The 72,089-nt window shown below is 42.5% G+C and overlaps 1 long non-coding RNA gene across 2 annotated transcripts; it reads left to right on the top strand.

Moving 5' to 3' along the window:
• Positions 1-23,721: 23,721 nt before the first annotated feature.
• Positions 23,722-58,772, top strand: LOC144770444 (uncharacterized). Of its 2 annotated transcripts, XR_013598900.1 has the most exons (4): positions 23,722-23,877; positions 26,056-26,208; positions 56,876-57,032; positions 58,521-58,772. It is a non-coding gene; the product is annotated as an uncharacterized LOC144770444 (long non-coding RNA). The 2 variants fall into 2 exon arrangements; XR_013598899.1 differs by lacking the exon at positions 23,722-23,877 and having other exon boundaries at positions 25,965-26,208.
• Positions 58,773-72,089: the final 13,317 nt, after the last annotated feature.

Genomic DNA, 72,089 nt, shown 5'->3' with positions numbered 1-72,089 from the left:
CCATGTTGCATTTTGGGCATTTTCTTGTTGTGGGCACTAGGCCTACCCACACAAGTGAGGTACCATTTCTTATTGAGAAACTTGGGGAATGCTTAGTGGGTGGAAGTTTGTGGCTCCTCACATATTCCAGAACTTTCCATCACAGAAATATGAGGAAAATATGTTTTTGTTTACAAAGTTTGAGGTTTGCAAGGGATTCTGGGTAACAGGACCTGGTGTGAACAACATACTTACCCTATCCTGGAATCCCCTTAGTGTCTAGCTATCCCAAAGGTACAGATTTGCTAGATTTCCCTAGGTGCTGGCTGAGGTAGGGCCCAAAATCCATAGCTAAGCAAATTGAAAAAAAGGGTCAGATTTCACTGGAAAAATGTGATGTGTCCATGCTGCGTTTTGTGCTGTTTCATGTCGCGGGCACTAGGCCTACACACACAAGTAATGTCCCATTATTATTGGGAGACTTGGTGAAATGATGGGTGGGTGGATGTGTGTGGCTTCCCATAGATTTCAGAACTTTCCATCGCAGAAATGTGAGGATAATGTGTTTTTACACAAAGTTCTATGTTTGCAAGGGATTCTGGGTAACATAACCTAGTGAGAGACATACAAGTCACCCCATCCTGAATTCCCCTGGGTGTCTAGGCTTTGAAAATGTAAAGATTTGCTATGTTTCCCTAAGTGTCTGCTGAGCTAGGGTCCACAATCCACAGCCAGGAACATTGCAAAAAAAGGGACAGTTGTCACTAGAAAAATGTGATGTGTCCATGCTGCATTTTGGGCTGTTCCTGTCGCAGGACTAAGCCTATGCACACAAGTAAGGTCCCATTTTTATTGGGATGGGGAAATGATGGGTGGGTGGAAGTTTGTGGCTCCCTACAGATTCCAGAACTTTCTATAACAGAAATATCTAGAAAGGCTATGTCCAAAGGAAATGCCAAAACTGTGTAATGGTGATTTTAGTACCACAAACCTTTTGTTTAACCATTTGCAGGAGAAATACCAGACACTTTCTTCTTCAGCACTTTTTTCCCATACCCCCCCAAAAAAAAAAAATTAGATGTATTTTGACTAATTCCTTGACCCCTCCAGGAAGCTACAAACCATGGGTACCTCTTAAAATCCACAGGATGGTGGAAGAAAAGGACTCAAATTTGTTGTGGATGCCTTATGTGGACAAAAAGTTACAGGGGCCTAAGCACAAACTACCTCAAATAGCCAAAAAGGCTTAGCATGGCGGGGAGGCCTAGCAGCGAAGGGGTTAATTGCAGTGGCGGTGCGTCCATTGGGGGCGTTGGGGCGTTGCCCCACTAGCCATGGACGACCGCCGCTGGTGCCAACAACATGCATAACATAATTCAAACACATTTCTTTCAAACAAATCAGAGCGCACTGACGAGCCCGGCAGAATCGGGCATTTGCTTATGGAAGTGGGCCGTGGGGGGCGGGGTTGTGGGAGAGTGAGTGACAGCGCCAGAGAGCGTAAGCAGCTGCGGCGGGGTCGGGGTGACTGCGCATGTGACAGCCAGGAGTACTCATAATTGAGACTGGCCTGCGCATGCGTACAACTATTAGACCTCGCCCCCCCCCTCCCCTAAGCACTGAGACACTGGCAGGGCCCGATCTCATTATGGGCAGATTTTCTCCTGCTCGGAGGCCAATCCTGGCGCAGTGGCACTGTTAAGGCTGCGCCAGGATTGGCTGAGTAGACAGCAGCAGGGTCAGGATCATGGTGCCGCGCGTGGGTGTTTGCTGCTGTACAGTATGGCCAATCACATATGGCTATATCAAGCCATGTCGTGGTGATTGGCCATTTCTGTAAGCTGCAGTGCATGCAGCGCGTGGCGCACCAGTGCCACAACTTAGTCAACAACAAGTAGTGATAGTGAAACTGAAAGTCAGTAGACCAGACCAGTACTGAGTAAGTCCAGTCGTCAGTCGTCGATCCATCTGGAGAGCGCGTGACATCCTGACTCGTCGTCGTGATATGGTAGGTAATGTTATGCTGCTGCATCTTTCTTTACACCCTCCTGTCGCACTGTAGAGGCCCATTTAGTAATCTTGATAGCAGGTACGAACGTACGTACGGTATGAGTGAGACGTGGGCTATATATACCTATGTGTACACAATGGGGTTGAGGGCATGCAGATCAAGAGTTAAAGAACTTTGTTAAAGGGCGTGGTGTAACCAAGCGCGGGAATGCAAACAGGCCAGACTAGGATGTATTCATTCACAAGCAGTTTATGACACTAAGCCAGAAGTGCCGTGGGCCGTGCCTTCGACTTCCGTCTTGAAAGTTAACACGATTTCTGTACCAAGAAGATAATCGATGAGGTTCCAGCTAGGCTCATCTGTTATATGCCAGAGTTAAATGTTGGTGTGGTAGACGAAATAGCCTGCTCGTAAACGTGCTCTGACGAGTTCTTGTAAGGAAACCAAGGGTCGTCTGAAGAGATTGTTTATCCTTAGGCTCACTTCTGTTTTGTGTGTTTTTTATGTGCATAGTTTTGCTGTGCCCTGTTCCGTATAGTATGTATGACTCCACCAAGGAAAGTCGCACTGGAACTAATTTAATGCAAGCCACATATTGCAGGGAGCGAGCATTTCAAGTGAGATTGAACAGCATCAAAGAGCATTATTTCCCCCGACCCCTTGCAGCCACGATCGTGTTGCGATTTTAAAAAAAATCTTGTGCAGCTTTCATGTGTAGATATGCTGAGGCTTTCTTATTCTGCCGTGGGCTTTTTTGATGTATTGTATATCTATGGAAGATTCAAACATCAAACTGGGTCAACAATGCACCAAAGGAGGAAGCCATTAGGGCGGGCGGATTGGCGTACAGTTTGAAAACCTACCTCTGGCATACTATACCCGAGCCCGACTAGCTGCACTGTATCGGACGGGAAGCTGTATATGATCAGTAGGGATGCCGCCAGAAGTGTGCCGGTGTGGCCTTTAACAGATCATTCATTAACCAACAGAAATGGGATTATACACAGACCCAAAAACAGACCACATTTTCCATCTGGAACTAGGTGTTTGCTGTAAACCTCCAGGGTCCATGCATTTTCACAGTGCTGATTCATAGATCTCCGTGGGCAGTGCATCAGATTCTACTAGTACCCAAGTGTAAGCTGTGGGTTACAAGTTCGATTCCCAGGAACATAGCGAAACGGTGCATGTATTTTGGCACATCTGTTGGATGCTGGTGATTTTTAAACTTCCGTAAAGGTCTCCGTAATATGCGCTTTATTTAAGATGCTGCATCACGTGCTTTACAATTAAGGTTCATGCAGAAATACATCACTACCGTAACGTTTTTACTAATGAAAAATGCTGGACCGTTTTGAATAAGTATATCTGAGGGAGAAGTGGCAGCATATAACTAATTCTACATTTGGAAAGTATTTATTTCTCATGCATATGTGTATTTGAAAACTGACACTGCACTGAAGGCATTTGAGTAAATAGCAACACCTGAAATGGTTCAACTGTAGGTTAATGTAATTAAAATGTAAAGAAATCCTCTGTACGTCTACCAATAATTGTGAAGTGATGGCATGCAGCACTGCACTGTGTTTCTATTCAATGTACAGCATGGACTAAGATGTGTAACCTTGAGGAAGAATGTGAACAGGATGTGGGATTAGTTATGTGTATTTGGTGGCTGGTTTGCAGTACATGTTGGGCTTACTGATGGGCACAAGGAATGGAGGATAGGAGGGAAATAGTGGTCGAGTAAGTGGTGATGGTTTCCGGGAGTAGATCGGAGGAGCAGTGGAGAATGAGCATTACTGGATGGGATGATTTTATTTATTTATTGAATTTATATTGTGCTCAGCTACCCGTAATGGGTTTCGATGCTGTGGGAAACTCTCCTTTGGCCACATCTCTTTGGCAGAGGTTCACGTATCCTGTACTTGGACATTTCCTTTATCAGCTCTTATATCTTTACTAAAACATTTAACAGGTTATTACCAGTAGCTGTTCCTAAAAATGTTAATGCCGAGCATATTGTGGTTGAAGTCCTAATTCTAAACTCTTTGAATGCCTATGGAAGATCTTTCACTCACCAAGCAATATATCTTGGTTCTTTCTGCCCTACCACTCAGAAATGTCACCAGCCGCCACTGGTTAATTGTTGTGTTTATTTTTTTGTTTATTGTTGGTTTTCATTATAATTCTTTAGCTGATTCCCTCATTGTTGTCATTGCTTGTGTCATATTAGTAGCCTTATGATCCCTATACTTTTAGGAAAAGATTTGAGTTGCAGTTACTAAATAGAGTCCACCATCACATACAGTGTTCCGGCATTTTTATCAGTCACAGTGGCGGAGTCATGTTCCATGCTATGAATGTATTTATTAAAATAAAAGACATTTTACTCTGAACCACTTCACTGCACATGTGGTGAAAACTTACAAAAACTGATTTCTCATGTTTTATACACAAAACTCCTGTTATGTAACCCTGGGCGGCGTTGACAAACAACACTCCTTCGAACTTCGTATTTGTCTTGCCCTGTAAAATCATCGCGAATGGCACCATGTGCAGTGCCAGAGCGTACAACTTCCTTTCTGCTGTTCGAGTAGATTTTATAATTAAACGTCAGCTTTCTCAACGCGACCTGCCTCTCGCACTCGCTTTGAAAGACCTGACCACCCGCTTTCAGAAAAATCACCAGGAGATTGATTTTTTTCGCTCGCACCCGCCAACTAGCTCTTGTGAGCACGAGCAAGGAAAAATTTCGCCGGGAGGTGGATTTTCCTTGCTCACGCTCTCCAACTTCACATTGATGAGCGTGAGCGAGGAAAATAACTCCACTCCGCTTCGTGGAGCAGAGTTTTCGGGAACTCTGCGTGTTCTGTGGAGCGTGGAGTGTGGAATATTCTGCAAACTCCACGAAAGGAGCGGAGCTCACCTCCCAAGCTTACTGTTAAGTCGTTGTGAAAATCCACAGTAAACATGAGATATGATAAACGCATATTGTAACATTCTTCTGATTTTCTTGGATTATTTTAAGTCATTTAAAACTTGCTAAGAAAATATAATGTTATCAGAAAATATCACATCAAACAAAGACTGCTGCATAATTTCATGAATGATTTAAAGCAATTTAAGTTATCGAGGTATTTTGGCAAGACATGCCATAGCAATGCTCCCTATTAAAAGTCTACAATATTTCTCCCTCTTGTTCGTTTCGGCAATCCTTGATTATGTGCTCAAAGGGATCGTATTTTACCCATGAATGTAGCAATGGAACTATCAGGCTTTGCATTTGAGGCCTCCAACATCATAGGTCACCATCCCAGAGCCAAAAGCGATATATTAGTGAATCATAAAAACGCTTTTCCAATCAAAGGATTACAATCTGATGCGCAAACGCATTTTCTGAGTAAAGTGTTTATGAGCATCAGGCATGAACTCAATGTGTGAAAACCACTGAGATTTGAATAAACAGATTTCCAGGTGCTAAATATTGCAGCTGATCATAAAATGCTTTTGCAAATGCCCAGTAACTGAAAGAGAAACATCATTATTGAAATGAAGCAGATGGCTATGAGAAACAGATTGTATCTAATAAAGTAAATGTTACAATGAATGTTTTTACTTCTCGTTAAAAAAGCGAATTTTGGAATGATGGTCACAGGCAAATTGTGTGAAATGATTCGCAGAACACAAAAAAGTATTTAATGTGAACATAAAGCATTGTGAATGTGCAACATTCCATGTAGCTTCAAAAAGACAGGCTGTGGAGTAAAATGTACAGTGAGACAAAATAATATAGCAATTGCACAAAATTACTTATTTACTTTTTTATTGTGCTTTATATAGCACTTTGCTTAGAGTTTTACTCAGAATTCGGATCACTTCGGGCCTCTTTACAGGTCGGGACATTCTCAGTTCAAATGCTTACTACCATTTGCACACGAATTGGGTATGCAACCGGGTACAAATTGAGCCCAGTGCGGGCTTTATCTGCAGAATTTTCATCAGATAAAACCTGGTGGGAATTGTGCATGCATAGCAGTGGTTGGTTTGAGAGCCCTCAGAATCCGTCAAACCTCACGAGCAGAGCTGTGTAGAAAAAACTGGTGCCAGAGCATTGTCTGTTTGCGCTTGCACTTGTTAAGGATTCTGTTTTTCCACTGAGAAAGATGAGGCATATAACCACGAGGATGATGGAGAAGTGTCTGGTGTGAGCATTACTCTCCACTACATGCGTGGACGCAGCAGGCCCCGGAGAGGAATGCACTCTCATATAGTCCCTGTGACTTGCCTTGCCAGTTAGTGAGGTCCTTGCGACAAAACATCACCAGGTGAGCAGTCAGGATTAACCGAGAGGCAATTGTAAAATATATATGCAGGACACAAACTGTATTCAAATTTCAAAATGGTTTAGAATAATAAAGTACATGTTAATGAATTATTTGACGCCAAAGTAACAATAATTCAAGCAATTAAACTGGAGATATGAGTTTTTGAAGTTGTTAGTAAAAAGATCAAAACAGCAACGTTGGACATCTAGTCATGTGAGAAAGGGTCAAAGTCGAAAAATATGGCCAACTGTGATGGAGGGCAGTTCGAATAAAAGAAGTGGATAGGGTCTTCGAAGAAAGTTTGAGAACATTTTTCTGAGAATGTAAAGTTCAGTGGGCAAGGCTTCAGGAGGTCATTGAGGAGAGAGCAATGTCTTCGGGGAGCCTCAGTGAAGATTTCTATGTTCCGACTTAGGGTCTGATTTAGATCTTGGTAGACAGGCTACTCAGATGTAGCGTTCTAGTTGCTCGCCTGGCTAGGCGAGATTCCGGAAGCACTACCACACTTTGTGTCACCCTCTGGCCAGGCATGGCCAGAGGGCTATAAATAAATGGGCCGGGGTCGCTCGAGGCTTCCGGTCCCGACCAGTAATCTGTGTAGTGGTCTGTGATTCACTTCTAGCTAAAGGTGGGCATCGCCCTGTAACCAATAACCCTGTCTGCGCAGCTGTTGCCTAGCTAGGGCCCAGTGCCCATGCTACACTGGCGACGAGGGTGGGATCTCAGGTCCGCGACCCCCGAAGATTCAAGGCGAGTAGTTACAACGCCGACTCCAGGGACGACACCGGCTCAAGGCAGGACGAGGCCTGAGTCCTGCATCACCGCGATGTCAGGACAGAGGACAGCCGACCAGAGGCTGCCGAGCGTCTGAAGCGCACCCCGCCGGTAAGATCTAGAGGGCGGGTGTGCACTATTCGAGCGCAACACTCCCAGACCGGCAGAACGTCGCTGCGCACCCAGGCACGGGCACGTGCGTGCGCAGTGAGCGGAAATGCCTCACCAACACCTGTGAGCCGAGCGGAACGGCAGAGAGTGCACTGCAAGCCGCAGGAGAAGCGCAGGGCCCATAAAACAACGTGAGCCACGAGGGAGGCGATAACAAGGGGGAAAACAGAAATCCCAGCACAAAGTGCGCCAAGCACAGGCTAATGCAAATGCCTCGAAGGGAATAGCTAAACCCCAGGAAGGGCGCAAAGCAAGTCAATTGAAGGCTAGGACGCCTCATCAAAACAAGGAATAAACTGTTGACAGGGATTCAGTAATCCATGCGCAGACAAAGGACAATCAAGCATTGGCAAGCCCAAGACAGCATGGGCTGTAACAAGAAAACAAGCATCCACATAGTATAAAGTCCCACTTCAGCAGGAAGGTGGTCATGTCGAATGTGCCCGGACCAGCGGCCACAGCGGCCCAGCAACAGGCAGCCGCACCAGTAGCTACACACCCGGTGCATCCCCAAATTTCAGCACTCCCACCATTTAGTGAGCTCGTAGATCCAGCCACTGCATCCCCGAGGTGGAAAGTATGGGTTAGCTGCCTTAACTATTACTTTATAGCCACGCGAGAAACCAACGTGGCGGTCAAAAAGTTGTTCGCCCACCTTCCGAACACCGGCGCCGCCAACGATTATGACGCCGCCGTCATCGCTCAACGCACATTTTGACCCTCAGCTCAATCCCCACTATGAACGGTTCAAGCTCAGGCAAGCAAGACAACGCAAAGGGGAGTCGATGGATGCATATCACGCTTGCCTTCGAGAGCTGGCCAGCACGTACACTGAAGACGACCAAACTAAAGAGGTGACAGCGCAACTAATCCAAGGGTGCCGAAAGAAGACATTGCGTACATTGATACTGCGCCAACCTCCCATAACCCTTGAAGAAATACTGATCCTTGCTTGCTCACATGAGCTCTCAGACGTCAGAGCTACATCGATGAAAGCAGCGCTCACGTCACACCAGGATCAAGCAACCAACGTCACGGTGGAGAGAGCGGATGCTGTTCAAGCTTCGTCCCGCGGAGGCAGAGGAAAATGGCCGACAAGAACCGCGCGCCAGACGTCTTGCGGGTGGTGTGGGAAAGAAGAACATCCCCCGGACAGCTGCCCGGCCAGGAGCAAGTCATGCTCGAAATGCGGAATTCCGAATCATTTTGCAAGTGTGTGCCGGGGAGGATCACGAGATAGAGGTGCTGCAGTAAGAAGACCACCAACAGGGGCAGTGAGAAACCTGACTCTAGAAGAATCCGCGACGCCATGATCATCTAGGGGCCCCACTCGCAGTTCCCAACGTCCAGATGAATCATCCTCCGATGAAGAAGAAGAGTGCTATTTTGTGTCTTTTGCTAGTGATCTCAAGAGGAAACGGCGACCACAGCCGATATGCAACATCGAAATTGATGGATCCAAGGTAACCGGCCTAATTGACTCCGGTGCAACTGTCAACGTGATGGGGTCACAGCACTACAAAAGACTGAACCCGAGGCCAACTCTCTCCCCATCAAAGATCAAGATCTTAACATATGGCAGCACAACACCTCTCCCTCTGAAAGGGAAAATGACGGTGCGGGTGAAAGCGGAAGAGCACGAAGTGACAACAGTATTCCATGTCGTGGATCGAGAGGCGGACATACTAGTCGGAAGTCACACTGCAGAAGACCTCCACCTCATCGCATTTGCAAATGCAATCAAACTACTACAGGCTGATGACATCTTAGAAATTTTCCCACAGCTGTTCAAGGGACTAGGAAGGATACGGAGATCACCCATAAAGCTACACATTGACAAGGCTGTACAACCGATAGCATTAAGGCACCGTCGGATTCCATTTCATCTACGGCCTTTGGTGGAGCAAGAACTCCAAGAGCTCGAACAGAACGGGGTCATTGAAAAAGTGACAGGCCCTACCCCCTGGGTGTCACCCATATTGATTGCCAAAAAACCGAAGCAACCAGGCAAGATCCGAATATGTATTGACATGAGGATGCCAAACCAGGCGATCAAGCGGGAGAGACATCTAACCCCGACCGTACACGACATCCTAGCAGATCTCAACAGTACTCGATGGTTCTCAAAGCTGGATTTAAAGCCGGCTATCACCAACTCACACTGGCGGAGGAGAGCAGATATATAACGACCGGCTCAGGCGTTAGAAAAGGCTCAGCTTTGGAATTTCCTCAGCCGCGGAAATATTTTAGAACACAGTGAGGGACATATTATCTGGTCTTGGTGGGGTCTTGAATGTAAGTGACGATATCTTGATACACTCCAAGACAATTGAAGAGCCTCACAGACGATTACAAGCCACCTTCCGACGATTAGCTGAGCATGGAGTAACACTCCACATGGACAAATGCCAATTTTTCCAGCGATTCATCGATTTCTTTGGGTACGTCGTTAGTGCTGATGGGGTCAAGGTAGATCCCCGCAAGTCTCAGGCAATACATCTTGCTCCTGCGCCAAAAACTGTGTCAGAGGTGAGGAGTTTCTTGGGAATGGCAACGTACTGCAGTCGTTTTATCCCGAACCTAGCAACCATCGCAGAACCTATGCGCAATTTAACGAAGAAAGAAAATCCCTGGAAGTTGGCCGCCAATGAGGAAAATGTGTTCAACCAGATAAAGACGGCACTGCTGGACAGCACGACGATGGCGTACTTTGACACCGCCCGTCCGACGGAGTTAATTGTCGATGCTAGTCCGGTTGGTCTAGGGGAGCTGTTGACCCAGGAGACAGAACCAGGAACATGGGTTCCCCTTGCGTTTACGAGCAAATCACTCACTGGAACCAAGACTCACTACTCCCAAATTGAGAGGGAAGCCCTCGCTATCAAATGGGCCTGCAGTCACTTTCACCAGTATGTAAGTGGAAACCCGTTTAGGGTAGTAACCGACCATCAACCGCTCCTGCCACTATTCAAAGGGACAGCCCCTCATCCTCCACCTAAGATCGAAAGATGGGCGATACAGCTACAACATTATCAGATGGAGTTGGTGTATCGGCCCGGTGCCAAGAATCCGGCAGACTTTCTGTTACGCCACCCGGTGGCGGAGATGGCGACAAGCATGGAACAAGAGAGGCAAACTGAAGAATTCATCAACATGGTGTCACAGTGGGCATGCCCAAGAGCATTGTCTTTGGAAGAAGTAAACGAACACCTTGAGAAAGATGTATGCCTCCAGTGAGTATCAAGTGCGCTGGAAGGAGGATCGTAGGACCGTTTCCTTCTCAACATCTAGGGGTGGAGTGAATCTGATCGAAATCGCCTTGGGAAAATCTGGAAGGTGAGGAACGAGCTCAGCTCAACAGAAGACGGAATCATCCTGAAGGGCTCACGCATCGTAGTGCCACACAGCTTGCAGGAACGAACAACAATCCTTGCCCACGAGGGACATCAGGGAATAGGGCGGATGAAGTCCTGCATGAGGGAAAAAGTATGGTTCCCAGACCTGGAAGACCACGTCGAATCCACAGTATGCAACTGCCGAGGGTGCCAACTCTCTGGAAATACTGCAGTACCAGCACCTATTATTACCGAGGAGCCAGCACTGTCACCATGGGCATGGCTGAGCCTTGATTTTGGGAGCTTCCCAGATGGAAGAGTAACGACAGTCATTGTAGACAGCTACACAAAGTATCCCATCGTGGAAGTGCTCCCGTCAACGTCATTTAGCAACCTCCAGCCAGTGCTAGACAAATCGTTCGCCCTCTTTGGTATCCCGCTCATCATCAAAACCGACAATGGGCCTTCATTTCAAGGCAGCGAATTCAGAGATTTTGTGGCACGTCTCGGGATCAAGCACCATTGAGTAACTCCACAATGGCCAGAAGCAAACGGCGAAGTGGAACGATTCATGCGAACCATCAATAAAGTATTACGGATCACCGCGGCTGATGGCACAGACCCCGAATACACATTGCAGCAATTCCTGAGAGACTACCGCAGTACGCCTCACTGCACTACCCAAACATCCCCGTGATCGCTAATGCATGCCGTGCCTCGTAGAGACTTACTTACCAAGTGCTGAAAGCAGAACCACTATGATCCAGCGATAACCCAAGAGAGGAGACACAACACCAATGATAAGGCAAGCAGAGGGCGCAAGGCAAAGACCCGTATCCTACAGCCGGGATGCTCAGTGCTGATCAGGAACCGGTGGAAAACAGGAAAGTTCCGAACTCCTTACGAACCAGGTGTGTGGGTAGTGACGTCAACAAGTGGGACGGAAGTCACGGCAGAGAAGGGTGGCGAGACTGTGACGAGAACCATCTCATGGTTTAAGGAAGTCCTAAACACGACCAGAGACCAGCCTATGGGTGAGCAGTCAGAACTTGCTGTGACAACACGCACCGATACTGAGCAGGAATCGGAGGCCGGCACGCCATCCAGTCCGATAACAACGACGGTGCCTGCAAACCCCAGCCCTGATCAGCGAGCGGTAGGGGAAGGCCGTCCCAGCCCAAGGATGCGACGAGACATTGCCATCATCAATATGATCTCCGCCCAAATCCAAAGCCCAAACCGAAGTTGGCGGACTTTGTTTGCTAGACTCTAATGACTTTGGTTTATTTTCAAGGGATGTAGCGTTCTAATTGCTCACCTGGCTAGACGAGATTCCGGAAGCACTACCACACTTTGTATCACCCTCAGGCCAGGCGTGGCCAGAAGGCTATATATAAATGGGCCGGGGCCGCTCGAGGCTTCCGGTCCCGACCAGTAATCTGTATAGTGGTCTGTGATTCACTTCTAGCTAAAGGTGGGCATCGCCCTGTAACTATTAACCCTGTCTGTGTAGCTGGTGCCCTGCTAGTGCCCAGCGCCCACGCTACATCAATGATGATGGATATCCCATCCACCGAAATGCAAATCCCGTAGTGTATAATGGGATTTATACTTCAACAGACAGGATATCCATCACCGTTAAGATGGACTAACCCACCCACCATGATCTAAATCCAGCTCTTTTTCTCTTTTTAGGAAGTCAAAAATCTCCAGTGGCATGAGCCAGAGGGCTGCAACTAAAGACAGTTCCAAGGGATCAGATATCCCTTTGGCAAAGGACACCTGAACAGTATTTGCTGCTGCAGAGAAGACACCGAGAAAACCCGACCAGCAATGCACCTCGGGCAGACAGGCGAGCTGCCAGGTCCTGAAAACAAACCCTTGGAGTCACTCTGGTAGTCCTGGGTTCAGGTGAAGATGCACCGATCAATAGCAGGGCAGGCCTCTGAGGGTTCAAGGCAGGCTCATGCAGATTGGCTTTACATGTCCTTGTAAATATGGAGCACCGCACTGCACCACCGATGCATGACAAAAAGCGACAAGTAGTGGGAGGGACTTGTAAATATGCGTCTTAGTGTCTAAAGCTTGAGTGTAGTCTGAACTAATCTTGAATAAACATTAGTTGAGAGATCTTTTTTTTTAGATAGGTATGAACAAAGCTTTTAGTGCAATTTCCTCTACTATTTGTGCAGTTAATATAGGTGCAGGTGTATATTTAAATATATTTCTATCAAGCTCATTCCATCTAAAAGGACTATGAATGCTAGCACAACAACTGTTATGGTGACAATAATCACTATTATACAATTAGTCTTTGTGAGGACACACATGTTTGTCTACAGTCAGACCTTTAGCACAGTATAGCAGCCGACAGATTCAGTATTCTGAGTTGACTTCTACTTTTGCAAACGACCAAAACGTGTGATGATTGACTTGTAGTTATTTCATTCAGCTTATGTACAAAGGCCTTGGTGAGGCATCCCTAGCCCTACTTCATTTTCTTCTAAATGTGATCCCCTAATTTTCAATTGCAACCTTGGCCCTAGGGAATTCTTTTTTTTACCTTTGTTAATTATTTCTTGTCAAATTAATTCATTACAGTATTTTATGTTTCTGCTTTAAACACAGTTAATTTGTCATATCAGTTTTTTCAGTTTTTGAATTCACTAGATAGTGCTTGTCAAGTTCTTGGTTGTAATATTTGTTTCAGGAAGCTTTCTTCAATCAATGCTGTTGTAGTGTGGCATATAATGGAGGTTCAAATGAGTCTGATCTAATTTTTTTATGTCTTTGATCTGATGCATCAGCCATGTTCTCTGAATATTAAGCAACAAGGTACTCTCACTTTCTTGTATCTCCTTGGTGTCTGTTGATATAAATATACTTTTAATATTCTTTTTATTGAGCAAAACACAAACAAAAAACAAAGTCATAGCACTGCAGTAGGTAATAGAACCACATTTAGGATACATCCCAAGTGCCTCTTGCATTGAGAACATTCCACAAAGGAATTGCTACTTTCAAAGTGTCTCTTCCTCTCCGTCTGGTGGGTATTGCAAGCCCATCTTCTCTCTACACAGTTCGCAGATGGAGACATACAGATCTCACCTTGGTGCGTATTCCACACTGCCCATTTCCGATCCCATGTATTTGTGCAGTTAATATAGGTGCAGGTGTATATTTAAATATATTTCTATCAAGCTCATTCCATCTAAAAGGACTATGAATGCTAGCACAACAACTGTTATGGTGACAATAATCACTATTATACAATTAGTCTTTGTGAGGACACACATGTTTGTCTACAGTCAGACCTTTAGCACAGTATAGCAGCCGACAGATTCAGTATTCTGAGTTGACTTCTACTTTTGCAAACGACCAAAACGTGTGATGATTGACTTGTAGTTATTTCATTCAGCTTATGTACAAAGGCCTTGGTGAGGCATCCCTAGCCCTACTTCATTTTCTTCTAAATGTGATCCCCTAATTTTCAATTGCAACCTTGGCCCTAGGGAATTCTTTTTTTTACCTTTGTTAATTATTTCTTGTCAAATTAATTCATTACAGTATTTTATGTTTCTGCTTTAAACACAGTTAATTTGTCATATCAGTTTTTTCAGTTTTTGAATTCACTAGATAGTGCTTGTCAAGTTCTTGGTTGTAATATTTGTTTCAGGAAGCTTTCTTCAATCAATGCTGTTGTAGTGTGGCATATAATGGAGGTTCAAATGAGTCTGATCTAATTTTTTTATGTCTTTGATCTGATGCATCAGCCATGTTCTCTGAATATTAAGCAACAAGGTACTCTCACTTTCTTGTATCTCCTTGGTGTCTGTTGATATAAATATACTTTTAATATTCTTTTTATTGAGCAAAACACAAACAAAAAACAAAGTCATAGCACTGCAGTAGGTAATAGAACCACATTTAGGATACATCCCAAGTGCCTCTTGCATTGAGAACATTCCACAAAGGAATTGCTACTTTCAAAGTGTCTCTTCCTCTCCGTCTGGTGGGTATTGCAAGCCCATCTTCTCTCTACACAGTTCGCAGATGGAGACATACAGATCTCACCTTGGTGCGTATTCCACACTGTCCATTTCCGATCCCATGTTTTAGGGCAACACCTGTTTTTGAAGAGATCTTTTTCTGCTACGATTGACCAGTCCATATCAGCCTCCCATCTTGCCACTGTCAGCACCTCCCCAACACCCCTGCTTTGCACTATGTTGCGTTTGGCCAGAGCCACACCCAGGGTAACCCATGATTGTTCAGTTGTAGTGAGATCGGTGGCCTCCCATATGTTTAGTAGACAGAGCATCAGGGTGGCAGTCAGCTTTCCCTTCCCTCACTGGAGATAATTCTTGACCAATAAGTCTGAATGACTGGGCACTCCCAAAGCATGTGAAAAAACGTTCCCTCATGTGAGCACCATCGTAGACAGTCTGAATCTGCTCTCCTCCCCATCTGAACCAGGGTTCCTTTCGCTAGATAGGCTTTCTGAAGGATTTTTAGTTGTACCAGTTGCAGTCTCTTAGGAATGGCTATTTTGCAAGGGGAAGCCAACGCATCTCGCCAATCTTCCTCTTCTATCTCCCCCACATCTACTTCCCATTGTTGCTTGAGGCATGTTAGTGAGTGAGGCCTTTTGTTGAGTAGTTTTTTGTATGTGAGGGATATGGCTTTCATGGGGCATGGGGTCAAGTAGTAGTCTGTGCTCTAGTGGGGATGCATCTGGGAGAGGGCATGTCTGATTTGTCAGTATCTAAAAGTTTCTGATTGTGATAAGAAATAAGTCAGTTTTTCTTCCACAGGTCACCCACTGAGGAGATACCTATCAGGTCCCACTTGTCAAACCCGGGGCACACAAGGCTCCCAGAGAGGCAAAGCCTGTGTGATTCTCTAATGCCACCCTGGTTTTTTATTTACCCTTTGCCAAATTTCTACAGTACGAGCTGTAGGGCCCGTGAGTTGTAGGTATCTAGGAGTTGTGTATAGGGCTTTGCAATATCCCCCTTGCCCCACTAGCCAAATATCTGTTTGATGACCCGGGTCAGTGTGTGGCCCATGGACCAGTGGTTTATAACGGTCAATTGGGATGCCCAAAAGTACAGTTTGAGGTCCGGCAGGACGATTCTGCCATCGTAATATCCCCAGGTCAGCTTCCGCAGTGCAATGCGTGGGGACTTCCGATCCCATAACAAGTTCCTCACTGTGCTGGTTGAGAAGTAGGAGTCTGAGATCTTAAAGGGGGCATTTTGGAGTGTGTATAAGAACCGAGGCAATGCAAGCATTTTAAAGAGGGCTGCCCTACCAAGGAGACAGAGTTCGCCAGTACAGACATTGATTGGCCTGTAAGCGCCTCAGGGGCACCTGCAGATTGGCCTTGTAAAAGAGTGATGGACTTGGGGTCATGTAGATTCTCAAGTATTTAAATCCATCTGTGGCCACTGGGACCTCGCATCCCTTCAGCAGTTTTGGTTTTGGGCCGCGTTTGAGAAACAGTATGGATTTGGCCCAGTTTATGGTGTATCTTGAGTTATTGTCAAATATACGGAATATGTGAAGGATTTGGTGGATTGACGCTGCCGGAGCCGCGAGGTATAGTAGTATATTACCTGCGTAGAGGAATATTCCGTCCATTTTAAACCTCTGATGAGGTGATCACCCAACCCACAGTGCCAGAGGTTCCAACACTAATGCGAAGATGAGCGGCGACAGGGGGCATCCCTGACAGGTTCCCCTTCTTAGTTGGATAGTTTGGGACGTGTGATAGTTCACAACTATCTGAGCAGGGAAAGCTCCATGAGGGGCCATAATCAGACAGACCCCGCCAAGGCATTGGTACTTCACCTCTCAGGCATGAGCATCTCCATTTTGGGACTGCAGTGTGGGACTCGAGCCCGGGCCATCAGGTGTCTTGCTCTGTCGACCAGGCTGGAATTGTCTCACACTCCTCTCGGTATGTGGTTTCTTTCCGACAGTGTGCCAGCCCTCTAGGCAGTCCCATATCTCCTCTGGGCTAGCAAAGAACCAAATATTGCCATCCGCCTCCACTTGGCTGGGAACAACATGGAGTACTTAAATCCTGGTGCAGAGTATCGATGTATAAATATCGAGGGGCATAAATATTGCCGCAAAAATATTGTGGGGAAGAAATATCGACAACAAAATTATTATGGACAAGAAAATCAACTGACAGGTAAGTAATATCGATTTCAAAAACATCGACTTATTAAATATTGTTTACAAAAATATAGTTGACAAAAATATCGAATTATTAATAATGTTATGTATTTTAGTGTTTTTAATGAGAATTGTTTGTCATTTTATTATATGTTTTTAAATTTTAGTAGATATTAATTTATTTTAAGTTTAATTTTGTGTTTTTGGTTCCGTAGCGGGTTGTGGGTTTATAGGGGAATAGGGTGGGAAGTAATTCAATTATATAGATTTAAATAATAATTTATAGTAGTTAATATTATATTTTTATTTGAATTTTGTGTTTTAGTTCCGTAGTGGGTGGTAGGTTTATAGGGGAATAGGGTGGGAAGTAATTTAATTATATAAAATTCAATTAATCAATTAATAATTAATGATGTTAATTGTTTAATTAATTTTAGGTGTGTGTTGTAGTGTTTATGTGTGTAAATGGTGCAAAGGTTGGTTAGTAATTAATGTTTTATTGATCAATTATTACATATTTTTAGATTAATTTACATTATTAATTAGTAATTATTAATTGTAATTGTGTAATTATTTTAGGTGTGTGTAGTGGTGTTTATATGTGTAAGTGTTGTGAAGGGTGGTAAGTAATTATTTTTTATGATTAATTATTAAATATTTTTAAATTATTTTCTAATAATTAATTAGTAATTATTAATTGTAATTGTGTAATTAATTAAATGTGTGTGCTGTGGATATTATAGTGTTAATTAATGTGTAATTAATGCATTTTCTTATCTTTGTTAATAATAATATATTTAAACATATATATTAATTATGTTAATATTGGAAATTACATTTAATACAAATTGTTGATGTTTTTGTTTTTTATTGTTGTGGGATCCATCACTTTCCCTACTGTTGCACTCACTGGAGTGGGAATAGTAATTTCTATCCCTCCGCTATCCAGTGCTTTCCCTACTGTTGCACTCACTGTAGTGGGAATAGCTGTTTTTACCCCCTCGCTATTCAACATTTCCACTACTGTTGTATTTATTTTGTTATTAAATGTATGTTTTATTCTTTTTTTTAATAGTTTAATGTGTTAAATAAATATAGAATATTTTATTTAATTTTAAATTATATATGTGTATATTTTATTTTTATAATAGTTAAATACATGTATTTAAGTATATGTATATGTGCACTTTTTTGTGTTTATATTTATTAAATTAAGTTTATTAGTTATAATTAGTTAAAATATATATTATGTTGAATTTATTTTTTTAATAATATTAATATTATTCAATTAATTTTATTTAAGTTAGGTAATTTTTTTAAGTCGATATTTTTTAAAACAAATTTGTCGATATTATTGTACTTACCTGTTTATGTATAGGAAGTCCATATTTTTGTTATCGATATTTTTACATCGATATTTTTTTCATCGATCTTTTTAATATCAATATTTTAACCTAAATCTTAACCGAAATCCTATATCCAGGAGTGTTTTTTTACTTCTAGGTAGCTCTGACATTTTTGCTGTACCTTCAGTGTGAAATCGGGAAAAATGTTATGATGCTGTTCTCATATCAGATATCTGGAGTTTTGCGTGTCACCTGGAGGAAGACGTCTCTGTTGCGGAAATTAAACACACATGGCAGAATGGGCCGTGGAGGAGCGCCCAGCCTCGGTCTCCCACGTGGCACCCTGTGCACCCTCTCTATGGAGAAATATCGTGAGAGGCCTGCCGCTTTTAGGTGATTAGTGATGAGGTCCTCAGCAAACAGATCTGTCGCAAGGCCTTCTGCTTTTCCAGCACGCCAAGAATTCAGACATTGTTGCACCTAGCCCTCCCTTTGTAATCCTCCAGTCATTGTTCTAGTCTCTCTGTGGTATTTTGTTGCTCAGTGACTTGGGTTTTGAGCAAGGCCACATCAGACACTAGTTACTTGGTAGTAGTCTCCACTTCCTTAATTCTGGCATTTGTATTTTGAATGTCTACTCTGATTAGTGCCACCTCTGAGGAAACCAAATCCATTCTGGCCTCCAGAGAGGTGCGAACTGTTGTGATCGCCAACATGATGTCTTGTAGCGTCAAGTTGTCTTTCTACCCCTCTCATGGTGATGGCACGTTTTCGTTCAGTATCTCCCCGTAACCTTTTGTCTGGTCACCTTGGCCCTGCTGCCATGTATATTTGTCCAATTTAGTCTGCAGCGAGGCGTGGCCCCTCTGCCTCCTGCCATTGCCTCTCGTGGAGCTCTTCTTGGGGGCACCCGGGTGGCCGGAGGATGCCAGCTTATCGCTGCTGCCTGCCCGAGCCGTTGTAAGAGGGCCCTACTCGCCCTGTCAGTTTTCGCTGGCTCACTCTTTCCCAGGTGTCTCTACTGTGGCAGCCTCTCGTTGGATCCTGCCCAAGGATCAGTATTCTTCTCACCGCCGGGCTGGATGTCTCTATTTGTCTCTGTGTGTCCTCGTGCCAGGGTTCAGCATCACGTCTCCGCCTGGGGACACTCTTCCATGAGTCTGCGTCTCGGGCCGCTCCCTGCCTGCCGGATGCACATCCTGCTTTCTTTACGGCTGCCGCCGACTGCCTCGGTACGGGCCCGTGCAGAGGGCCATCTTGCAGGGGTCTAATCGAGGTCCGCGCAGTGGCTCACCTTACCTGTTTCATGGCGGTTGTTGGCCATTTTTCCTCCGCCTCGGTGGAGTCTACGGACTCTTCAGGGTGCTCTGCTGCCCAAAGTTCGCTCATTGTTGCGGATAATAATGCAGCTGGATTGCGATGCCGTGCTTGGGTGCCGGAGCCGTGTTAGTGTGCGGCCATTTTCGGTGTCTGTTGATATTTGATCTTCTCTGTTGCTTATACCACTAGATTCTGTTTCTTCGATGACGGCTTGTGGTATATGTTCAACTGACTCACTAGATCTGAAATGTCTCCTCACATTTCTTTCTCTACTCATACATGTCCCTTCATCAGGATCCTTTAGTGGCTCATGTAATGATTCAATGGTTCCTTTATCCTATTTTATAAGACAAAGAAAGGCAGTAGGACAGTTGCATTAGGATTTATCCCTATTACTTCATTAGTTAGACCCAGACAGTCAACTGTTTCTGATTCTACCGCCAACAAAACACTACACAAAACTTCTTAGCACAGACAGGACAGGAGTGTCTATTATCTACACATGTGTTATCATTGATAATCTCATAAATCTATTTTAGAAACTTCACATGTCCACCATTGATGATGCCCAGACATCATAATTAATATAGACCAAATATATAAATTGCCCAACCTGTAATTACAGGAGTGTACATTAGTAATACACAGGAGTCCTGGAATCTTGATGAAAAAATCTAGATTTATTTCCATACTTTTTGTAGATGTAAACATGAATTCAGCCTATCCAACACGTTACATCCTAAACGGACTTCATCAGGGTTGTAAGTAAATGCTCAAAACCAGGTATATCATCTCTAGTTAGGCTTTGCGTTTTAATTGAGTTCATCCCAGATGATAGTATAAAAGATGAATCATCAAATATTCTATGTTCAACTCCAATGTATTTATTCCAACCCTCCATCTTCCTCATCAGAAGTGAATTTATTATAATCAATTATATTGCTCTTCCTTGGATCCAAAGCAACAGCTACCATCTACCGGGTTCAGAGTGTAACCTGTATGTGCTAAGTAGTTCTTTTATCCTCATTTTCAATTCTGCATATTCAGTGGGTATTTCCATACCACCTTGCAATTTCAGGAACATGTACAGGTGAGAGATTTTGCGGTACTTCTCCCCCTCTGGTCCTTCTGGATATACTGTCAATGGAGGCATCAGATTTGGTTCCAAGAACACTACTTCTTCATGAGTGTGTTTGAAGCATGCCCTCAACCAGGTATCCCAGAACACTAGACAGCAGTTTTAGTAGTCAGGATAACCTGGTATTTCCACCTTGGCTCCAGGCAGGATTTTTGCATGTGCTTTTTTATCAAAACCCAGTCACCTGGGTTAACGTCATGGGACTGCTCCTGATGTGGACTGGCAGTAGTAGCAGCTCCAATCTGGTGAGAAAGCGAATGCAACATTAGAGTTAATCCTTTGCAGTATTGAGTACCATGTCATCGGTGATGGTTTGAAGCGCATTCGCAGGCACAGCAGGATGTCACATAGAACGTACGATGAGAATCTCATTTGGGGACAATCCAGTTCTCCTATCAGGGAGGCTCTGAAGACTCATCAATGCTGATGGTAAAGCATCTGGCCTTTTCAGAGAAGTGGATGTACTATATTTGCCTTATCGAAACATCTTCTAGAAAATAACAGTTCAACGTGGAAAATAAGGCTCAATGTTAATGCATTATTTTCAGTTAACATGGCATCGACAGTTAGGCTAATGAAAATCAACAAAAATGTACTTCATTTGCAGGTTTATAACATTTAAATATGATTACTTAATACAAAATTAGCAATTAGTATTTGTGCAATTTAAATGTAGATTTTGACATATGTTTAACAGCAATAATTTTTGTTTGCAAATGAAATTTGCTTCAGCATCTATGTCAAACTGACCTGTGGGACAATCTGGCAGTATCCGATAGGCTGCTCTAACAGGTTAGTGAGTAGCCAAATATTTTGTCCCTTTTAAAAAAAAAAAAATGTCTCAGCCAGTTTGGCAGGATCCAACTTGCATGGTCAGTAAATGATACTGCCCGAGCGAGGACAGTGGTAACTATCTCTGGGTGTGTCAAATGTCAATGATTTGAGATGGAGCAGCAACACAGGTGATGTTATAATGAGCAATTACATTTAAAATCCACAAACAATCCATCTGCAACCAGAAACATGTTTTGCTGCATCCCTCAAAGACCATCAAGAAAATATTTCCCAAAGTTCAGAGCTGCCACAATTTGCAGATGGGGGCCTGAAACATGCCATACGTGCTCGTAGGAGGATGACAATTTACAACCTATGCTCTGTCCTGCTCGTTTTTAGTTTCTTACTGGACTAAAGTATTTGCCTAGACTTAACATGTGCTGGGGCACAGCATCACCTGCAATCAAGACTTCATGTCTTCTGGGATTTATGACAGGAACCAAGCACAATAAGATGATATGTAGACTCACAGATCTACCCTGATCCTTGCCAAACGACAGCCTGCTGTGTTGTAGAAGGGGGATTGTAAACCCTGGGTGTCACAATGCAAGACTAAGCTAACCAATGGTTAGTGGCTGAGGGTAGAATCCTTTCTTAACTACAGAAGAAATTGAGGGCTTGACCTCAGAATACGCAGTAGGGCATGTTCTTTTGAGGTCTAGCTTGACAGCTTGCATGCGCTGTTGCTGCAAAGGGTATTGTTTACAATAATTGACTTGAAGCCCACCCATTACTTACCATTTAGTCTCATCATTGTTACTCTTTGCTGTTTCCAAATTCACCAATATGTCACTTCCTTTAATTTCTGTGGCACATGGACCAAGCACAGATTAATTAATTTTAATTTGTGTCTGTGCACTGTGCTTCAGGTACTATTTATTATCCTTGTTGTTGTCCCATCACCTCACCCCTACCCATTGTCCTTGCTTGCAAGTGCCACACTACCTTCCCCCTCCTTGCTTGCATGTCTTCCCCGCCTAAAAAAGTGCTATGAAGTGGTGCCTACATTTTTTTAAAAATGATGTGCAGCCATGTTGTACAGCAATGCTGCAGTGCAACATGGCTAAAAGACATTTGTAAATTGTGTATATTAAAGCAGAGCATTCTCCCGACAAGCATGGGTATTATTATTAATATACATTGTTTATGGTCCTTGACAACTGCCTCTTGTGATGATGCAACTATAGAAACAATTACATTTGAAAGATGTTGCACATTGCTGCCTGGGTCCCATCGGCCCCTTTCTTAGATTGGCAGGCTAGATACAACAGTTTATGCTGGGCGAGAGGAGAACAGCACAGGGAACAGACAATGTTTGTTATGTAAAAGGTCATTTTTTTGAAACAGGTGCACATCACATATAATCCCTAGCTCTTTGCCTTACAAACTATAAACCTCACTATACAACAAGTCAACTAAGTTGATTAACCTCTCAACGCTAAAGTTCCCGTCCCCCCACAACATAACCTACACCTGTCTAGATCCTACCCTGCTGCACAATTGAAATGGTGATCTATAACATTCCCTAATTGTTAACTTACCTCTAACAACATCTAAATATCAAAAAATCGTACAGAAACTTTAACTTTCCTGCCTCATTCCAGGTGTCCTTCCTCAACACTCACCCCTTTGTCCTGATTCGCCTATGGCAACAACAATAACTTTCATTTAAAACCATGCCCTTTATAGGCCAACCGCCCAGCACCTGCTTCAAGTGACAATGAGTATACAGCACAACTTCCCAGGTGCACATCACTTATAATCTCTAGGCCTTTGCCATACAAACTGTAAACCTCACTACACAACAAATAATCACCTACGGTCATTAACTCCCCCTAAACCCCCCCCCACATACAGACCTAAACCTGCCTGCGCACTCAAATTTGGGAACTTGAACCTCCCCTAACGCACAACCTACCTCTAAAAACATCTAAATATCTAAAAAATCAACAGCTTAACTTTGTCTTTTATTTCTCATCCAGGTGTTTCCCTGCCACCTTCCACTTTATCCTGATTCGCCTATAGCAACAACAATAATTTTCATCTAAAACCATGCACATCACAGGCCAAACACCACTCAGAAAAAGTGCCTTCATCGATGAGCGTTCAAAGTGCTAGCTAGATCTCCCGTAGTTACAAAAAATACAGCTGCATCCTGTAGCGAGACAAGTGGACTCCATATGCCCATGCCTTCGTCCCTCTAAAATACTGCATCTCCCTATTTGTAATTCTCCAAGCTTTATGAATGGGCGTGGGGGGGCGTGGCTAACGCCCGATGAAGATGGCGGCATACCTGTAGCTCTCCTCGGGAGGCGCGGGTAATGGGAGTCCTGACGGCGCACTACTGACGACTTTCCGCTCCGGACCTGACCGAGAGGCCGGCGGAATGTGAGGGGCGTCGTCCGGTGTCCTTTCTAGACCACGTTTCATCGTTTTCGTGCTCCTGCCACATTAAGTGAGTGACGAGACTTTCTGAGAGGCTGCAGGTGCCATTTCGTCATACCGCTGACGGAGCTCTGCTTCTAGCGGTGAAGGCTTCTTGCACAACTGTCTGTTTTCTAATGGAAATGCTTGTATGACAATCTTCGCTTTTGCTGCCAGCTGGTTTTTTGCCTGCCCCACGCATATTGCTGAAATGTGAGCTTTTACCTCAAGCTCTGGTCGCTTTTGTTTTCGCAGCCACGACAGTTTAATGTACTGCGTCACCTCAGCCTGCATTCTGAGGTATTTCTCTTCATCAACAAGTGCCCTTTGAACTGCCCCTTGAACTGCCTCCTCTGATTAACAGTTCTACGTGTGGGAATCGCTTCAGAAACATTGCATCATTCATGTTTTATCTGACACTTAGACTCAGAGCTACGTTTGCGCATATACTGTTTACCTGCTTGCATGTTGTTCATTTTCTGGATTTTTGTTATGGAGTTCTTTTCTTACTGCCCTAGCCAGTGGTTCATAGCATTTCTCTCATTTTTTTTTTTTATGCTGCATTTTAATTTATGTGCTCTACATAGTTTTTATACAAAATGTTTTCACTATTAGGGCTTTGATCCACAAGGTTTCCTTGCTACCTTCATTGTGTTATATGCTTCTTTCTATCCAGTTTGACTGCATGCTGTTTCTTTTTTCACTCTTTTTGGTCAGCCACCTTTCCTTGCATATAATGTCATAACGTTTTTCTTAGTAGGTGGTTTTTATTTTCAGCTTGCACCATTTAATGAAACTTGACGATGTACTGTTTATTGCAGTGGTTTATTGTGCATGTCTCATAATTTTTTTTTGATAAATATACTGCTATTTCTATTCTGTATGGGGAGCATGTTTAACGCAATCCACTTAACCCCATTTGCTCAGGTACTTTTATAAGGCATGGGTTGCAGTATTATATTGTGAGGTTCATTGGGTTGTGGCTTGGATATGTTTTGGGTGTTCCTCCTCCATTCTGCATGACATTTGCGATTTGGTTATTTCATTTTCATTTCTGCCACTAACTCCTGCTTTCTTGAACCTGTGCACTTTTTATATGGGGAGATTACACAAAGACTTGCGCAAACCATCCACCACTGTTAAAAAGAACTTTGGTTATACGGGGTCCCGCTACCAGTGTCTTGCGATGGAAGACTTACCTGACATCACACCTGCTAAGGGGTCATCGACATCCTCTGTGGCATCATTGCCTGTTGCAAAAAAAGGCACAATCAAAAGATTAAAAAAGGATCCTCCTTCGCCTCCTACGCAGGCGCCTTCTGCTACCACCATTGACTTACTTTTGGACGAGATACGGGCACTGCGTCCTTTCATTGAAGAGACTAAGTCCACGCTACAACAGTTGTCAGACAAATGGCTTTCGGTTGATGAACGGATTATTGCTCTTGAACAGAATGTCGCCTCAATGGAGTCCTCTATATCCAAGGTAGATCCAGTCTGTGCACAAATCTCCATCCTCCATGAGCAGATCGAGAATTTAGAAAATAGGAGTAGACGTAAAACCTACATCTTTATGGCCTTGAAGAGGGTTTGGAGGGTTCTGATCCCATTGCATATTTCAAATCTTTCTTGCCTAAGCTTCTCCATTTGCCGGAGGACACCAACCTTAACATTCAAAGGGCGCATCGTCTAGGCTCATTCAGAGGTACTCTCTCTTCTGCTGCTTCACTGAGGAAACCTAGAGGTGTCATTATGTACTTCCTTGAGTATACTGACTTACTTACAGTCTTATCTGCAGCAAGGGCGATGAATCGAATCACATGGTCTGGTCATCCTTTATTCTTTTCGCAGGATTATGCCAAGTCAACAGCTGACCGACGTAAGGAGTTCTTGTCCCTTCGTCCTCAATTGCGTTCTTTGGGAGCACAATATGGCTTGTTCCACCCTTGCCTTTTCAAGGTGACTATTAATAACAAAACTACCACTTATGATGACCCCTTGAAATTGAAAAGCTTCCTATATTCCCACTCCAGCGAGAAGATGGATACTGCATCTGCGTCAAGCTCCAAGTAGTCTTCCGTTATTGTAGTGGTGTTGCTTTATTGTTCTGCAGTTGAAGTTATGACAATGGATTGGTTTTCATATTCTACTTTTTGTGAGACATTATGGGTTATTATGTTTGATCTCATGTTTCTTTTCAATTGTACAGATTCTTGCCCGGCTCCTTTGGTTCCTTTCCTATGTTCGTGAGGTCCGTTGGGTCTTTTCCCGTCCCTCGTCCTTCCCTTTGAGCTATGGTCGCCCCATCGTTCACGTGGCTTCCACCCTCCCACCCCTTGTTTGGTGTTGTTCCGGATGTTATGTAAGTTTTTTCTCCTACCCTTTTTCCTAGTGTTTTTTGTTATTTGGTCGAGATGTATTTCTTGGGTTCTTATTCATGACCTTCCCTCTCCCTTTTCTTTCTCTTATTCAGATGCTTCTGATTTCTTTGTTATTTATCACTCCATTTTCAGGTTCCCTTTATACTTCTTCTACTTTTTTCCCTTAGATCTTTCATTTTCTTCATCTATTTTCACTACTCCTGATTTTAATTGTCTGACGAGGTTATATTCCTCTATTTCTTTCCTCGACCTACTTGTATGGTTCTCTAGGTATTATTATGTCTGTTTCTTCTGTACTTTTCTATTTTCTTCTACTGTTAGTTTGGTCTTTCCTTCTTCTTTTGTTTCACTACTTTCCTTTCTCATCTCCTTTTTTCAGTATTCTTCTAGCTTATGCCTTCCATTAATTGTTTCTCGTTATTTCTTTGACTTTGTTTTTTACTTATTATTGATGTCTATAGTACGGTTTTTGTTATCTTATTATATGCCTTACACATGCATGATTATTTCAATTTTTACTCGTACGCACCATGAATGGTTTTCCATGCTTCACTTTGCTCTTATTATGGTATGCCGTTGACAATTGTTACATGGAATGTTAGAGGCCTTCATTCCCCAATTAAAAGGCAAAGAGTATTATCCCATATTGCTAAACTTAACGCAGATATAGCTTGCATACAAGAGTCTCACCTCTCGGCTGAAGAGTCTGTCAAACTGAAGAGAGGTTGGGTGGGAGAGGTTCATTTTTCCCCGGGGGATGGTAAAAGAAATGGAGTTGTGATTTTATTTCGTAGGTCGCTTCCTATTAAAGATGTTACAAGTTGTACTGATCAAATAGGTAGATGGGTTTTGGTTAACTTTACTTTAGATGGGGTCCCTATGTCTATTTTAAATGTTTATGCTCCAGTTACTGGTGATGCCTCTTTTTGGTCCTCCCTGGCCCCTCAGATCACACAAAATTACAATGATAATTTCATTCTAGTTGGAGATTGCAACGAGTTTCTAGACCCATTCTTGGATAGAAAGTCAGCTACTGCTTACATTCCCCATAAATCACATAAATCTTTTACACAGCTCATCCACCAATTTAAATTGCTCGATGCATGGAGATTATGCCATCCTACCCTGCGAGAATATTCCTTTTTTTCCCCGCCTCATCACACTCAATCGAGACTGGATTATTTTTTTCTCTCGCATCATCTGTCTCAGTCCCTTATTTCCTCTGAAATTGGTTCTATTTTAATTTCTGACCATGCCCCAGTTTCCATTTCATTGGACATGTTATGCAAACCTAATTCGACCAAAAAATGGCGATTCAATAATTCCCTTCTCCTTAATTCTGTTTTTGTCTCGTCTTTTACTTCTTTCTTCCATGAGTTTTTCGTGCTAAATCAATCTGATGAGATTCAATTCCCGGTAGTATGGGATGCTTTTAAAGCTTCTGCTAGAGATTTTATCATTCAATTTGTATCCCGTAAACGGAAGAAGGCGCAACAAGTCACCAAAGATCTTTTTTCTAAAATTAAAAGTCTAGAGCATTCCTATTATACTTCAAAGTCCAAAGACTGTTTAGACGCACTTATTGCTACCAAGCTTAAATTTAACCAAGATACAACTAACAATGCCTCTAATTATTTACTAAAGTCTAGTGCAAGATTTTACGGTGGCCAAAACAGAGCTGGTAAATTGCTGGCCAATTACTTAAAAGCTAAACAAAATCGGGTTAACATAGACACTGTTCATGGTCTGGACGGCTCTCTAAAGCATAAAGATAATGACATTCTGCAGGAGTTCCAACATTTTTACGAAACTCTCTACTCCTCTGAGTCTACTTCGTCTGAGGACTCCATTTCCCAATTCCTTTCTCACATTGAGCCTCCTTTTGTTTTCCCTCCTGATCTTTCTTCCTTAGAATCGGATATAACATCATCGGAACTCTTGCGATCTCTGCGTATTTTGAAACCTGGGAAGGCTCCAGGTCCTGATGGGTTTACTGTTGAGTTTTTTTCTCACTTCTCTCACTTACTTATCCCTAAATTGCATGCTCTTATTTCTACTTTTCTTGAATCTGGTTCCGCTTCTGGCTCCTTTTCAGACGCTCTTATCTGTATTATTCCCAAGCCTGGTAAGGATCCGCAGCATTGTAAGAATTATCGTCCAATATCATTGGTTAATATTGATTATAAGATCTTCTCGAAAGCACTAGCTTTGCGTTTGGAATCGCACTTGCCTGATCTTTTGGGCAAGGAGCAGTCTGGCTTTGTTAAGGGCAGATTTCTTGCAGATAATACCAGGCTATTTTTCGATATTATCTCTAAATCTTCCCGCTCTTCTCAGTCTCTTGCTGCCATTGCGCTTAATGCTGAGAAAGCTTTTGATAGAGTTGAATGGTTATACCTTTTTCAAACCTTGAAGTGGTTTGGTTTTGGTCCAAAAATTTCCAAATTGATTTCCCTCTTATATTCTCACCCGAGGGCGGCCATATCGGCGAATGGGGGTATTTCTCCTTATTTCTCTCTCAAGCGAGGGGTTCGTCAGGGTTGCCCTCTTTCCCCCTTTTTATTTGATCTTGCTTTGGAACCTTTTTTATTACGAATTCGTCAAAATAAAGACATTCATGGCTTTACTTTCCAGCAGTCCCAAATTAAGATGGCGGCGTATGCAGATGATATTCTTTTATTTCTTTCCCATCCTAGTTCTTCCCTTCCTGCATTCTTAAATGAGGTGGATTCTTTTGCGTCTGTGTCTGGCTACAAATTAAATAGGGATAAATGCGAAATCCTGCCCCTTACGAAATTTACTCTTAAACATGATTTTACAGCTTCTGGTTTTTCTTGGAATTCTCAGTCCATTAAATATCTGGGTCTTAACTTCACGGCTTCCCTAAAAGGTACGGTTATTCGTTGTCTTGATGACTGTGTTAAAAAATTAACCACTCTTACTGCTAAATGGCATCCGCTTTACTTATCCTGGTGGGGGAGGCTTGACACGATTAAAATGATGTTATCGCCTATTGTTCTCTTTACTATTTCCAACATCCCGGTCTCTATCCCCTCCACATATTTCACAAAAATCAACTCTCTTCTTTCGGCATTTTTATGGGGTCACAAAAAGTCTCGTATGTCCTTGAATAAGTTGTTTCGCCCCAAATCGGAAGGTGGAGTGAATTTTCCTAATTTTCCTTTATATCATAAATCCTTTTTGTTGCATCATGTTTCTAAGTGGTTTTTGGAAGATGATGCTTTCTCTCCTCTTTGGTTAGATTTGGAGAAATCTTTTATTTCTCCATTTCAGTTTAAAGAATATCTTATGTTCTCTCGCAAACCACAATGTGTGACTACTCCTATTGTTAAACACACTTTCAGAATTCTCCCTAGTCTCCCGATTCCGTCCTTTTTTGATCAACCCATCTGGAATAATGGTTTGATTTTGATCAATAATAAGCCCATTTTTTGGAAGGTTTGGAGAACACATGGTCTTATTTGGATACACCAATTATATCATCATGGCCGGCCTCATACCTTTTCCTCAGTCGCTTCTCTCTTCCACTTTCCCTCTTCCTTTGGTACCAGATTTGACTTATTAATGTCTGTTCTTCAAGAGGCTCGTAATGCTTATCTGGTTTCTTCTTCTCCTGCTTTTCCTTTGCCCTCCAACATGCCTTTCCTATATTCTTTACTTCTCAAACGTGTAAAGGCTTCCAAAATGTATGCCTCTCTTTTGTCACCCTCCTCTCCTAGACCTAAAACAAAAACAGAGGAGTTATGGGAAAAGGATTTCCAGGTTTCCTGGCCCATTGCTTTATGGGACAAGATTTGGCTGAAACTGCGCAAATCCTCTAGAGCTGCTAATGCGACCCAGACACTATTTTTTATCTATAATCGTTTATTATTTTCCCCACTTGCTCTTAGCAAGCAGTTTCCAGTTGCCACGGACTCATGTTGGTCTTGTTCCAAGTCAGGTGCAGATCTTTTTCACATGCTTTTTGATTGTCACCTGGTGCATGCCTTTTGGTTAGGGGTATGGTCCCAGATTAACAAAGTTTTTTTATCCGCACATCCCTTTTCTGTTATACACATTTTCTTGGGGAGTGTTTCTCCTATTTGGAAACAGTGTACCATGGGTACTAGGATTATAGATTTATTATTAGCGGTTGCTTTTCAGCAAATTACCAAAAATTGGAAGGATTTTACCAAAATATCGTATCAGGCCTGGTGGTATGCAGTCTGTTATAATCATAGATTGGACACAACTTTCGTTTACCCTATGTCCCTGGCGACCAAGAGACAAGAATTATGGGAACCTGTGACCTCCTTGTTCGATGACTATGCCAGACTCTCTTTGCCAATTTCTCCTTTGCAACAAGAGGTTCCTAAACCCCCATGAAGGCTTCTTCATATTCCATAATGTTTTTTTTATTTCATGTCACATGCCTAATTTTGCTTTAATGACTTTCGCTTGTTCTAGTACGAGTCTCTGATCTTTTATGTGTTTTTTTAAGGTGCATTTTGGTATATTTATTATTCATGATTATAGTATAATTCCATATTTTTTTATCATGCTTTATTTATTCCTTTTTTTTTTCTTTCTGATTTCCTTTCTTTTCTCTTTTTATTTTTATATATCTCTTCCTTTCTTCTGATATGTTACTTAGAGTTTTAATGCCGTGTAACATGTTTTTATGATGCTAATGTGATTACTTTGTTTCAATTCTTTCAATAAATATTTTCTAAAAACTTTATAAAAAAAAATGAATGGGCGTGGGCTTTCTTGCCCCTCTCCACTCCCACCTTGGAGTAAATTTTGCCCAAATGATGTGGCATATGACCCACAGAAGCTTAATCTCCTTCAAATCTCTCTTAATCTCCTACAATAGGGCTAAGCCTTTGGTAACCACCGAATCTTTCTCCCCCAGATGAGGCAACAAGCCATCCCAGCAGCAATTATCGTGCAGCAAATAATTCAAGCCATGCAACAATCCTCTCTAATGCCTTCCCCTCTAACACACCAAAAGACCTTAAACAAGCATTCTTGGAACCTAATGATAGAGCCATGGCCTCTCTGTGCCTTGTGCCTCTGCTCATTATACAAACGAATGGCCAACAATCCAGATGAAGAAAGTGACAATCTCCAGGTGCACAATTGCACCTGAAAAGATACAATAGTGAGGAAAGCAGAAAACCATATGTCCTCATCAACATTTTCCCCATCCAACCTCACTTATCTCCTGACGCAATCAGATGACCATGTATCCAAATCCTTGATCCTGTCCCTTTCCCAACCCCTCTTCACTGCCTGTGTGGCTACCCCAAGTCTGAAAGAATGAGTGCCATGTGCACCCAGCTCCTCCCCCAGCAAGTTCAGGGCCTTGTGCAACACAGCCAAAAGCTGAAAGGATGTTACCCGAGCACCATGTTTATGGTGAAAAACCTCTCTGCTTGCATCCCCTGCATGTCTTGCAGCACTGAACAGGGCACAAGTGTTCTTGCAAGAATCTGTCTTTCGTTGTGTTGTTTATCTCAAACCACTGTTGCAGGCATTCTGCACAAACACAGGTCTATGCACAGGATTATGGGGCCTTGGTGTAGAGGGACTGAGTCTTCCTATCACCTTAGTACCCACGATCCCAGGACCGACTAGCTATAGTGTGTCACTTACTCTCTTAAGCACTCAGAGAGAAACAAATGATTAGACACCCCAGAACACAACTCTCCCAGATCTCTCAGGAATCGCAGTAACAAGACCTTTCGCTCACCCTCTTGTACTTGTCCACAATAAGATCTGACAGACACAAAACAGTTTAAAATGTTTATTTTAACTATCATGCCCTAACATGAATTATACGAGGTACAACAAGCAGAAAAATACATAGTACAAATGCAATCAGCATAGCAGCTAGTCCGTACATCATGAAGGGAGATGTCATCATATAAAGGCAATAGAGAAAGGACTATCGTGCCTATCCTCCCTTCCCTTTCTAAGAAGAAGTATTATTGTATAATAGAAGATCTCTGGGCTTTGGCAACAGACCCAATACCTTAGCCTATAGATGGTAGATCTACATCACAGGTGCTGTCTTGGTCTTCTCCCTGGAAAGGCCCCTCTCCAAGTGTGTGTTACCTATTCATGTACCCCACTCAAAACCTAAGTACGCTGTCCAAACAACAGCTGCATCAGAATGTTTTGTCTAAAGGTTAAGGTTTGGCCAGAACAAAATAACAAGGGCCATTTTTGCTCGACCTTGCACATAATGTTCAGTCATAATCCCAGGAACATGCAGAGAACGAACCCAGCAATGAGTTCTCATGTGAAAGCAGTCATTAAAAGTATTGCAAAACTAAAGACACGTAGTAACATGCACAAAATAGCAGGCAAGCTGCAACGTGCTCATGCTAAGTAAGTGAAAAATGACAATGTCCCTATGGGCCACGTGACACCATCTGTTTGTCCATAGCTTTATTTATTTTATTTTATTTATTTAAAATAGTTTTATATAGCGCTGGCTAGACCCGAAGGTATCAGAGCGCTTTACATGAGAATCAACAATGTAACAGAACAAGTTCAACAAATTTCACAATACATCAAAAAATAAGCAATACAATTAGGAGGGGAGAGAAAGGAGAGAGAGAAGTAGTGGAGGGGCCAGGGGAGGTGAGAAAGGGAGGATAAGGGAAGAGACAATAAGGAGAGACGAAAAGAAGTCTGTCTAAAGACTGACTGGATAGGTGACGACCAAGGAAGGAATCCACGGCCCATCTCCTCAATAGCTAAAACCAGGTAGCTCCATCGGGCGTCAGACAAAATAGTTCAGTCTCAATACATTGAGAGAGGAGAGAAGGAGAGACATAAAATAGAGGGAGGATGCGGGAGGAGAGGACAGGAGAGACGAAAGGAAGTGGAACAATGTGGTTCAACAATATAACAGAAAAAGATCAACAATTACACATTACATCAAACAATCAGCAATGCATTGGGAGAGGAGAGAAAGGAGAGAGAAAAGTAGTGGGGGGGTAGGGGAGGTGAGAAAGTGATGAAAGCCATATGCGAAAAACAAAAATCAAAGGTAAGCAGAGGCAAAGCGTCTTAGGGAAGATCCAATTGATGTAATTATTAAGGCCCCAAAAATGTTTTGTATTGCAAGGTTATAATGTTAAAAGAAAAGAAATTGCCAATTGGGCGCTCACAAAATGCTATCTATTCACAGGTAGTGTTCAAAGTCAAAATTAGTTGCAGGATAATCGGAATGCCATGAACTCCAGAATGTTATCTGTCCCTTCCTTCATCATAAGGTTTGCCATCCAGTTGAATAGGTCGAACAAGTACATATGCTGCTCATATCTAGAAGCTGCTAAGAGCATATCAGGGCAACCTGTGTCAACCTCGATGAAACTGTGGTCCATGAGGCACTGCTCTAGAGCACAAGTACTCAAGTCTGCAGTTGGTCCGGGTAGAGGGTCGCAAACCAAACGCATACCTCTGGCACATTCCTGGTCATGGGCCTTGAACGGACCCAATAACAGATTGTATTCCAGGGCAGCGTGTGTGGTATTGGAGTAGCAGACAACCATTGCCCATTGAAAAGGGCAGGAAATGCAGTGGAACACAGGTTGCACACAGGTGAAGTAGGCCTAACGGAAGTTCAGCCAGTAGTCGATGGCAAAAGACTCCACTGGCATAGAACCAAAGAGCTGTCACATTCGATCATGGTACAGCGTTTTGCAGCTCCACAGATCGAGCACCCATTGCGAAGTAATAATAGGAGAACAGGCCCACCGCAAACCAACAGGAGCACCAGGGGAGACCACCCGAAGGCGCTGAAAAAAATATAATGAAGAAACTCCAAAAATATTCTGAAAGGAAGAAACAAGGCCTATTCCCACAAATTTAAAAAAAGTGAGCAAAGCCCTCCGTATCAGGCTCAATAAATATTTGGGGCCAGATGTATGACCATTGAATTTTGAGGCTCGCAAATTGCGAGTCACAAAATTCAATGTACAACTGTGTCTCAGACACTATTTGCGATTCCCAATGCGATCACAAATTGCATGCCTCTTGAATATTAATGAGGCTGTCTCAATTTGAGACCCCTTTTGGAATGGCTAGCACTCAAAGGGATGGTGGCCTGCTGGGGTCAGCAGACCACCATATCTGGGAATGCTTTGTCAATAAAGAATTTTTTTTTAAATTCAGACCGTTTTCCTTAATGAAAAATGGAATGCATTTAAAAAAGAAAAATGAAACTTTTCAGTTTAATTTTTTAAGGGCAGGCAGTAGATCCTGGGATCACTGCCTGCTCTTGAAAAATATTTGGGCACCCATTCACAAAGGGAAAGCAGTCCCCTGGGGACCCCTTCCCGTTTGTGAATGGTTTACCCCCTACTTGAAGTAGGTGGTAAACTGCGAGTTTTTTGCGCCCGCAAACACTCATACATGCCATTTGCACTCACTATTAGGAAGGGATGCCCTTGGCATGCCCCTTCGTAATAGCGAGTCGCTAACCCTATTTTGTAAGTCGCTAATAGATTAGCGACTCGCAAAATAGGGTTAGTCATTGTGCCCCTTTGCGACCGCAAAAAACAGTTAGATATTACTCAAAACTAAAAAAAAACACTTACCTATACTGCAACGTCCCCGGGCTGCCCTCCTCCTCTTCCTCGCCGTCTCTAGGTGATCATTGCAAAAACTGCGCATGTAACAAAGCACAAAAAAGTCAGGACAGCAGAATCATTGTACATTATAGAGAATAAAATGAAAGAAAATAGAACATCATTGGCAACTGCCTGGCAAGGTCAAATACAGCAGTCATAAAGAATAAAAGGACACAGAACTCAAAACATTGCCACTGCTCAGATGTACAACAGATACGTCACCCGTGTAGCAATAGGGTTAACAAACATGGAATTATAGTGTAAGAGATTGTTGGGGGAATTATCAGGGCTGGGTACATTGAACAGGGAAAGAGCAATTCTGCAGGATGTATGAGCAGAGTCCCCCAGATGGGAATTAAGGACTCCTGGGGGGCAGTCAGAAATATATATTTCTGGAAAACGGGCCCCCTCATCACCCTCAACCTAGTCTCGCACTACCAACCTACTAGGAATCTCAGATCAACCCAGATGTATATGGCCACAACACAGAGAATAAAGAAATCAAGAACCGGCGGCAGGACCTTCGCTCATAACTCCTCCAAGCTGTGGAACACTCTTCCCCTCCATCTGAGAGCTAACCCAAATCTCTCCTCATTTAGGAAACAGCTTAAAACATTTCTCTTCAACTGCCCTCAGTAAACCCCCCCGGCCACCCCTCTCGATATGATGATGGTTCTTAGCGCTTGGACGCCCCTGGGCATCAATCGCGCTCTACAAATCGACATACAATACAATACAATACAATATAGCCGACCAGGCTTGTTGATGGTGAATTCCCTCAGAGTACTTGGTTCCTAGAAAATTAAATGTGAGGGGCTTATGGGTAGAGTGGTAGTTGCTTGTGCAAGGAAGGAGCCACATAATGCATCGTAGACATGTTGTAGCTAAGTTTGTAAGTTGCCCACTCATGGCTAGTCACCCTAGCTCGACTAGCCATTCATTACTTGTCGGGGAGGAAGTTTGAAGCCAGTGGCGAGGAATGCATAATTTAGCTACAGCAAGTGAGGTTGCAATCCATCTGTGCTCATGGCCCATAAGCTAGGCAATGTCAAAAGTATAGTGAAGGAGGGCAAGCTGGGAAGACATGGGGATTGGTAAGAAGCTATATTGATAGGGGGTGTCTCCAAACATTCTTCCAATAGTTTGCAAGGGCCAGACACACAACCACAATATATGTTAAAGATTGCATTGATCAAAAGCACACTTCTGTCAAAGGTCATGAGGTAAAAGTTTGGACCTTTTGAGTTTCCAATGAGACTAGTACCAGTCATTCAGAATTCTGAAGTATCAAAACTTTAAACTGGACTCCCTGAGGACCAAGTCATGATCCAAATGCACATTTGCCCAATCCTCAGGTTAATATCCATTGCCAGCAAGTGTTTGCCAAGTAAGTCTGGTTGCGTGGAAGGATGGGTGTGAATGCATTGATTTAATGAGGACCCTACATAAACCAGACACTACAGCTTAGTATTGGCATCAAGTTTAAATATTGAAGAATGGGTGACACTTAGAGCTCCACAGTGGGCACTCTACCAGGCGCAATAAACAATGGGCTAGCTGGAGGTACCCCAAGTGGTCATTACTTGGGAGCCCGTATTCCTCCTGAAGTCCTGGGAAAGTTTTGAGCAGCTCACCATCAAACATTTGGTCCGCCCATTGGAGAACTCTTCTGTACCAGCACTCTTCTATACATTTTTCCCATGTATGAAGGGCAGCATATTACCACAACGGAGCTTTGAAAGTGCAACAATGGAAGGATGCCCAGGAGGCTGTGGCCTCTCTCCAAGCAATAACTGTTGAGGATGGGATCAGGTTAGAGGCAATTACTGAGTTGGAAGTAGTGAGATATATGGGAAGGATGTGATGTGAAGAAGACAGCATTCCAACTTCACCCACAATGGGGCTCTCTCCCAGGACACAGATATGCGATCAGTTGGGATAAATGGAAGATCAGACTATAGAAAGTCATGCGGGGAAGTTATAGGGAACCAGCCGCCGTATTCACCCATAGGAGTGATGTTAGAATCCTGGGTTTACGCCCACTCCAAATATAGAACCTGATATCCACCTCATTACTTACCAGGAGCTAAAGAGGAGAGGAACCTGAGGGTGTAGCATACCGAAAAGGTAATTGCATCAGGGTGCCACTGTCATTATCACTGATTGTACCTTCTCCTGCCGGCAATGTGAGAAAGCCCTCTATTGATGCAGATCCCTCAAATAAGGGAGGCCCTACGACATACAACATCAGTCTCAAGTCATAGCCCTGAGTACAGAAATGTGTGATACTTGTGATACAACTGAACATTGGGAGAGCTCGCACTTGGACCAGTTGATCCTGTATCCTGATATGCCCGGAAGTCATCAATAAGAAACATCACTCTGGCAATGGAAGAACGGAGGTGGGATAAGAGAAGTAAGATGTCGCTCACTCATAGTTATGCCTTTATTCCCACTAATGAAGTCCGTATCCCCTTCACTTCAAGGGATATTTAAATTGCTACTGCAATGGGTTCGAATTCCAGGTGGTAGAGAAGTAGGGCAAATGGGCACCCTTGTGAGTGCCAGAACCGATCTGGAAGGCCTCAGTGAGAACTGTAAAATATAATGTCTGCCTGAGGCATGTCATATAACATGCAAATCTTACGTAGGAAGTTCACATATCGCACAGCACCTGGAAGAGATACCTCTACTGAACTTGGACAAAGCCTTTTCTGCATCCAAGGGGAGTGTGAGCATCTCCCTCAGGCCATCCTTACTTAGCCATTAAAGACACACCAGCATCCATGAATGGTTGCCGGAACTGTGGCCTGGGTGAAACCCCACCTGCAATTCATGAATATTTTTAAGGATCGTCTTACCTAGGTGATTCACCAGGATTTCAGCCGTAATTTTTAAATAGCCTTATCCACGTATTCCACTTCTTGGAAGGCAAAATGTAAAATGGGGTAGTAGGAGGTCCTTCTCAACCTTGCAAAGCTCTACCAGAAACCCATCGACCCTTCGGAACTTGCATGCAGGTGGTGCCAATATGGCCTCACCCACTTTTGTTCCCATGTGGTGAGGCCACCCTCCCCAGGACCCTCTACCCAGCCTATAAGAGGGAGTCTCCCAGGGCCCGTCGGACCCTTCCATGGCAGCCTGCCACGCGGCAGGCCCAGGGAAGGACCCAGGGCTGGGGCAGCATCTTGGCCGTTCCAGCTGCCGGCTGAGGACTACTAGGCCCAAAGGGGTCCCAGAGTACCTTGTCCCTAGTAATCCGGAGGAAGGCTACCCCTCTTTCTGGGAACCCGCACGCACAGAGTGATGGAGGGGACCCTAGGCGTGAACGTGCCGGACATCCTGGAGCCCTTCCTGAGATCGGGGATGCAAATGGCACCTCATCTGCGACTTTCAAGGAAGACTGGCCATCTGGTTGCCCTATTGGAAAGCATTGCATGCTCAGATGGCCAAGGGGAAAGGTGCAACCAGATGGCCAGGACCGAAAGAACTCCCAGCGGCTCCTGCCTGCCTACGCAGGGCAGGGCTCGGGGGCTTCGCTTCTCGGGGGCTCGGGGACCCCGGCTGGGCCTCAGGCACGGGTAGGTCCACTGGTGCTCTCGCGCCCAAACGCCCGGGGGAGGACTGCTTGGAACCCATGGAGCCCGTCCCGGGCACCTTTCCACCGCCATTGGCTCGGAGGAGGGAGTCCCGGACGCCCAGGGGAGGACTGAATGGGACCCATGGAGCCTGTCTGGGCACTTTGCCACGCCGTTGGACTGGAGGAAGGAGCCCCGGACACCCAGGGAGGACTGCCCGGGGGACCCATGGAGCCCATCCCGGGCACTTTGCCCCGCCTTTGGCCTGGAGGAGGGAGTCCTGGGGAGGACTGCCCAGGAACCATTGACCCCCCCGGGCCCTTTGTCATGCCATGGCCCAGAGCCCCCCTGGACGGAGGAGAGGTGTTGTCTGAGCATAGCCCATTCCGTCACCGGCAGAGAACCGCCAGCCTAGGAGAGGTGTCCGGGCATACCCTGCCCCTAGTAATCTGGAGGAAGGCTACCCCTCTTTCTTGGAACCCATGCGCACAGAGTGACAGAGGGGACCCAGGGCGAGGAGGTGCCCGACCTCCTGGAGCCCTCGCTGGTATCGGGGAGGCAAATGGCACCTCATTGCGACTTCGAGGGAAGGTCGGCCATCTGGTCGCCCCATTGGAAAGCATTGCGTGCAACCAGATGGCCGAGGGGAAAGGTGCGACCAGATGGCTGGGACAGAAAGAACTCCCAGCTGCCCACCGAGCCTACACAGGAGGGCTCCCACCCTGCCTGCCCTTGTAGGGCTCCGGGGCTGCAGGGCTCGGGGGCTGCAGGGCTGTGGGGCTGCAGGGCTCAGGGGGGCTCCGAAACCCCACGCCTCAGGCATGGGGAGGCCCGCCAACGCTCCTGGAGCCCAGCCGCCCAGGGGAGTACTGCCCGGGAGCCTTGCAGGTCTCCGGGGCTCTGCACCAGGGACCCTTGTCTCGGGCAGATGGACTCTTGGCAGGCAGTAGGACAGGGGCTCCCAAACCCAGGCCCTGGGACCGGTCCCTGCTTTCCAACCCAACCAGGCCAGTGAGATCAGGAAGTCTGCCCAGGCACGAGGGACCCGTGTCCTGGGCACACAGACCCTCAGGACGTGCCCTCGTTTTCCACACATTTTTCCAAAATTCTGCGTAGTGTGCGTAGTGGTGCTACGCAAACTACGCCTAGCCCTAGTGTTAAATCATTCTGGGCCTAAGAAAATCTCCTACTTTTCTACATTCATAGGCACAACTGAATTGCACTTTAACTATATTCAACTATAACACTTTCTAGTCGATTGAATCGAAAGTTATATTATTTTTAATACCTTTTTATAAACATGATGACATGTTATATCAAAAAAGGATGTGACATAATTAAGATTGGGCAATGATAGAGTTGGGAAGTTCCTTAATGGGAAAGATTAAAGAATAAAACTGTTGGACTGAAGCTGCCGTCGACGTGTCCTACAGAAGCCTTGTTTTTGTCTAATTGGTTCCAGCTCTGGCATATGCTTTTGAAATGCTCATCAAGTCAGTTTCAAAGAAAAATTGTGGCGCCCTAGGGATATTTGCTATAAAAAGAATGGAAAATGGCATCAGCTCCATCAGCATGGTGTACAGAAAATAAAATACTTGCATGATCCTTCACCTTTCATAAAATATAAGCAAGACTCCAGAGTATATGTTTGAAAACTCCTCGAATAAACTATATTTTGAAACCTAAATGACAAGACCATTCACATCTTTGGAAAAAAAATATTTTCTGAACCTTTTTTAAAGGTTGTTAAGATTTGCAGAGTTGATTTATTTAACCTGCAACCCACACAAAGGACTTATGACTCCCAGGATAAAAGAATAATGGATTTAAAGACATTTAACATAATAATAATAATAATAATAATAATAAATATATATGATGCACATTTATATATATTATTATGCTGTAAGTCATAATTGGCTTTTATAGTACAGTATTTGTCAATCTAATTGAACATATGACATTGCAATTCATTACTATAGTATATTTGAAGTCTAGTGTGTTTTATATTCAATTGAGAAACAGGGAAAGTACTAAAACACTTTTCAGCTAAAATTAAAAATAATAATTTACCCTCATGTCTCCCATTTTGTCGACCATATCAGGGAAATTAGTCCTTTACTTCCCCAATGTCCTATAGATACCTCCACGTTACCTCAGTCAATGGTATTGTTTCGTTGTCCGTTTATTTCATGTTATAAAATCTACACGCGGACACCCCAAAAAATTAAACACATGGGGCCAGATGTATCAAGATACCCTTTTGCGATTCTCAAATAGCGATTTTTAAGGAATCGCTATTTGAGAATTGTAAAATGGTATGTATGTAGAAATTCGCTATTTTTTAGCGATTTCTTAAAATTCCTTAATTGCGATTAGGAATAATTAGGATTCAGGATTAAGGAATAATTTCTCATTCATTTCTATGGGCCAGGAGAGCCATAGGAAGGAATGGGAAATTTGCGATTTGCAGTTTGCTAATCGCAAATTGAGAATAATTTCAAGGGTGCAAGGGTGTCTTAAGGACACCCTGCTGCACCCCTGAAATTGACATGTGTGCGCATATGGCGTACATACATGCCCTAAGGGCCCTAAGGGCATGTATGAGCGTCACATGCCACCTTTACAAATTGCAGAAAGTGCATTTGTAAAAAAATTCGCAAATTACCACCAACTACAAGTTGGTGGTAATTTGCGATTTCTTAGTGTGAATTCGCAAAACTTTCTTGTTTCTTACATACCATTTAAGGAATCGCTTTTTGCGATTCCTTAAATGGTAGCACAAAAGTAAGGAATCACAAATTGTGCTATTCCTTAATTTTGCGATGCGATTTTTTTCATGCATCGCATTTCCCGTTTTTTTGTTGCAAACGCTGCTATTTTGCGATTCGCAGCGTTTGCAACAAAAAAAAACGCTTGATACATCTGCCCCATGGTTATTATTTTGCATACATCATTTATGTTAAAAACAATGTTTCTTTTTTAAACAGAAGATAATTTTAATGTAATTTTAGAAACTTTACGAACTACAATTGTAACAACGTCAGAAAGATTTCTAAATTATTTTAATATAAGAAAGATGATTGTTTAATTTATAATGCATTTTTGTCAAAAATGAATCTGATCCGCTATTGTGGTAGAGAAACATATCTGATCAGATATGGTGATCTTAGCTGTGACTGCTTCAGAAATAATTGGAATTGCTAGAGATAATGTATTTGCATTCTACAAGAATCTAAACATATGTTTATTTGGAACTGTGAGGAAAAAATAACATAACCTAGTGATTTTCAAAAGCAAAACTATGTATGGCTTTCATTTAGAGCAGCAGCGAGAATACTGGATTCTGAATAAAGTTATACTATGGTATAACTGCAGTGGAAAAACACTCTCATATACCAAAGAACAGTCAAATGGAATGTGAACAAACATCACTGCAGATGTCAGCTGTACACAGCATTATACATCATCCATGTATAACATACCATAGCATACACAGCTACTTCTTGGATGAGGAAAGTGGAAGTGATGGCTTCCAATGATGTGGATCATTCATATAGCCCACTGACCACTGTTTTAAGAGAAGCCATTCCAGGTGGTAACTAGCCTAAAGCATACCCTTGTCGTTCTAGAAAACTATGGAAAAGACTGGGAAGATTCTGACACAATTCCATGACTACATGCTCCACCTTCCGTCCCCAATCTGGCTTCCTCATGTGTCTGTTACCACACTGTGCCCATCACACAATCTACTATTGTATGGTGGACACAATCATGTTGAGGAGTCTGGATTACACATATACCTACTGTCACCACCCTTGCCAGTGGTAATCAAGTGTTCATGCACAGTCATGTACAACACTGACGAGTGAGAGTTGGTATAGGCAGAGGAATAGGGTAGTACTTCAGGGGACATGTTGAAACATATATAGTGATGGAGGTGCAGTTAGAAGATAGTTTAACTATGAGACTATCAACAGTGGCATGATAGATGCATAACCTGAATAATGGGACATGTAGAATTGCTGATCACTGCCTCTTAGAAGTGAGCAGTAGACAGGATCAAATGTTATGTTATGTTATGTTATACTGGGGTTTTATATAGCGCACGGCTACTCATAGAGTGTCCCGGCGCTTTGTTTTGCACACCGATCTCACAACATAACAAAGGAAGACAGATAAAAAGCAGAAAGAAAACCAACAGAGCCCAGAAAAAACTAAGAAGTAAAAAGCCAGGTTTTGAGCCCTTTCCTAAAGGCCAACAAGTTTGAAATGCTGCGCAGGGCCACTGGCAGCTTATTCCACAACTGGGGCGCCAGTAGTCTGAAAGAGCGGCCTCCAATGCGTGCCCTCTTCACACGAGGCACTGCAACAAGAAACAAGGATTCTGACCTCAGCGACCTGGCTGGGTGGTAGAAGGTCAGCCTTTTTTGGAGGTATTTCGCACCGGAGGCGTGCAGGGCTTTGTGCGCCAGAGTCAGGATCTTAAAAGTTATCCGCTTCCGGACAGGAAGCCAGTGCAGTGCCTCCAGGAGACCCGAGGCTCTAGCACGGCGAGATAGTCCAAAGATGGCCCGAGCTGCTGAATTCTGGACCACCTGTAACCGTTGAAGCAGATATTCTGGCAGGCCGAGATAGAGAGCGTTAGCATAGTCAATTCTCGAGCCAATTATCGCCTGCACTGTGATCTTCCTGTGTTCCTCCGATAACAAAGGGAGAAACTTACGCAACATCCGGAGCAAGCCAAAACAGGTGCCCGTGAGGCCAATTATCTGTGAGCGCAGTGTGAGGCCGTTGTCAATCTTAATCCCAAGGTTTTTCGCCACCTGGGACGAACTTGCTGGTGGAAACATGTTCTCAGGCCACCACACTTTCCAGTCCGGATCCGAACTGCACCCGAAAAAGAGGACCTCGGATTTATCCGGGTTGCACTTGAGGCTGTGATGTTGGAACCACTGAAATACAGCCTCAAGGCAACCCTGGATCCTACCTCCATCGAAATCCGCACCCCTCTCGCAGGTGAAGAGGAGCTGGGTGTCATCGGCGTAAGAAACGATCTGAGCCCCGAAAGACTCCGCCAGAGCCGCCAGAGGGGTCATGAAGATGTTAAATAGAGTTGGGCTCAATACTGAGCCCTAGGGAACTCCGACACCCAATGGCGACAAATTCAGCAGTCACAGCCATTGGCCAGTTTTGTAAAATGCCACAGTTGCAGTAGAAGTCCTTTGTCCACCTCCAGATGGAGCATAGGAAAGGACATAATAATAATACATTCTGCGCTGCTTCTTAGACCCTCATAAAATCACTCTCGCTGACGCAATTCAGGAAGCACCTAAAGACCTGGCTCTTCGAATGAACTCAGCACCGAAGGCCCGATTCTGATGCGGTTTGGAAAGCTTCTTGACCTAGGGCCCAAATACAATGCGATTAAGAAGGCCTCCTAATGGTATTTGCTCCTTCTGAATCGGTTCGGAAATGTGTCTTCCCAACCGAGGGCCAGATAACGATGCGGTTAGGAATATAGGATCCCATAGAAGTCAATGGGAGTCCAACCAAATCATATCTGGAAGCATCCGGATGCATCATACTCGGTCGGTCAGACTCTCCCTATCTGAGTCGGTCCTGGGAAGGTTTCCCTGGAAGTGTTGATGAAGGCATGTTTATGGAAAAGCAGTGTGCTGCACCACATGTATTTGAATGGACTGGGACTTGGTCTTTGTTTTTTCAGCGAAATTTCTTGTGTGAAATGAAATACTTGATTGTTGTTGATTACCTTTGTCCTGCCATTGCTCCGGATGCCGATCATTGCTTTTGTATATTTTGGAATGTGTATCTACGGGTGTGTTTCTTTGACATGATAGCTGATTCATTAGCAGTGGTAAGTATAGTCAGACCTTGGGACAAGTTATGGGGTTACAGAGACTGAGAGTGAAGATTCAATGGATGTATATGTGGGAAGAGCTTGTTTTGGGGCAGACATTGGATTGTGTGGTATCTGCTATGGTAAGTACTGCAGCTTGCCTTTGCCATTGTCCAGACGTTAGGGCTTGGGATGTAGGGTGGAAATGTATTTGATGTGTGCCAAGTTGACACCTGTTTCTCCACACATCAGGGTTTTGTAGTGTCATATCTATTTGGTACTTTGGATGCACATATAGCCATTTGCATGTGTGTTGTGTTAATTCTTTTTTTAGTAGATGTCAGACAACTGCTGTTGCTGCTGTTATTTTTCAAAGAACGTGCACAAATAGCCACATGTGCATGCCACTTTATTAGAATATTTTTATCCTAGGTCCTGTGAGCATGGAGACTGTGAGGCAGATGCCATTTGGACTGTGGCCTTGGCCCTTCGCCAGCCATGAGTGCCCCTAGTTTGATTAACCCATTTCTGCAGGCAGCCTTTTCATTGTGGACTTCACATGTTTCCACTGTGGGTAGTGTGCATTCAATTTCCTTCACTTTCCTTTTTAATGTAGGAAATGTCTCATGGCACTTTGCAATGCTTTAGCAGTGGAGGAGTGTTTTATGTTCCTGAGATATGTATACTGATGTCTGTTAGATGTGACAACAGGACCTTAATAGCAGTGTGAGGGTGTCACAGAAGTTGGTTCCTATATCATTGATGTGGAGGGGCTGTTAGTAAAATAATTTAATGCACACATCACTATACAAGCTTCAGAGATGATCAGTAATTTGTACTCCTTCTGACATAATAAATCATTTAAATATGTGATGCTAGGAGCTGCATTGTACATACATGTAGCTTGGAATGGATTTGCCAATGCTTGTTAGGAGCATTAGTTATTAGGGAGTTCTACTCTGTCATCATTGCATTTGATTATAATACTGCATCAGTATTGAGCAGACAACATTGGAAATGGTGTATTGCAAGTGTCTTTGCAGTCATATCTGCCTTAAAGGTTCTACTGCTGAATTGATTAATATAGCACCCTGAGGGTGAGGTCAAATATGGAGAGTCTGGGGGGAGGCATGTCTGCATCAGCTTTTTCCACCTGCAGGTAGTAACCATAGGCTGGCCTCCGATCACTTCAAGATCTGCTATGCTACTTTCAACACTTACTATGTCAACTGTCCCTTCAGGCACCCTCATGCCATGCTTGTCATGAAAAATATACTGGCAACATTTCCCTGCATGTTGACTTGGGGACAGGATCCTCACACAAACCCCCCACTCATACTGTGCAAGCTCACGCCCTGTTTGCCCATGGCAGGGCATTGCTTGGCAGTGGACTGACTGTACAGAGGTAAGTGTGAGACGTACTGCGGTTGCGACACAACGGGGTGTATTGTTGAGGGTATCGAGCAAGTAGAACAGTGGCAGGACGTGTGTGATTGGTTGGCTCCATGGCTGCACAGGACATGCAGAGCTGTGTACTGGTGGGTTTTCCTTCTTCTACCTCCATTTCCACCAGCTCTGATGATACAGTTGGACCATAATGATTACATCATCAGAATAGCACATCGTAATTTGGCTGGCAGATTGTGAGGAGTTCTGCTCTCTACTCTCTAACAGACTCGATTCGTCATTTCAGACACGGCCGCAGTTGTAATTTCCTGTCAGTGGGACCAGAGCAATTCAAAAAGTGCCTATTCACATACATTGTAATATGGTGGTCGGGCTGACTGCTCCACATGAAAGCTTCAGCAGGAAACCGCCTCCGACAGGACCGCGGAAGCTGGTCTGAATGGCATCGTAATGAGGCCCTAAGTTACTGATGAAGGCAGGGTCCTCTAGTCGGTGTATTTATATATGATGATAAGGTTGATACATGACAAGTGTCCTTTGTGACCTTTGTCAGTGTGGAAGATATGACAACATCTTGGAATGACATGGCTGATGAAGAAGATTTTTGTCAGTTCCAGCAATTTCTATGCTTACTATGAGAATGATGATATGGTCACTGAATAGGATCATAAGTAAATGGATTTATATCTGCAACACTTTAAAGAAATACTAGATTTATCGTAACAAATACTTACTTAGGTGTGAAGTGAGAATGTAGTACATTTGGCGCTATCAATTTAAGAAGTTTTGCTATAAATGGAATATTACACATGGATCAGAGTTATCAGAGTTTCATGGGACAGCAAAGCATTTTCATGCAAACCATGGGGCAGATTTACGAGAAAGTGCTGCAGCGCTGCAACTAACACTGGGCGGAGCTATACGAAACCCCACGAAGTGGATAAAAACTTTGCAGCTCTACGCGGAGCTTAGCAAGCGATAGAAAAATGCTGTTCGCGGTGATTACACAGTGCCGGATGCTTGTCCGCACTGTGCAATCATTGCGAACAGCACCATGCACAGCTCAAGCTTACATTTTCTGCCGCACCAGTAGATTTATACTCGAGCAGCAGCTTTCTCCATGCGAACAGGCAGTTTCTCAACGCGAGTGGTCACCAGCAAACGCGACCACTCGCAAAGAGAAACCTGACCCCCCCCACGTTGACAAATCTCACCGGGAGGGAGTTTTTTTTGTCCATGCTCGTCAACTTTATGTTGACAATCGGCAACAAGGAAAAATCTTGCCGGGGTTAGATTTTTCTCGCTCGCACTTGCGAGGAAAAAAACGAGCGAGCTCCGCATAATGAGGAGTGCGGAAAACTCCACAATCTCCGCAAGAGTAGCAGGGTTCACCACCGAGGGTTAGCTGCAAAGCAAGCCTTTTGGCTGCGCCACGCTGCAGCACTTCCAAAGCAAAGGAATGCAACATATTTACAATAATATGTCACATTCCTCTGCTCTCCCCTGCACTGGCACACAAACAGCTGCCATGCACCGGTGCAGGCCCTCTTGCACCATGGTGCAAGGATTCCTGCGTCATGGACAGATTGTTTTTGTGTGCAGGAAGGGGTACCTTCCTGCACAAAAAACAATCACTACAGGCATTTTCCTCTTTCAATATGTGCTGTAGAATGCAGCATGCATTGAAAGAGGAAAAAACGAGGAGAAATGAAAACAATTCTCCTTTTTGCGCCTCCCTATTCCCCTGGGGAGGCGTAGAATTCCGACACATTTGCAGATTTATGATTTCTCGCAAGGTAACACAAGGCAGTGATAAGTGTTGTGGTGCTTTATTTTTGCAAAGATGCACAGATCCAAACAAATTGGGATTTTAAAATCTCAAAATGAATTTGGTGTTAAGGTTGTATCACTTATCTTCCAAGTTGGTCTTGACTTTGTGAAACTGAACTTTGGCTGCTTTGTGAACTCTCCTTATCTACCTCAGCAGCAATGGTATCTTCCTGTTGAATTTCATCATTCTCATTGTCTTTCTTTGATCTTCCAATGGCACATCATAAAAGATACACATAGTCATACAGTAGAAGCAGTAAAATTACAAACTCCATGCTCAATGCAGCACACATAGAAATTGCAAAATGTCATTTTGTAAAAATGATTGTGAGGAAGAGACAACTTCCTGCACATAAACAATCATTGGCGTTATGCTTTCTTCTTGTATGCTGCACAACGCAGCACACATGGAAAAAGCTAAAACAAGGAGAAATTAAACATTTTCCCAGGATTTCCCTGGTCTTAATTTTGGTGCTGCCCCATGTTGATGCCACCCTTGTAAATATAGGGCAGCATCAAAATCAATGGGTGTTGCGTTGGAACACCCACAGCAACACTCATTGCCCTCCCATTTCTTGCTAAGTATAGTGTGAAAGGGTGCCTCATTTTCAAGGTAGCTTTAAGCCATGGCTTACGGCTGTAAATATGGCGAAGCCTCTACCACCACCACAACGTCCTGAGAAGTGAGGTTGCGGTGGAGATAGGGGCTTGTAAATATGCCCCATAATTTGCAGATTAACTACTGTTTTATTAATTTGGTTAACAGTATATTGTAGCCCAGACAAATCACTTACAAATAAGAGATCAAATACAAACAGAATACATTTTTTAAATCTAAGGACCTCTGAATATAATCTTGTTGACCTATACTCAGCAGCAGGTATTTGCACAGGATGATCGTCATGACGTCCACCTACTCCAGATGGAAATAATTAAGGAAAACATCAATCCTCTAAACATTTTTCCCACACACTCACTGGAGGTCCTGTAGCTTGTTTCATCTGATATAAATCAATAGCATGCACAATAACCTCTTTTAACGCATTGGATCTATTCTGTAGTGCTCATATATTTCTTCATATCTACTTGCATTCACTTTTTCAAACTGTCTACTTGAAGGCAACCTGTCTTCCTACATGCAGCTTACATGTGTGTCGACATCTACATCTCTATAGTAAGGATTATTCTCTTTAAGATAGAAATTAGCTTACTTTACCTTATTTATATATACTTCCAAATCTCTCTCTACACCCACAGTTTCATTACTTCATTTACAATCTAAAGGTAAGTACACAACTTGACCTTTAAGGCCTTTCTGTAGCTCAGTCGATGGTAGTTGCCCACTATTTGATTCCATCCTCACTATTGCTTGAAAAGGGTGTATGATTGTATCAGTATTGTTTCATAAACCTTTAGGGCCTCATTATGATGTCAGGCGGACAGCTTGTTGGAGTCCTTCTACCCGACATCAGAGGTTTCCATCCGACTGTCGTATTACAATACTGGTGGTCGGAGGGAAACCTGCGAGGGAATACTGCTCCGCTACTGATGGCCTCACGGAGCCCATCGGGGAGGTGGTCGGGAATATGACCAACAAATGGCAGTGTAGGCAGCTTGGGTTCCTCCATTGGGATTCCAATTTTGTTTTTCCCCAACACTTTCATGGCGGTCCATCTGCCATGATAGGTGACTTTGGGACCCCTAGCACGGCCCCTTTTCCCCCTGGCCCTTTTCTATGGGGCCCTTGGGGCAAATTTGGTGCCCCCCAAAACATTCCTATACTGTGGGGCAGGCACCGTATGGTGCCTGTCTCACAGTGCAAGGATGATTAAACTCTATGGGGGTCATTAAGATGTCCGCCCGCCATCTTAATCATGATGGGGCCACCTGCAAGACATGCAGTGGTCCCACCAGCCCAATTAGGATGCACCCCCCACACTGGCAGACGCATCCTGGGCTTTCAACATTGAGGGCAGTGCTGCTGGCTGCAGCGCCGCCCGCAATGTTGAAAGTGCTTTAACCGCATTTCCCTGTACCGTGTGGCAGGCCCCATGCTGTGCCTGCCACTTGGTGCAAGGAACTACAAGGGGGTACCATGGGTACCCCCCAGTGCAGCAACACCCCCCAAACAAGGGGGCCCTGCAACAGAACCCCAAACCCTGCCAGCCTTTCTATGGCGGCATCGCCGCCATGGAAATGCCTCTCCAATACCCACATCCTAATATGGCAGATGGTGCCTGCTAGGCACCATATTAGTGGCCCTCCTCCTCCCGCCAAGCAATCGTTACAATTGACACCAGCAGAAAAGCAATGTACCTACTTTCTGTCTGCCGGCCCAGCGGTGGCGATTGTTCCGCCATCATAATGAGCTCTTTAATTTTTTCAATTTCAGCTTGTGCTGTGAAAGCACAAGCTGTAATGAAAAAATACAGGATCTGACAGCCAACACTGCAGTCAGATGATAATCTGGGAAGGGAGACCGCTGACTCAAAGTCAAAGTCAAAGTCAAAGTTTATTATGTTTTGGCTCTCGATGAGGGCCACATAAAAATAAACACACAAATATACAACATTAATTACAGATAAATCACAACAAGATAAGAAGGAAACACTACTTGTCTACCGGTAAAGCGATCATCAAACCTCTCCCTATACATCATTAATAAATATCTAAAAACCCTTTAAAAAAATTAAAAATTCTGAAACAAAACATTTCATTTGGAGGGCAGTAAAGTGCATGGCAAAACGTTTTTACATTTCAGATTCCTAGTTGTAGACAAATTGGTTTTATCCATTTATGGCGCAATGCGGGACAAATAAACAAGACATGGTTACGATCCTGTACAGCATTATTACAAAGATTACATTTTGGCGATACCCCATACCATTTCGCTAAAAGGAGATTTAGTGGAAGCAAATCATGTCTTAAAAGGTACCATAACCTACGGACTCTATGAGGAATATTCCAAATAAGGTATTGTTGGGCCAGCTTTGGTATATATGTTTTTACCAGTGATTCCCTTTCTTTTTGCCTTGGTTGGGCAAGTATATCCAATTTATAACAGAGTTCCCAAGATGCACATTTTAATTTAGACTTTAGCTCAGCCGGTGAGAGTAGGAATAAGGTGCATTCATCCAATTCTAACAAGGATACTGCTTTTCTAAAGTTTTTTACTAACAAAGAAAACTCGTTAAAGTTGCCCAAGAGTTCCCTTTTAATGGCTTCTCGTAAGGAACCCGGTTTACCTCTGGCCAAACAGGCTACCCATCTTACGAGGGCTACCAACCCCTGTACCCAACAGCTTCGTAGTCCGAATTCCAGCCTGCATGAAGATGCAGAGCATGCTGTATTAAGGGAAGAAATTTTTCTTAGTACCTTTCCTTCCATTTTTTGCAGAAATCCCCATTGTTTCAACTCCACTAATTCAATTCCGTACAGTAGAGTTGCAGGTATCTTTGCTCTAAATACATCCAAAAAGAGTGAGAAATGTCTCTTCCCTGTCGCATTGTATAGGGAACATAACCCCATGCCATGGGCCAATGCTTTTCGTGAGTTATGATCTATGTGGGGATTCTCACTAAGGTTTGCTGAGATTATTTTGCCTAAAAAGGTGTAGGTTTTAACCACCTCTAGTTTTTGTCCACCTATAGCCCAGCTATAGCTTCCAGACCTACATTTTTTCTTTCCAAAAATGCACATGATTTTACTTTTCGAAATATTAATTTTCATGTAATGTGCTTCAGCAAATCGATTCAATGCATGTAGACGATTAGACAAACCCTTCGGGGTTAAATCTAAAACAAGTATGTCATCCGCATACATTAGAACCGATATGGATGACCCTCCAATTGTCGGGGCTAATCCCTCACAATCTGCAATGGAAGATGGTAGGTCTGCCGTATATAGTGAAAACAATATAGGGGCCAGTATACATCCTTGTTTTAGCCCATTCTGAGAAGGGATAGATTGAGAAAGATCCCTTTCTCCGCCTTGTAGCACCTTACACCACGTGTTCGAGTGAAGAGACTTTACTAATTCGAGTAAATACACTGGCATACCCAGTACAGCCAGCTTTCTCCACAGCGTTGGACGGTCCACCTTGTCAAACGCTGTAGAGAAATCGATAAATGCTGCATATATGCCACCACCTCGAACACGTACATATTTGTCCACAATCACCTGCAATAGTGTCAAGTTATCTAGAGTTCCATGCTCTTTGCGAAATCCCGTTTGTTCCATAGGTAAAATACCATTTGTTTCTGCCCATTCAGTTATTAACATTAAAAGACATTTGGCGAAAAATTTTCCTATAGAATCCAATAGAGCTATTAGACGATAATTCATAGGCTTATCCCGTGCACCCTTTTTAAATATGGGGATTAATATACTTCCCCTCCAAGAGTCGGGGACTGATCTAGATATAAAGCATGCTTGAAACACTGGGAGAAGAATCCTACTCCAGGAAGTGACGTCTTGCTTAATTATTGACATAGGCAATTCGTCCTGACCCATTGCTCCGGAAGAGCGCATACTCTTTATCACGGTAGCTATGGATTTCTCGGTAGGGAGTTCTATTTTATGCTCACTATTTGAGGCTGGATCCCATTTATCCCCCACTGTACCGTTAGGTGCATATAAGCTAGATACGAATAATATCCAGACATCTTCCGCAATAGAGATTGGGGTGGGTGTTGTTATTGCTCCACATCCCTTCCCTATTATGGACCAAAAATCTCTAGATTTGATAAAGGCCGAAGCCTCTCTTAACCTAATCCAGAGAGAATCCTCTTTTTCTCTTTTTAACTTAAATCTCAATCTAACCCTCCTTCTTTTTAGTAAGTCTAACTTTTGCTCATTTTCCCTAGATCTATTAAGGTACTGTTGCCTCACCAATTTGTTTATCTCCTTGTTTAAACTAAATAGTTTACTAGGAGAAAAGTGTAACTTTTTAGAATTTCCAGTTTTCTTAGCTATCTTGGTAAGTTTCTTTATAAAATTTTTCGAGGTGTAAAAATTCCATACCCTGCCATTCATCTAATTCTAGTAACGTTTTGGCAAGGATATTTTGTACATCCTTCATAGAGAGAGTTTCCCAGAAGCATTTTCCAGATTTACAATTAATAGACACTCCTCTATTCACTAGGGACCAAGAATTAGTTTCTGGAGGATTTATTGAGACAGTTATATTGATCATTTTATGGTCGCTCAAAGAAGAGTGAGTGATCACCATATCTCGGATGAGAGTGAACGTATCATAGTCCGTGATTGCATAGTCCAAGATAGATTCACCCCTGACCGCTGACTCCTTGTCGGGTCGTCCTGCTTCCGATACGTTGCCAGTCATATGCGTAACTGGCATCATAATCGGCCCCTTGGATGCCAAAGTTCCTCTGACTTTGAACCAGCTCTAACTTATTATGCATTGCTCTGCAAGAATTTTGTGGTCCTCTAATTTTTCATTGCAACACTTGCAGATAATCTGGCATTTTGACATATCGAAATGTTCTTCTACAAAAAAACACTGCAAATTCAAGCCACTTTTCTCAGTTTGCTTGATCAGTTTTCAAGAAGACATCAACATTTCGAATGTGGTCTTTGTAGTGAGTGCGCTGATAACAAATACAAACAAAGGGGCTGATTACGAGTGCGTCGGACTTCCATCGTCGCACTTTCAGTGGTGCAGCAGTGGTGGTCCACCGTCCTCCGGATTCCGACTTTCAAAGACGTACTTGCAGTGGACCACCGGCTGATCCAGGAACAGTCATTCCATGGTGGTGGTGGAGCCGTGCCACAATGTAACATTTTCAGCGGACTGCACCAGTCCCACTGAGCATATTACAAGTTCCTGCACCACAAGCCATTTCATGGCGGGAGCCCCCCCACGAAAAGGCTGGGCAGTGCAGGAACAAAGAGGGCCATATAGGGCCGCCACGCCCTCTCTGCCATTGGGAATGTCTTTATTCCCACACAGTTCTAGCACGGCATGGACGTCACCGTCCATGCAGTGTTGTAGCTGTTTTTGCCATTTCCATTGCAGTGCCTATTTTCCAAAGGCCCGTCCCCCTTAAACGAGTTCAACTTGTAATAAGGTGGGTGGTCCTGGTGTGCCTTTAGCAGTGCTGTGTCAGCTGAGAGCCGGCGCAGCAACGCCAAAGTCGTAATCATCCCTAAAGTTTGGTTTCTCTGTTGAAACTGGATTCAACTTTGCTATTTCTCATGCAAAATCATCAGAATTAATATCTGCTTTCTGTTGGTCTACATCTGAACATACCAACTCCTGATTATGAGCAGACTGCACTTCAGCACCAAAGAGACGTGACTAGATATCTTACCAAACATTTTCAACCTCTGACAGTGTACCATACAAAAGTGCTTTGTTCATTCCTCCTAAACACAATGCAGGACTTTTTAGAAATGTGTCTGAATGGTTTTATTGGTGTCTTTTTGAGTGTGTCAGTTACTGTTTGGCTTTATGAGTGGTGGGTACATAAGTAGTTTTCTCTGGGGATGTAACATCAGTGCCTGCCTGACTGTGTGTACAGATAATATACTATTACATTTTACAATGTAATCAATCACCCACATCTACCTCCAAACACACTCATTCATAGTAGCTTAATAAAATAACTATATTTTCTCTATAGCCACTGCAATTCCTCCTTTGCTGCTCACTATGTTTTCACTTAATATCTTCAACTACCCTCCCTTTTATTTTCCCTTTTGCTGTTGTGTACATCCTACACATTTTCTTTCAGCTTATATACCCTCATAACTTTTTATTTCAGCTTATATACCCTCATAACTTTTTATTTATAAATACTTTTTAAAAGTGCACCCTAATTCACATACCTGTGAAATCTCTTTACCTTTCTCCAATATGTTTATCATTATCGCTTAAAATCTGTAATCAGTAAAAATCTCTACTCATAAATATAGGAATGGCCTTCCATTCTCAATATAAGAAGTACAATTATCAGTATTTTTTAACAATTTCTAAAACTCCCATAAAGAAGCCCAATTGGTATTTTTTGGGGGTGGATCTGTGGATCCACCATAGGGTTAAAAGTGCCCCCTGTTTAAAGTTGTGGTGAATCCCTTACAATCATTTAACAAGCTGATGTTAATGCTTTCCATTTGTTTTTTACTTTGTGGAATGTACTCAAAGAAAAGCCAAACAGTCTATAATGAACAATGTTTGTACACCACTCTGCTTGTGAGTTTTACAGTGCAGCCATTTTTGTTGCCTTCCCAGCACACTATGTTAGCTCTGTTTCCATGATGACCATGATTGCAACACTCTCTACCTACCACTAAGTCAAAAGTTCACCTTACTTTCTGTAAGCAGCATACAAGCTTCAAATTAAACTGTAAAAGGTGTGGTGGACTGGTTGCAATTTCAAACATATCCCTAACAACATAACTTTTTTTAAAGCCAATTACAGATGCTGAAACTTATATCTCCAAATCAGTACCTAATGTTACCTGCACAGCTCCACCAGCCAATCAAGTATGTTCTTTTGTTCTATTATATTTCAGGTGCCGTCCTCCATTTTAACTGCCTTTCATCTTTAAAACTACCTCATTCAGCTGCAGCCTTCTCCTGTGTGCTACTCCTGCATGCCTCCAATATCGTCAGATTGTGGATTCTGGATAATAGTTTTGTGTTTTGGGCCAAATAGAGTGCTGGAAAGATTAGCATTTGCAGGGATTTGGAATTACATAATGTAGATATTACTTGGGTTGGCTAGAGAGCATTAAAGTGGCATCAATTGCTGCATTTGGTTAAAAGCATTGTGGATTGCCAACATCCAGAAGTTATGATTGTGCACTGTGGTGGCATTGACCTAGCCACAATTTGGAAGGTAAGAGTGGAAATCCTAATGAAGGATGCAATTGGTAAATTAATGAAACTTTACCCTCATATTGCCTTGGTGTTGCCCAACATCTGCCAAAGACAGGAGAGGCAGTGGTCAACCAAATTCTATCAACAGATAAAAATATCCAGGAAACATGTTGAAAAAACTATTTCTGCATTCCTCTGAGACCACAACATGAGCTCCATGTACCACAACAACTTCCAGTTTGATATGGATGGAATATATCAAGAAGATAGAGTCCATTTCACAAATTTAGGAATAGGGTGATCCTCAAGAACTTGAAAGCATCCTGGTCTATGTCTAGTTATCATCTACACACCATAAACGCAAAGGTTCTTTTCAGAGCCAACCCTATTCCCAAACATTATTTATTTATTTATTTTAAACTCCTTTGCTATTGTCTCACTTAAATCCGCGAATCCATCATGGATTGCAAACCACAAGCACACATTCAAAACAAAATAGCAGGTTTTTGCTCCACAACAGATCTGAATATCCATTCTCAACAAAAAGCATTTTTGCAAAACAAGAACACATTTAATACACTAGGCGTATAACTGGCTACATGGGTATATGAGAGAGTTTGAAAGTGCCTCTATCTGAGTGTAAATGGATATGTGAGTGTCTGTGTGGATCTCTCATTGGTTGACTAAGTAATTGTGTGAATCTCTCAGCTGGTGTCTTTCTGGTTATACAGGTCTATATCTTGCTGTCTCATTAACTGTTTATTTGTGACTGTCTGTGTGTTCAGCTGTATGGGTGTGTGTGTATGTGTTTGAGTGGCTGTTTTAGTGTCTGTAGGGGCGTGTGAGTTTGTGTGTGTCACTGGCTTTCTAGGTCTGTGAATGGGTTTCTGAGTGTTTGACTTGGTTTATGAGTGGTTGTTGAGTAATTTTGTGGGTCTCTGACAGGGTGTGTAAATATTTGTGTATGTTTCACTTGGGATGTTAGTGGCTGTATAGGTGTGTGATGATTATGTCAATGTCTAACTGGGTATGTGAGTGGCTGTGTCAGTGGCTCTATGGGTGTGTGATTGTTAGTGGCTGTATTGGTGTGTGATTGGGTATGTGAGTGGCTGTAGGAATCTGTGAGTGTACCACAGTAAGCATTTAATTGCAATATCCTTTTTTGAACCATAATGAGTGTATACTTTTAATGGTTTCGTTTTTTAAGTTTGTTAACATCTGTTGTGATCTTTAACAAATATGTTGTATTTGTTTATGGGACAAATCATCAGTATAATTTGATAATACTTAAAAATCTTTAGTTTTGCCAATGATTAAATATCACAAATAGTGGTGCATTATTTAGCCATTAACAACCATACTTTTAATAACTGTAGAAGTGTAATGAATGATTTCTTTGTATCCAAATATTTGTATTCCATGAATGTATTTTTAAGCATAGTAGAACTATATTTATACTCGTTAATACATTTTCTTTCATAGGTGAACAAGAATATGGACTCCATTCGTGGATGATGAGTCCATTTGCTCAACCACAGAGTGATGGGCCTTTGGTCTTTTCAGTTCAAGATTCAAGTGTTTGGACATGTCAGGAGGCACATGCCTTTTCTGTCCATTATTGGTGTGCAGAATAATTGTGGTATGTGTTGTGCCACATAACATTTGCATAATGTTTACTTTAATATGACACAGAGGCGACCACAATAGATGTAAATGGCGTACCGGAAATGGTTAATAATTCAAGTGAAGGCTGTATGGGACGAAATCAGTTGTTTGATTTCTGATACTATTTATTGAATTTATTTATTTAATAGTTTAAAATTATATTACTATTAGTTATAATCATTGAGTATTTTTTAGTATTATTAACTTCAATCATTTGAATGTTTAAAAAAATCTGCATTGTCTTATTATAACCTTAGTCATAATATTGTAGGTGACATCAAATGTACATGACTTAGGGTCTGATTTAAATCTTGACGATAAAGGCCCCACCGTCGATTTTTCATTTTGGTGGGTCAATGGGCAAAAGACCCCACAGTTTTACTGCCTCCGGCAGGAATTTTCATCTGCATCAACATCGTCATAGGCAGAAGTGGCTAGCGGCAGAACTCCAGCCAAGAGGCCCCCCAAGCTCATTATGATGTGCCTTTCTATCAAGGCAACTGTGGCAGATGTCCCTCCTACTTAGAGTTGTTAGAATTGAAGGAAATGAAGTAAAAACTGAAATTTGTTCCTGCTTCCGCTTCGATCTTTTAATCAATCGCACAGGCCCCTTCTTTGCTGCTCCTGCTCCACTAGTATGCCAAACCACTCTGTTGTTGCCGAGATCTAAGGTTAGCTACTTGTTCAATTGTCCTACTATGTTCCATGTGTTGACACTTGCTGTAGCCTCCTGTATTGCTTGCATGGAATAGTTTTCTTAGGTGTAATGCATTGGTGTTCATTTTCCTCAAGGTAAATTGAACACACCTTTATTGACACATAAAAAATCAAATACATTGTTGCTTTGGTGCATGCTTGATGGTAATGTTCATATTAGACAAAACAGCTAGAGCCTTCCTTTCATTGCTAGAAATATTATACGGGATGAATCTACTTTTCTTTTCCAACACCTTTACCAGTTTAAGTACAATCTTCTCAAACACTAGAATTTCTGTGCTCATAAGGCATCCTGGGGGATCAAATTGTGAAGGTAAGTATAATTTATCCCTCTCCTCTTACTCCATTTCAGGTTTATCTTTGACTAAATGGTTGAGCCTAAAGGTTGTAAAGAATCAATAGAATTTACCCCTCAGCCTAAAACTATCAGGACAATCAGTAAGGACACATCTCAAACCCTTACTCAGTACACTCTGTTCATGGGTGTTGAGGGTATGCTTTGATATGTTTGTGACAGGGGATTTATGTGTGAGGCTGTTATTCATCAACAGCAGTACATGTTCCTTGTCTGACTGATGGTTATTGCCTCTCAAACCTCTTGATTCCTACATAGCTGGGCGTACTGGAGTACTTATCTAACAGTTGATTATAGTTCATGTTGAACATTTTAAGGTACAAGATGGTGTTTTTCACATTCCAGTTGGGCTGTGGTGTGGCCCTTCTCACTGTTTGTTTTTCTTGACAGGTTTTAAGTATTGAATACAGATAGCAGGCCATCTTTGGTGAGTGGTTAAATCTTGCAATGGACATAACAGGATGGCTAGACTGTTTGAGCCACCTTATCTTTTGTTTGAACATTGGGACTCACATAACCATTGGGAACCTACAGTGTCTGTATTATACAATGTCTTTTGTCTGTTGAATCACTTTATCTACACTGCGTCATCTGCACTACTTATTTCACATTGTCACACCTTGCAAGATATGTATGTATGGATGTAATACAAACATGTATCATTGAAACCTGTTTGGTTCAGCTTTTTTATTTGTGTAATTTTGCTTGCTATTTGTTTCAAGCCATATATTCACCATAGATATTTTTTTCACTTAACAGCGGACATGGAACACAAGCAGCATTGTTAATGACCAATTGAGCTGGTACTCTTATGTTTTGCTCTTCTAACAGCGGACATGCAGCATTTGCAGCATTGCTAATGTTCAATTGAATGTTAACTAATTATCTTATGAGGGTTCTCATTTAAATGAGTCCCACATGATGTTGATTATTATTTGATACATTGTTTATTAGGTCATGTGGGCTTACTGGGTTGTCCTTGTATCAACAACTACTTATGTTTTTGAGACACTGGAGCTTCCTCTGTATGGTGTGACATGCGTTTGTTTTTGCAGTTAGAGGACCTGTTTTCCTTCTCCATTTTGAGTGTTCTGAATTTAGTTTAGGATTGGTTTAGTTATTCCACTGTAGAGGGTGCTTCTGTCATAGAGTCTGCTGTTTCTGAAGTATTGGGCAATGTTGTTTTTGTTCTTGAAGGATTCCAACATGAATAACTACTTCTACATCTTTAATGTGTAGAAGTAGGATGACTGAGTTTACTTGGGCCTACATGTTTCATTTGTTGATGATAATGAATCCAAGGTAACTTGTTAGTTTACTAGAGTTGTTTTTTGGTTCAACCTCTATAGGTCACCAGGTACAATGCCATGGCAATGCACATTGGTAATAGACCACCAGATTGGTATTATCTCTGTTCTGCATGAGGAGGTTGCACTTCATCCAGTTGGCTACTTTAGTCATGCGCATTCAGAATTGTATCCTGGTACTGTGTGCTTTGTCTGATCAAGACATCCGTATTTTGAATTGTCTGTGTTGTCCCTTATGGGATTGTTGTGTACATGAATTATGTTTGCCATGGTAGGTTTTAGGGCAGTGGAAGAGGTTGAGGTAGTTTAGGGAATAGTGCAGGGGGATCGGGGATATGGGTAGTGTAAGTCAGGGTACAGGGTTTTTAGCCTGCAGGTTGTGGGAAGGGAATGTGTAGTTGGGTTAGTTTTTAGGGCAGGGTCAGGGTAGGTTTTAGGGCAGTGGAAGGGGTTGGGGTAGTTTAAGGGACAGCAGGGGGCAGGAGGGTTGGGGTAGTGTAGCTTCTCTTTGTAGTCATGCCACCTTTTCTCACAATTGACCAGGTTTCTTCTTTTCGGAGCTACAGCATTTGCTTTTGCCACAATTTTTGCCATAGTGCTTCCTTTTTAGATAAGGCTAATAAATATTTGCACGTCTTTGTCACCTCATCAATCAATAACTAGTAGTCCGCCTCTGAAAAGTTGACGTTCTTTTTGCGAGTGCCCTTCAAAGCAGCACCTCCATCCATGGTTGGCCCTTCCTGGCTGGTATTATCTTCATTAGTAGCCATATTTTCAATTCGGAAAACTAAGCTGTAGATAGCGTCACTCTTCAAATTTCACCATGACACCATGGGCACCTGCATAACACAGTTGTACCTTAGAGACAGAGATGTACCACATTGACTTATTACAGTACTACAATTTTGCATCGTGCTGTCTTACGCTGTCATAGCGCTTGGGTCTTGGTGCACCAATTAGTAAGTATGGTGCATACATGAGGTAAGAAAACAACGCAGTGCAAGCATTTTTCATGCATTGCTAAGCAACGCAGCACTATAGTAAATATGCCACCAAAACTCCTTTCAGGGTACATATACTTTTTTGTGTCCGTATTGCATAAGTAGGAAATTATGTTGCTCTTCACAGATCAGTTTGTTAAAATGTAATGTGTTGAATCCATCATCATCTTCTAAATAATTATTCAGCTCTGAACGATGCCTCGCAATGCCCAGCAGCCCGTCCGAATTAAATTCAACACTACCGTCTCCAGCGCTAACGAAAAGAGAAAAATATAGGAACACAACGTTTCAGGCACTGGCCACCATGGATGTTTAATTAACAGCATTCTAATCCAATTCAGCTTGCTCACCTATGTATGTCCTGGTGATGAACTCAAATAATTGAGTTTGAAACGACGTCGACCCCCTTCAACGTGAACTCCTTTCACTTTGTAAAAAAATGTCTAAAGGAGTTCCTATTACTGTTGTCAATGTGATGTCTTTATTTTAATATCACCCTCACTTCTCACGTCACGCTTATTGTCACTAATTGTGTGAGCACCTGAATACTATTGCTTTGGAATAAACACCTGTCATAAATTGACCTACATGTCCCTCTGTATATTACTTACCGCTCCCTTGTAAGATTCAACTTCCTTCTCTAAATCATAGTGCCCCCCTCCCCCCAGGGTCACTTCTGAATGGACCCTTAGGCCACACCAGAACCATTGTTTTCCCTAAATAACAATCATGTTCAGCACCCCGATCTGTGGCTCATTTGTCTCTCTTTCCCTGGGTAACTTGAGACAGAATAAAGTGCATTATTATTGGCGAGAAGGAAAGCGTGAGAAGGGAAACATATCCAGTTGTTTATTAAGTAAATCATTTAATCCTCACTCCTTTGGGAACAGATACATAGGGTTTGAGAAAAATAAGCATATTCAATAGACATTATATTCTCTGGTAAATTGTGCACCATACCGTAAACAAAACCCATATTATTTTGGACTATGTAGCGTCAAAATTATGTATTAATAAAAAGAAATCTATTTTTCCAAACTAGTAAGGAAAGAAAGCATGTGTTTTCGTGATGACATACAAAATGACACACAGATGGCGGGAGGGACTGTAGTTTCCGAAATTTCAAAACAACCTTCAGGCACATAGGCCATGGAAAATAAACATGCTCTGTTTCAATAGTAATGGCAAAGACACAGAAAGCATTCTTGGTCAGCATTGCACAATGAGCACAAGCCTAACAATATTCTACAGACAGCTTCAAAGTTAAAGCAGAAGTGCTGTAAAGCATTAACATAAACTAACAAAATTAACATACTAAATTCTATCTCAATGATTTATTCAGTTATCTAGGGGGATTGAACATTTAAATCTATTTAAGACGTGATGTGCTGTATTTTATTGTGTAACAGAATCTATACAGTGCTTAAGACCCTTGACATTCGGTTCTTGGGCGCCGAGTTGAAGAAGCGTGGTTGATATGATGTCTGTTGGAGTAATTAGAAGGGGTTGGATGAGAAGAGAGAGTTCCCGAAATGTTCTGTAAACATGCCCTGTTTACTAGTAGTTTGTATTTAAGCCTGAGATGTAGAAAAGTGTGAGCAACTTACCATATTTTTTTAGATCTTTATTTCTAAGCAGTTATTGTTATGTTCCATATAGGTACCCCAATATAGGCTCAGGTAACATCGTAACTTTTCCCATATACTCTCCCCTACATTACACAAATGACTGTTCCTGGGGACTGACCTTTTACCTAGATACGAGACTGCACACAGAAAGCCACATTTTCCCTGGTAAAAGCCTCATACATTATTCTTGACGATTCTTGGAAACTCAGCAAGATGCATGTCTCCTGTATAATAACTATGCTTAAAGTTCATTCCCGACGTCATTCTAAGTCCGACAAGTGGCACAGCAAGGTAGAAACCCCAGGGGGACCTTTGGGTATATAAACATCACATCTTGCTGAGACAAACGGAGGAGATCAGGACTTCCCTGCCGACACACTGACGGAAGACAATGAGGTTCCTCCATGCAGATACTCTAGCTCATAATGGTCTATCATCCCTTGCAGGGTGTCCCACTAGAGACCAAGACGGGGTCCCACAGTCTCTCACTTCAGGTTATGAGGTTGACTTTATCCTAGAGGGATTCTTGGCTTAACACCTATACACATGCTAGATACACTAGTTAGGGTAGCATCGTAGGAGTACACATTTTGATTGTCATGTATTTTATATACTTGCCTGTATTCATGATTATAGCAAGATGGTAGAAATCTACCATCCTTTTACTTTCTTAGTGCTTCAAATCATTTATATCTGTTACTGTCTATTGGTTGTTTCAGCACACCTATTTTACACCAGAATAACGACTGTTCAATAAATGCTTACTGAAAAACGTCCATACTCTTTATTCTGTGTATCTCTCTGATACTAAGTGAGCACGAGTGACTGAGCGAAAAGTAGTTCACTATTTCTACGGTCCTGAGGGATCAGGGTTGTCATGCTCGATAGTTGCCAAGAACTATTCTCTCCCTGATAATAGGAGTTTCTAGTGGCATTGTGATCTAGCTGGTACACAGGCTAACATACCCGGTGGAGGTGTTTAGAATCAGTCTGACACCAATCCTACAGTGTATGTTGTCTAAACGGGCAGATCATATATTAATTTTTATAGGAACTACACGACATGGTGCTGCCAACATTGGTTGGATACTTACTTGACAGTAAAATCTTAGTAGTTCAGTTTTGCTATGCTCAGAGACCCTTGCTCCCATTTCTCCTGAGACGTCTGGAGTGGGAGGGTACAAACTCCGCCACAGCTGAGTAGGCAAAAATCCTATTTATTGGCTGTTGGTTAATCAAGCTCGAAGGACACATCGTTCATATTTGTGCATAACCCCTTATCTTGGTTCCCTTGGAAAACATGTCTTACTTATACAATGACTGAGCAAGTAAATAACGCTGTACATGAGTTAAATCTATCAGCCAAAGAAGAAAATGCAGATACAATTCAAATGACAGAAAATGTTAGAAATGCCATCACCCTAAGACTAGCTGCATATGGGTTAACAGCTAGGGCTGGGCCAGTAAGTAGTTCAGTGACTTAATATCGAGGGACATAATATAGAATGGCCAAATTATCGACTCCAAAATATCGAAGCACAAAATATAGAATCCCTATCTACAAACAGGTAAGTACTAAAATATGGAATTCAAAATATAGATTGTTAAAAATATAGCTAACTAAAATATCAATTTTTTTAAATATATCAAACATAATATCAAATTAATTAAATATTAAAAACAATTAAATAAAACATATTTAAAATAATGTAAAACATCTTAAAATATAAAAATAATAAATGTAATGTAAAAAAAAAGTAGAGACTGTCTTGGCTAGCGAGAGGGTAAAAATTACTATTCCCACTCCAGTGAGTGCAATAGTAGGGAAAGCGTTGGATAGTGGAGGGGTAAAAATTACTAGTCTCACTCCAAAGAGTGCAACAGTAGGGAAAGCGTTGGATAGTGGATGGGTAAAAATTACTATTCCCACTCCAGAGACTGCAACAGTAGGGAAAGCGTTGGATAGCGTAGGGGTAAAAATTACTAGTCTCACTCTAGTGAGTGCTACAGTAGGGAAAACGTTGGATAGCGTAGGGGTAAAAACTTGCTATTCCCACTCCAAAGAGTGCAACAGTAGGGAAAGCGTTGGATAGCAGGGGTAAAAATGACTATTCCACTCCACAGAGTGCAACAGTAGGGAAAGCGTTGGATAGCGGGAGGGTAAAAATTACAATTCCCACTCCAGAGAGTGCAACAGTAGGGAAAGCGTTGGATAGCGAAGGGGTAAAAATTACTATTCCCACTCCGGACAGTGCAACAGAAGGGAAAGTGTTGGATAGCGGGAGGGTAAAAATTACTATTCCCACTCCAGTGAGTGCAACATTAGGGAAAGCGTTGGATAGCATAGGGGTAAAAATTACTATTCCCACTCCAGTGAGTGCAACAGTAGGGAAAGCGTTGGATAGCGTAGGGGTAAAATTTACTATTCCCACTCCAGAGAGTGCAACAGTAGGGTAAGTAATGATCTAATATTAAAATAAAATTTAAATACTTATCAATACCAATAAAAAAATAATTACATATTTTCACCAATTAATACAAATTAATTACCAATTAAAAAAATATTTAGCAATTAAAAAAAGTAATTATCAATTAATAAAAATGAATTACCAATTAATAATTATCAATTAATTATTAAGACAAACAAATAAAATTATTACAATTAAATCACTTCCCACCCTATTCCCCTATAAACCCACATCCCGCTCCAAATAAATACAATTAACATAATTATTAATTAATCAATTATTAAAAACTATTAATAAAAATGAATTACCAATTATTAAAGGTTCATTACAAATTAAAAATTAATTATCAATCAATTAATTATCAATACCTTTCAATAAAAATTACCATTTAATGTACTATAATTAATTTACTTCCCACCCTTTTCCACTATAAACCCACAACCCGCTCCTAATAATAAAAAATACAATTAACAGAATTATCAATAATCAATTATTAAAAATTAATTACCAATTTATAAAATTGTATTACCAATTAATAATTAATTATCAATCAATTAATTATCAATACATATAAATTTAAATTAATATTTCATTTAATATAAATAAATTACCTTCCACCCTATTCCCCTATAAACTCACAACCCGCTACGGAATTAAATTATGCAAAAATTAAATTACATAACATTCATTACTTTAAAAAAATTAAACATACATTAGAAAAATAATACATCATTTTAACACATGTACTACCAAACATAACACTACAAAAATTCAATATTATGGGAATCTATATTATAAAATTCGATATTGTGGGAATCTATAACATAAAATTCGATATTGTGGAATTCGATATTTCCTACCCCAATTTCGATATTCTGTCCTATCTATATTTTAATAATTCGATATTCTGTCTATTCTATATTTTTGAATCGATATTCTGTCCATTCGATATTCTGGAAACGATATTTACGGTGTTCACCCAGTAAGCTTCGGGATTGAGGCACACAAATCATTCAGAACAGAGGTATTCTCTTCATGGGTTACATTCCCAGAGGCAAATGCACTAACAAAGACATTTCATTACTACACAACATGACACAACAGAAGATGACATACTGAATGAATATTGTTCGTAAGAGGACATTGAAGTTCAAGTCACTTACCAGGAGCATTTATACTGGTTTAAAGGTGCCCTATCCCATACAAGAAATAAAATAAGACTCGGTCCGCTCGAAAGAGATGGAGCAACATGGCCGGTGCTAGCGCCCTAGACACCAAATCCTGACATTGAAGCAATGCCATCAGGAGACTTCCTTACGCTACATAAAGAACTAATACAACTTTACCGAAACATGACACAGTTTGTAATGTGACACTCACAGTTCAGCCGGCAACTGCTACACCAACAGTTAAGACTCAAACATCAACAACTAAAATTAGACCACAAACATTACATGTAGTAATGGGTAAAATGCCCACTGAACGTGAACCAATGCCACTCTGGGTCGCTCAAAAAAATAACACAGTTAGAGATGGTATTTCAAGACAACAGCCCACATGAAAAACACAGAATGTTAACAATTTGCTTGCCCATGGGAATAACACCCCAGATAGAGGATTGTAGCTCTTGGGGTACAGTTGCCATATATTCCAGGACTCATGGTAACCCAGGCAGTAATACCAGATGTATTAAGACAAATACAGAACGAGAATGGAGCAGAACCTGCTCTGAACTTAGGGATGAAGTTACTAGGTAATTTTGCCCCGGTATCAGCTATAATATTAGCAAATATTAAAGGGGAGGCATCATCGGTGCAATACGCCAACGCATAAGGGATTTCACTCCTCTACAATAGGAACATAAATTACCTAAAATAATTTAAACTGCTTATGCAGAATTAGGCAATTTGGGAGCTAGAGCAATAAAACCACAACTGATGGGTAGTCCCGAAAAGGATACCTTTAAGCAAGCACCTGCTTCTTCAAAGAAGAAATGGGATAATAACAAACAACAAAAGAATAAAGACAATAGATCTCAATCCAGAGGTAGGTGTCCTCGACAGGAACCCTCTGAACAAAGGTATAACCTTAGGAATAGGGACAACATTAGAAAACCTGACAGGTATCAGGACACTGATACACGTTCCTCTAGTTCCTTTCAGGGTTCATTGAAAAACTCTGAGAAGGAAGGACGGTCAGAACACAGACAAGAAGAGCGTACAAAGTCCAGAGACGCACCACGCATTTCAGACTACACTTCTAAAAACCGAAGAAAAACCTAAGTCAAAACATCAATTCAAAAAGAAGAAGGTAGCAGATGTTAAGATCAGACACGCCCAGAATTCTGCGGACTCAACTTCTGAACTGGCAATGGGCTCTGAACATGCTAGACAGTGCAGCAGAATTAACAATAGCTTGCCAGAACCTGCTGGAATTTCTGGTGACAGCGGAGCTGAGTGAACTTATCATGGTGGAAACGCCTGATACTAGGGTAAGTATCCCATATAGGTTATATAAAATTACACTCCAAATGGAGGGGGACAAGCCCATAAAAATTAGAGGTCTTTTTTCGGAGAACCTAACTTTTGGCTACGACATTCTTTTAGTTGAAAGAGAGTGGCCGCCTGCTATTGTTATGGATTGGCCAAAGGGAGAAAGGGTAATGTTTCCAGCTTTTTCAGACCTCGTTCCTAACTGCTTCAAACACACGTATGTGTAGGGGTGGGCGGTAGCACTTGCCTCTGCCTTATATCGCAACCATGTTGGGTGGGATGAGGATTCAAGTCACCATGTAATACCATTAAAATCTACTCCGACTCTAGAGAGGCAGTATCCAATTAAGCAAGAAGCATAAAGCAGGTCGGAGAGATCTTAGATAAACTTGAATAACAGGGGTTATTGAAACTTGCACCTTTCCAATAAATAATCCTTTATTACCCGTAATGAAACCTGACAACTCACATCATCTAGTTTTGGAATACAGACATCTAAACTCATGCACAAAAACATTTGCAGTACGAAACGCACATAGTGCTGCATTGCTGAACAACATTGTGCTCAAAAATACAAAACAACATTTGATATCTCAAATGGATTCTTCTGCCAGAATATAGTGCCTGAGAGCAGATATTTGACAGCATTCTCGGTGTTTGGATCCCAGAATAAATTTGTCGACTCCCTCAGGGGTATTGAAACAGCCCAGGGTTGTTCTCAGCTAGAGTAACTGAGTTACTTCAGAATCTGGATGAAGAGGCATTATCTTATGTAGATAATATTTATCTGACAGATGATGACCTGGAGGAACATTTGACCAGGGTGAGCACCATAATGTAGGGATTCGCCTATGAGGGCTACAAATTAAACTTCAAAAAGTCAAAAATAGCCCACCTCAATGTCCTATTTTTGGGATATGAGCTTTCGAGTGGGATGATGTTTCTCTTCTGTTCCTCTTCCGAAGGGCCCACAGAGCAAGAGGAGCAGAATTGTAATCCCATGAAGGACGGTGGGGCCAGCTTCTGCTCTGCCGTCGGGATTACAATGTCGATTTACTTCCTGAGAGTTCACCCGTTTATAGTGTCTTTGACACTGCTTTGTAACATGAATGTATATATATATATATATTCAGTGGAAAAGCTAATTATAACTTACGCCCCCAATACACTGCTTATGACCTCTCATATTAAATCACTCATGACATGGTCAGTGACATCACTGATGACATCATTGATGCCATCTCAAATTAAATCAATGATGACATCACTGATGGCATCATCCAGTGATTGTAAGTGTTTTCTAAAGGTTTTTGAATGTTGAAGATATTTAGGGGCCGATTATGATGTCAGTCGGAAAGGCTCCAAATGGTATTCAGTTCGGCTGAATCTGATTCGGAACCTGCCATTCCGACTGACTCAAAAACCCTTCCTACTGACCGATGTTCGGAAAGCATTTGAACTTTCCGACTCAGTTCCAAATGGCATTCAGAGGAACTAAGTCAGTCAGAGCAGACTCACACAGGTCTACGGACCGAGCTTCCGACCGACTGATTACGATGTCGGATTCGGACAACCTTCTGAATCGGATGTTCCAACACAGATGGCTATCAGAATCTGACTTTGGGGGCCTGCAGAGCCCTCCAGTCGGGGCACTTTGGGGTACCCATGTGTCCCCTCTTTCAAACAATGCACAATGTGGCAAGCAACACGGGGTGCCCACCACAGGGTGCATGATTTTCCCCACCCATCCCTTTCTTCAAAGGAAGCCTATGTTGTCGGGCGAAACACAGGCTCCCATTGAAGTCAATGGGAGTCCGACAGAAAGGTGTTCAGAAGCATCGTAATCGGTTGGTCGGACTCCCCGAATCCGATTCAGTCGGAAACCATTCCGAGAAAGAGCCGGTCAGAACGCTTTCCAACCGACATCATAATCAGCCCCTTAGGAAGATACTACAAATGTTAAATTAGTAAATTTTGTGGACTAATAATGAGTGGTACTATATGTAACACATACTATGACTGTATGACTATGTGTACCCATGTGTGAGTAGCTGTCTTAGTAGCTCTATAGGTGTGTGAGATGTTGTATGAGTGAGCGAGTGGCTGTGTGGGTGAGTGGTTGTGTCAGTGGTGTATGGGTGAGTGAGTAAATGTGAAAGTGGCTATATGGGTGAGTGTGTGCTTGTGCTAGTGACTGTATAGGTGAGTGAGTGCATGTGTTAATATATGTATGAGTAAGTGAGTAGGTGTGTGAGTAACTATGTGGGTGAGTGAGCAGCTATGTGAGTGACTGTATAAGTGAATGAGTAGATGTGTGACTAGCTGTATGGATGATTGACTCAATGTTTGAGTAGTTGTGTGGGTAAGTGAGTAGGGGCATACGTGGCTGTATGGGTGAGTTAGTGGTTATGTGAGTGGGTATATGGGTGAACAGATATATAAGGGGCTCTATGGATCAGTAGGTGGGTGTGTGAGGGCGTTTATGGGTCTGTGATTGGTTGGGTGGGAGTGGGTGTATGAGACTTCCTATGACGTGTGAGTGGCTGTTTGAGTGGTTCTGTTGATGATGTCATTTGAGATGTCATCAGTGATGTCATCAGTGATGTCACTGGCCGTGTCATGAGTGCAGTAATATGTAACATTTTAAGCAGTGCGTGACAGGGGTGTAAGTTATAGTTAGCTCAGGTAACTACAACTGCTAAATTTCTAGGATACCGTCTACCACTCACTCCTTAGTTGGCTTTAGGTGCTTGGCTTTGACTAGTCAGCACTGGCTTGCTGAGCTCTTTCTGAAGGGACAGACAACAGACTGTAGAGCTGGAAGTTTTCATCTCAGACTCTTTCTCTCTCAACCGTTGGGTGCCTCATGGACCGTCCCTCAGTCCCACACTCTTCAATGTCTATGTCACTCCCCTGATAAAGCTCATTCACAGTTATGGATTTTGGAACACATCATGGTGACAATCTTATCTGGGCCCCCTTCCTGTTCCTGTTCAAAAAGCCAGAAACTTGGGTGTCATTTTTGGCACCAAACTGTGCTTCTCAGAACAAATCAACGAAATAACATTGCCATGGTTTTTCCTGCTCAGGACGCTAATGAAGATCTTCCCATTCATTCCAGTAGAGCTACAAAAACAGTGACATGGGCACTTGTCATCTCAAGAATAGACTACTGCAATTCCCTGTACCCAGGCACTCAAAAGCAACTATTGAATAAACTCCAATCCTTGCAAAATGCAGCCACCAGACTGAGCTCGTAAGTCCCCAAATTTGCCCCTATTGCTCAGGTGCTGCAAGGGGCTACACTGGCTTCCAGTGAGGAACAGAGTCAAGTTTAATACACTGTGTCTGATTCACAAGAACCTGCACCAGACCAAGCTGGAATATTTTCAAAAAATCATCCTATTGCGCTCTCCTAATCAGACCCTTAGATCTAGTTCAGCCAGATTGACAACTGTTCCCAGAATAAATATGGCTAGATGGGTTTTGAGAAACTTCGCCCTCTGTGCAGGTAAACTCTGGAACTCCTTGCCTTTAACATTGAGATCCCAGTCAAATCTGCTGCAGTGTATGCAAACAGTTAGAATCATGGCATGTCACTAAATCAATTAAGTAAGCTCAATCAATTCCATTCTTCTGTGCTGATCTCTGTTGTTTAACCGCTAGCACTAAGACACCTTCGGGTAATTTTGCGCTTTATAAAACAAACTTACTTACTTACTATAGTTTGGTATGAGTGAAATCCTAGCCTAACTATAACGTCCCTATAACCTTTAGATTTTTCATGAATTTCTATGTTATTATATTATTTATTTCTTACATATACTGTCCCTGTAACCTTTGGTTTTTTCACTGAATTTCCATGTTTTTTAAATTCTATTTCCTAATTATAATGTTCTTGTAACCTTCGTTTTTTCAGTAAATTTCTATCATTTCTAAGTATATTTCCTAACTATAATGTCCCTGTAACCTTTTGCTTTTTCTATGAATGTTTGCTTTAAAAAAATGTGTTTCCTAACTGTAACCTGCAAACTTTGTAAGTGAATGTGTGAGTGGCTCTTTAGGTCAGTGAGTGTGTGTGTGAATGGCTGCATAGGTTTGTGAGTGGGTATATGAGTGGCTGTATGAATATGTGAGTAGGCATGCAAGTGGCTGTGTGGGTCTTTGAATGGGTGTGTGAGTACCTGTGTAGGTCTCTGGGTGGGTGTAGAAGTACCTCTGTGGGTCTGTGACTGGGTCTGTAAGTGGCGGAATGGGTCTGTGAGTGGGTTTGTGATTGCCTGTGTGAGTCTGTAAGTAGGTGTGTGAATGTTGCTATGGGTCTATGAGTGGGCTTGTGAGTGCCTGTATGGGTTTGTGAGTGCCTGTGAGTGTCTGTAAGTGGGTGTATGAGTCTTGCTATGGGTCTATAAGTGGGCGTGTGAGTGCCTGTATGGGTCCATGAGTGGGTGTAAAAGTGCCTGTGTGGGTCTGTGAGTGGTGGAATAGGTCTGTGAGTGGGTGTGTGAGTGTGTGAGTGAGTGACTGTGTGTATCTATGAGTGAGTGTGTTAATGGTGCTATAGGTCTGTTAGTGGATGTATGAGTGCCTCTGTGAGTCTATGAGTGGTTGTGTTTGTGCCTGTGTGGTCTGTGAGTGGGTATGTGAGTGCCTGTGTGGGTTTGTGACTGGATTTGTGAGTGGCACTATGGGTCTGTGATTACGTGTATGAGTGGATGTGTGGGTATGCGAATATATGTGTGAGTGCCTGTGTGTTTCTCTGAGTGGGTGTGTGAGTAGTGCTTTGGGTTTTGGGCACTTACATACTCGGGGTATTTAAAAGGGAGTGCCTCTGCTCTCACCAGTAGACAACAAGAAAGAAACCGCTTGCCACAGTCACTGAAGATCAGCTTGCGCTTCATTACCTCAACAATGCATTAACAGTATTTCAGATTGTTTTCAATGTGGAATGCGAGAGGAAACACAGTTGACTTGCCTTCATCAAGCCCAAGAAGTTATGAGCATTTGTGTTTTACTGAATTGGAACTTCACTGGGGCACCTGCTATTTTTATATATGAAAGTG

This window comes from Lissotriton helveticus, chromosome 1_1 (genome assembly GCF_964261635.1).
Source record: "Lissotriton helveticus chromosome 1_1, aLisHel1.1, whole genome shotgun sequence".
Classification (NCBI taxonomy): domain Eukaryota; kingdom Metazoa; phylum Chordata; class Amphibia; order Caudata; family Salamandridae; genus Lissotriton; species Lissotriton helveticus.
The sequence above is the reverse complement of the archived record's forward strand: the minus strand, read 5'-3'. Positions and strand labels throughout refer to the sequence as shown.